At 36.7% G+C, this 72,089-nt stretch overlaps 1 pseudogene; it reads left to right on the top strand.

Annotated features, from left to right (window-relative positions):
• Window positions 1–41,120: 41,120 nt before the first annotated feature.
• LOC149239686 (putative E3 ubiquitin ligase SUD1 pseudogene) lies at window positions 41,121–45,421 on the top strand (annotated as a pseudogene).
• Window positions 45,422–72,089: the final 26,668 nt, after the last annotated feature.

Here is a 72,089-nt window from a genome sequence, read left to right as displayed (position 1 = left end):
CGACATGGAGATCAAACATCAAACAATTGTGCCTTATAATCCCCAACAAAACAAAGTAGTTGAAAGAATGAACAAGACAATATTAACTATGCTATGTTCAAAGATGTTTTTCAAGAATGGTAAGTTGATGTTTTGGGATGATTTAGTTCTATGTGTCGTGTATATAAAGAATAGGTGTCCATCTCATGCTTTAAAAAATAAGACTCCCTATGAAATGTGGTATGGTCACATTTCTTCGATGAGGCATCTCAATATTTTTGGTTCCACCTATTATGCCTTAATACCTAAGGAATAGAGAAAAAAAATAAGTGCAAGGAGTCAAAAATGTATCTTCTTGGGGTACTCATATACCTCCAAAGCATATTGTATCTATGATGAAGTAAATAAGAATTTTATAATATCTAGAGATGTGATATTTCTTTAATCTTCCAAGACTAACAATGTTATTGAGCGACAACTTGAATGCTTGGGGAAATTTAGGAACGAAAAGTATTTTCAAGAGTTTGATAATGAGATTCCAAATAATGAAGGGGGTATCCCTATAATGTATCAATTTGTGGAATCTCTTTCTGAAACACTCTCTCTGCCTCACTAAGCTCCAACCATTGATTAAGAAGACACTTTGAGTGATGTGATTGAGAGAATTGGGAGGCCAAATCTTGATTTATCCCCATTTGTGTCTGTTGGGTCCCTATAATACTAGTGATTACCCCATCACTATTGTAGTTATAGCTCTTATTTATATTGTTGTGCCCCTATTACCCCCATGTTGTTATTTTTTTGCCCCATAGAATCCCTCTATTGTTATTTTTGTGGCTTTATATTATTATTGTTAGGTCGGCTGGATTATATTGTGACTCCTTAGACTCCTATATATAGAAAGGAGGTTTTGTCATTTGAATCATCCAAGAATTATTCATTTATGTAATGTAAAGGAGGTTTCCCCCTCGAAGAGCCTGAATTCTAAGGCATTGATCTATCTTTTCTTAAGCCGGTTTCATAACATTTGGTATCAGAGCTTTGGATTCTAGGGTTTCGCTGCTCCAAACATGTCATCGTGGCATTTTCACTATAAATTTTTTTCTATGATGTTTCAGAAGTCGCAAAGAAAACCCATTTGAGAAGAAATCGCGTTGAACCTTGGGTCCAAATTTCAGAGATTTTCACGTGATATTTGCGGAGATATGATCTGAGGAAGTTGGTCTTTTTGCAGACTCCTGAATTACATTCAAAACAGGTGACCTGGGCAAAATTGTCATAACTTTCTCTCTGGGATCAGATTGAAATTTCATAAGAAGGTACAGAAAGAGGATGGACTGTAGTTTCTTGTATGCATGTTTTAGATCCAATGGTTGAAACAGTGACTCGTGGCACATCGTACAAGTTTGCCCTACTGAACTAGTCTAGAAGCAAGTCACTGTGGGAGATTTCACATAACTCTTGCTTGGAGAATCCAATTTGGGTCAGACTTGTGGAATTGGAAAGAGGATAGAAAAGGCTACTACAGGTCGCAATTTTAGAACTGGATGATCAGAAATTACAGAGATACATCAGATTCAATATCAGGCTTCTACAAAGTGAAAAAGGGTGTGTAGTTTTTTTTTAAATTTTTGCGTAAGCTTGGTTTAACGAAATTCAAAGGGCATAGTAAAGCATTATTATCGGTAACTGATGCCCCGAGGAAAGAAAATGCAAACACCTAGTAAGGAACCTGAAAGCTCTAGCATGACTCATGAAGAAGAGGAAGAAATGCTACATGATATATCAAAATTACAAGAACAAGTGCAACAAATGTCACGCTCACAAAAGCTAACAGAAGCTAAGATAAATGGCATGGAATCTAAGATAAATGGCGTGGAATCTAAGATAATTGGCATGGAATCTAAGATAAAGAGCATGGAAGCTAAGATGGATGATTCGAAGATAGATTTGAAGAGAGACATGGTAGATTTGAAGACAGACATGGCAGATTTGAAAACAGATTTGACAAATTTTCTACAAGAAATACTTACTAATGGTGAAAAGGTTGTAAAGGAAACTCATGATGTGAACAAAAGTAATGTTAATCGTGATTCCATAGACTCTAATGTTGGATCCAAGACCCACCATATTCCAAAAATCGATATGAGGAAGTTTGATGGCAAGGATCCTGCCACATGGATATTACAGATGGAGCAGTTCTTCGATCTCAATAATGTGCAAAACACACAAAAGGTACGTATGGCAACTGTATATTTGGAACCAAATCAGTTTGTATGGTATCAATGGCTTTGCTCTCGTAAAAAAATTATCACTTGGGCAATTTTTACGGAAGAATTGATAGCACATTATGAAGATACAAAAAGCAACACTTTTTTTAACCAATTGATAAGTCTCAAACAAAAGGGTTCAGTATGTCCTGATGAGGTTGGAAAGATAGGAAGAAAAGTTATGCTAGAAATAATGGAGGTAATGTAGACGATTTTGATTCACCTATTGATATGGATGTTTCTTATGATTGTTAACTAGATTTTTCTGCATATTTTGAACCAACTTCCTTCAAACAAGTTTCATCTCATGATGAATGGAAATAAGTGATGTAAAAATAATATGATGATTTGATAAACAATGGCACCTGGAAGCTAATTAATCCTCCATTAGGAACCAAACCGATTGGTTGCAAGTGGGTCTTCAAGAACAAGTATAAAGAAGATGGCTCACTTGACAAAAATAAATATAGGTTCATGGCAAAAGGTTTTGAATAGAAGGAAGGGGTCAATTATGAGGAGACCTTTCCCCCACAACACAATGGGCTACCATCTACACATTCTTTGTCTTAGCAGCCTAGAATGGTTGGAAAGTCCATCAAGTGGATGTAAAAATTGCTTTCTTGAAAGGATATTTGAAAGAAAATGTTTTTATGTTCCAACCAAAAGGATTTGTTGTGAAGGGCCAGAAACAAAAAGTATGTAATCTTGTCAAATCCTTGTATGGCCTCAAAGAGGCACGATGAGCCTCATATGAGAAATTGACTTAGCATGTTCTAAAACTCAATTTCCAAAACAAAGATCTTGAGGATGCAACTTTGTTTGTCAACAAAGTTGGAAAAATAGTTGTATGCCTTGTGGTGTATGTTTATGATCTTCCAATGACAGGGAATAATGAGAATTACATTGCATCGATAAATCACATATTTGGGCTATGTTCACTACTATCTTGGTATTGATGTAACACAACATACAAAGTTTATATTCCTCTCTCAAAAGAAGTACATTGGAGATCTGTTGAATAGGTTTGAAATGGTTGAGTGCAATCCTTTGACTACTCCAATGGAACACAATTTAAAGCTCACATCCACTGAAGGAAAATAATTTGAGGATGAAACAAAGTACAGACAACTCGTAGGAAGTCTCAACTACCTGACTACGACTAGACCAAACATTTCATTTGTTGTTGGAATCTTCTCCAAGCTTATGCAAAAGCCTTGTTAGGGACATTAGTCTGCTGCAAAAAGAGTTCTAAAGTACTTGAAGGGAAGACAAGACTTTGGAGTCAAGTATACATAGGTGGATGACTTCATCTTGATTGGATAGTTTGATTCAAATTTTGATGGAGATAAATAAACCAAAGTATCTATTTTAGGTTATGTTATGAGTCTCGGATTATATATAGCTAAGATTGATCCAAAATTCTATTAGAGGGTATTCCCTTGTTAAGGTATGTGATCTATGAGGTGTTAGAAAATAATATATTACAAAGCAATGGAACACATAAAATATTTCATAAATATAAACACAGAAAACACATAAAACAAGAGAGACACAGATATACGTGGTTCACCCAATTGGGCTATGTCCAAAGAGAAACAAGCAGTCCTTCCTCTTATATTATCTAGAAAAATGAAGAGATACAACCTACAAAAAATCTATTGTAATTCCCTCTTCGCTCTCACACAATCTCCTCTCTCTTTATTTCTCATAATATAGATCTACCTAGATGCAATACAATTCCCTCATATATAGCGAGGGGTTACCTTCTAGGGAAAAAAACCCTAAATTAAACATAACTTCTACCGTCAGATATCTGCCTAATGAATGACCTAGATTGACTACAAAAATACAACATTTTACAAGTCAATTTTACATCTATTTTTAGCTTTGGGGGCACTGCCCTCGATGCCCTACTAGGGGGGTTCCAAATAATCGCCTTCTAATGACAGTGAATAATGAGAATTACATTGCATCGATAAATCACATATTTGGGCTATGTTCACTACCATTTTGGTATTGATGTAAAAGTTTATATTCCTCTCTCAAAAGAAGTACATTGGAGATCTGTTGAATAGGTTTGAAATGGTTGAGTGCAATCCTTTGACTACTCAAATGGAACAAAATTTAAAGCTCACATCCATTGAAGGAAAATAATTTGAGGATGCAACAAAGTACATACAACTCGTAGGAAGTCTACTGCAAAAAGAGTTCTAAAGTACTTGAAGAGAAGACAAGACTTTGGAGTCAAGTATACATAGGTGGATGACTTCATCTTGATTGGATACTCTGATTCAAATTTTGATGGAGATAAATAAACCAGAGTATCTATTTTAGGTTATGTTATGAGTCTCGGATTATATATAGCTGAGATTGATCCAAAATTCTATTAGAGGGTATTCCCTTGTTAAGGTATGTGATCGATGAGGTGTTAGAAAATGATATATTACAAAGAAATGGAACACATAAAATATTTCATAAATATAAACACATAAAACACATAAAACAAGAGAGACACATATATATGTGGTTCACCCAATTGGGCTACGTCCAAAGAGAAACAACCAGTCCTTCCTTTTATATTATCTAGCAAAATGAAGAGATACAACCTACATCCATTGTAATTCCCTCTTCGCTCTCACACAATCTCCTCTCTCTTTCTTTCTTAGAATACCTAGATGCAATAAAATTCCCTCATATATAGCGAGGGGTTACCTTCTAGGGAAAAAAACCCTAAATTAAACATAACTTCTACTGTCAGATCTTTGCCTGATGAATGACCTAGATTGACTACGAAATTACAACATTTTACAAGGCAATTTTACATCTATCTTTAGCTTCAGGGGCGTTGCCCCCGATCCCCTACTGCGGGGGTGGGGGCTCTAAATAATCACCTTCGCCCCCCCCCCCCCACAAAAGACCCCCCTGGCGGTGTACATTTTACGGGTGGCGTTGCCGCCACATTTCGAGCTGGGGTCCAATGCAGCGATACCTATGAATAAAGAAGATAATCAGGCTCCACACCCAACAATCTCCCACTTGGAAACTGATTATAGCAACTCCACTGCTGCTTCATTTTCTGGATAATGGCTCCACTTTGGACCTAGTTATTTCTCATCTTCATTATCATACTTGAAGACCAATTGAAACTGAGCAGAATCTCAGTTTCTCCCTGGTTACAACTTTTGTTAACATATCTTTAGGAGTATGGCTAGTGTGTATCTTTTCCAGCTTCAACTGTCCATATTCCAACACTGACCATATGAAATGGTACTTGAGTTGTATATGTTTTGTCTTGGAATGAAATGCAGATTTCTTTGCAATATGTGTGACACTCTAGCTGTCATTGTATAACCTGCCTAACTCGTGCTTCTTACCCAATTCATCTATAAATGTTTGTAACCAAATAATTTCTTTACTAGCCTCTATAACAGCAACATACTCTACTTTCGTCATTGAGAGTGCAATAACAGTTTGCAGTTTTGAGACCCAACTGACAGTTGTTCCACCTACAGTAAACACATACCCTGATGTGCTCCTCATGTTATCTCTATCACCTTCCATATCCGCATCAACATATCCCTATAGAGAAATGTTTGAACCACCAAAGTATAATTCTTGATTTGTGGTACCTCTCAAATACCTGAGAATCCACTTCACTACCATCCAATGTTCTTTTCCTAGATTGTTCATGTACTTGCTTACAACTCCCACTGCATGTGCAATATCAGGCCTTGTGCAAACCATTGCATACATTAAGCTTCCAACTGTTGATGCATATGGAACTTTAGACATATAAGCCATTTCTTCTTAAGTCTTGGGACACACCTCCTTACTTAGTTTGAAATGGCTAGCCGAAGGTATACTAACTAGTTTTGCATTGGCTAGCCAAAGGTATACTAACTAGTTTTGCATTCTACCTATTAAATATTTTCAACACCTTTTCTATGTTCTCACTCTGAGACAATATTAATTTTCGGTTCTTATTATCTCTAGTTATTCTCATACCAAGGATTTGGTTTGCAGCACCCAAATCATTCATTTCAAATGAGTTCACCAATTTTCTTTTGAGCACATTTATTTTTTGCATGTTAGAACCTGCAATAAGCATGTCATCTACATACAATAACAATATAATATAGCTTCCATCATTTTTCCTTTTGAGATAAACACACTGATCAGAGTGACATCTAGTATAACCTTGTTCAAACATAAACTTGTCAAATTTTATATACCACTACCTTGGAGCTTGTTTTAAGCCATAAAAGCTCTTCTTCAACCTGCACACTAGTTTCTCCTTCCATTTTACCTCATATCCTTGTGGTTGCTTCATATATATCTCTTCCTCCAAATCCCCATGGAGAAAGGTTGTCTTTACATCTAACTACTCAAGATGCAAATCTTCAACTGCTACTAGACTTAAAATAGTTCTGATTGAAGTCATTTTAACAACAAGATAAAATATCTCATCAAAATCTATACCCTTTCTATGTGAAAACCCATTCACCACAAGTCTAACTTTATACCTTTATACCTCCATCTTCTTCCTTCAACCTGTAAACCCATTTATTATGCAATGTTGTTTTACCTGTAGGAAACCTGACTAAGTCCCAAGTCTGGTTATGTTGTAAGGAGTCCATCTCTTCTTTCATGGCTTGCTTCCACTTCTTCCTAGTTTCTACCTGCACTGCTTCTTCATAACATTCTGGTTCACTAGAATTAGTCAACAATACATAATATAATGAAGGAAATTATCGTTTAGGGGGTCTATTTATCTTAGTAGATCTTCTAACACCACTTTCAGGTGTTTGAGGTGTTTGTCGTTGTTGTGGTTGCTGTTGTTGTTCTGGTTGTTGATCATTATGATTTTCAAGCACCTTCAGTTTTTCTCTGATGTCATCAAAAATTATGTATTCTATGTTTTCATTTTCCTGTTTATTTTCCTACATTTGATCCTTATACAAAACCTTTTCATTGAATATGACATCTCTGCTCCTAATGATTTTGTGTTTTTCATAATCATAAAAGTGATAACCAAAATCATTAACATCATATCCAATAAAGGTACATTTCTTTGATTTTGCCTCAAGCTTTGTTCTATTTTCTTTATTAATGTGGACAAAGGCTTCACAACCAAAAGTCTTTAAAAATAAGTAGTTTACCTTTTGACCTATCCATGCCTCCTCTGGAATACCACCATCCAAGGAACTTGAAGGCCCTCTATTTATTAGATAAACAATAGTATCTACAACATCTGCCCAAAATTGTAAAGGCAATCCTGCATGCAATCTCATGCACCTTGCACACTCCATGATTGTCATGTTCATCCTTTCTAACACACCATTTTCTTGTGGTGTTCCTGAAACTGTCTTCTCTTTGGGAATTACATTCTCTGAACAATACCTATCAAACTCTTTGTTGCAATATTCACATCCATTGTCTGATCTGAGACACTTCAACCTTTTTCCTGTCTCATTTTCAACCAAAGTTTTCCATTTCTTGAAAGTATCAAATACATGAGATTTATTTCAAATACAATAAATCCATGATTTTCTGGTTGCATCATCAATAAAAGTAATGTAATAATGAGAGCCACCAAGAGATGATACCTGAGCAGGTCCCCATACATCTATATGCACAAGCTCTAATTTTTCGCTCTTCCCAAGTCTGAGGAATCTGACTCTCTTTTTTTTTTCCATAAACACAATTCTCACAGAATTTTAAATCAACATGCTTCAAACCTGGCAACAAATTTCTTGAGTGAAGAATCTGCATCCCCTTCTCACTAATGTGCCTAAGCCCATGATGCCACAATTTCGTATCTTCTCTTACAGAGGTTAAATCCTTAAGAGAATTAGAAATACCATTGCATAAATATAATGTACCAACCTTTTCTCCTTTTGCTATTACCAGGGCTCCTTTAGTGACCTTCCAGGTTTTGTCTATAAAAGTAGTCACACCGCCTTCACCTCCCAACTACCCTATTGAAATAATATTTTTCTTCAGATTTGGAGCATGCCTTACCTCCTTCAATAGCCATTGATTTCCATTTTTCTATTTGATGAAAATTGTACCCATTCCAATGATTTTACAAGGTTTATCGTCACCCAATCAAACCTGTCCAAAATCTCGTTGAACATAATCATGAAAATGTTTCCTATCAGGTGTGGCATGGAATGAGGTCTCTAAATCTACCACCCAGGCATCAATAATATTTTCTAATGAAAGAATGAAATCATCTTGCAACACATCACCTGTCACATTCGCTTCATGATTATTTTCTTGTTGCGCATCTCCTTCTTTTCCCTTTTGAGACTTGCATTCTTTCTTCAGGTACCATTTCTTCCTACATTTCTAGCACACTATCCCCAATCTGGACTTGGATCTTCCTTTCCTTGACTTATTGTGGTATGCTGGGATCTTTCCTCTTTCCATTTTTCTTCCCCTAGTCTCTGCAGTCAAAACATTACTTGATGTCTCACAGGAGCTTTTCCATCACATTTCCTTGCTAAGGATTGCACCAACAACATCATCAAACTTTAAAGTATTAGATCCAGAGATAGATTTACTAATGGCCATAACTAAACCATTCCAACATTCTGGCAATGAGCATAGAAATAACAAAGCCCTAACTTCATCATCAAAAGTTACCCCTACAGAACTTAACTGACTGGTAACTGTATTAAATTCATTTAAATGATCAGCAACAGATCCAACTTCTTACATCTTCATATTAAATAAATGCTTCATAAGGAATACCTTATTTGAGGCCAAAGGTTTTTTTATATAATTTGGCCAATGTCAACATTAAACCCTTTGTTTTCATTTCCTTTGAAATATTAAATGCTACCAACGCCGCTAGGCATAGCCATATTATTCCAAGTGCCTTTCTGTCGAGAACATCCCAGTATGTGTCTATCATACTTGTCATCTTCTTTGTATTTCCGCTCAATGGTAGGTACAGATCCTTCTGATATAGATAATCTTCCATCTGCATCTTCCATAGCTAGTAGTTTTGGCCGTTAAATTTTTCGACCATAAACCTACCATCTCTCGCCATTTCTCTCACTCAAACTAGGAACCCTTCTCTCCTACAAGTTTATCAGCCAAATAGACTTTCCACTCTGATACCAGTTGTTAGAAAATTATATATTACATAGCAATGGAACATGTAAAATATTTCATAAATATAAACAAAGAAAACACATAAAACAAGAGAGACACAAATATATGTGGTTCACCCAATTTGGGCTACGTCCATGAAGAAATAGCCAGTCCTTCCTTTTATATTATCCAGCAAAATGAAGAGATACATCCTACACAGATCCGTTGTAATTCCCTCTTCGCTCTCACACAATCTCCTCTCTATTTCTTTCTCAAAATATAGATCTACCTAGACGCAATACAATTCCCTCATACATAGTGAGGGGTTGCTTCTAGGGAAAAAAACCCTAAATTAAACATAACTTCTACCTTTAGATCTTTGCCTAAGGTGAATAACCGATCTGCGGCCTTGCCTACTGGTTCTGCAGGTAACTCCGCCGGATTTTGAATGGATTTTTAAATGATTAATTTTGGACGGCGTAGTGAATGGGACTCGGATCTGCGGCCCTCTGCGGTGAATAACCGATATTCACATATTCCCGCATTTTTCTGATCTTCGCATTCTTCCGATCTGCGGCACTTGTTTCACACCTTCCTGTTGAACGGGACTCGGATCTGTGGCCTTTGGTCGTTCCGATCTGCGGTCCTCTGCGGTTAATAACCGATCTGCGGCCTTGCCCACTGGTTCTGCAGGTAACTCCGCTGGATCTGTCAGTCTATGAATCTCCGATTGGATCCAGAACTGCACCCGTAAGCGCTGGATCTCGGCTCCGCCCTGCCTACTGGTTCTACAGATCTAGATCTAGGCGGCTAGGTTCTAGATCTAATCTTCTGCGGTTAGATCTAGATCTAATCTTATCTTTTGCCTTATTTTTCTGCCGCTGGGTTCTACGGGCAAGTAAAATATGGCTCTCAGCTTCGCGAAAATAGCTGCTGGCTCATCCGCTTTTGGAGGGCAAACTCCTGCCCATATCGTCAGTGAAGCCCAAGCTCCCACTATCCAGGTGGTCCAGGCCTCACTCGAGGAGGCTTTGAAGTTTTCTGAAAGTGCCCTAATCTGTCGGTTCAATGGTTTTTGGCCGCGGCTAACAGCCCTCCACAATTGGATATCGGAGGTATGGAAGCCTATCATTTCTGATGAAAATAATATCTATCCCTGTGCTAGGGGTTTCTTTATAGTAGATTTTGAAAATCCTGAAAGCAGACAATGTATTTTAGATTCCGGCCCTTGGTTTTGGGAAAAATCAAGCCTATTCATGAAGCCATCGAACCCATCATTCGATCCCTCTATAGTAGTCACAACCTCAGCACCAGTTTGGGTGAGATTGCCAAGCCTACCCTTGCATCTCTAGAATCTCTCCTTGCTAAAAGCCATTGGAAATGCAATTGGAAAATTTTACTGCAGGTGCCTAGAAATGGAGGAATATGCTAGAACCACCTATGCACGCATCTGTGTTGAAATGGACTTCAGCGTCGGATTCCCAGCTGAAATAAACCTAATAAGTAAAGACTATGTGTGGAACCAGAAACTAGATTATGAAAGTGTCCTCTTCAGATGTCAATCCTACTTTGAGACAGGCCATCTAGCCAAAAATTGCCCAAAAGCCTCCCAGAAAAATTCTACTAGAAAAAACCACCACAGATCTACATGGTGGGAAGGAGCACAAAAAGAACACTACACTGTCATCAAAGAAGAATACTCTAGAGAAAACTCTAAATCACAAGAAATCGGGCAAGAAAGAAACAACTCTCAAGACAAGCAGGGAGAAAGCCCCGCCCAACAAATCAACAGTGATGAGGATTCGAATACCGCACAAAATAAATCTTCATTTAACAGCAAAGCAGATCTCCTAGACCAAACTTCTTCTCCGACTATCTTCAAAAGGACGAACACAATAGACTGCGAAGCTAAGACACCAATGTCCCAAGGACCAGAAGAGATGAAGAGATGCAAGATAAAGGAAGTTGGAAGGCCGTAGAGAAAAAAAAGAAAGCTACAACACTAATCTCGTCAAGAAAGACGAGGAGCCAGATAATTAAAAACTAAGAAAATTATGGGTTCGATAGACCAATTTGGTCTTAGTGGACATTAACCACCACCACCATCATCATCATTTACTACGAAATTACAACATTTTACAAAGAAATTTTACACCTATTTTTAGCTTCAGGGGTGCTGCCCCCTATCCCCCACCAAGGGGGGCTCCAAATAATTGCCTTAGCGCCCGCCTTGACCCCCCTGGTGGCAAACATTTTATGGGCTGGGGTCCAATGCAGTGATACCTCTAAATAAAGAAGATAATTAGGCTCCACACCCAACATGAGGCTTAGGGTCAAAGATAGATATATTTTATGGTTTTAATTTTTGAAAACCAAAGTATATTTTGTTTTTATATCCCTTTAAAGATGGAAATGTGGCTCATTACCATCATATTATGATGAAGAACAAGAAATCCAATATTTTGGGCATGCTCTCTTGATGTTCAATAGGGTCAACAAGTTCCTCACACCTTCATGCAATAACATGTTCTTCCCAAAAAATGTGTTCTCTAAGAAACAACAAAGGATGGTGTAACATGTTATGAAAAAAATCACTGTTATGATAAATCCAATCCAAATAAAATAATAATTATTCTAAGGATGTGTATATGATAAAATAAGGTTATATGAAGTCCTTTGATAGGTGATCAAATGTCTCCATGAGCAATAGTAGATCGAACAACATATTATCCCTTTTACATCTCTTTTCTAAATATATGAAAAAATATTAGAGTTGATAGCGTACCAAAAATAATTTTGATACCAATTTGAATTTGCGAGATCATAATTATTAGAGTGTTTCCACGACCTGGATATAGATAGAGAAGTCTCACTGTTCAATGACCAACAAGGATTTTTTCCTACTAAGGAAAAGATATGAGATTAGATTTTAAAGCCTTTACTAGAAGAATACTAACTGCAACTTTAGAATATCGTCAATATATAAATTAATCTATGGTGCAAGAATAAATACTTAAAAATAATTTGTAGAAATCTGACTTGTAAACCTCTTGTTTTACACTATATTAATTTGATTACTCCTATCCATGTTTTGAAGTTCCTTCAAAACATTCGACATAAATATATTTCAAAGAGATCATAATACCTCTTTTTTTTTTGTCATTTTTCCCCTCAAAACAAAGAATTGCTCTTTTTTATTTATTTATCCTCCTCCTAAAGAGAATGCACTAAATCACTAATTTACATCTTGTAAAACCGATAGTATAATTCTACTAAACCTCTCAACATTATTCTTCCCACTAATTTACATCTTATAAAACCGATAGTATAATTCTACTAAACCTCTCAACATTATTCTTCCCCATAATATCATGATATTTCTTAGCAATGTTTATCCAAATTTTATTAAAAAATCACACTTATCACTACATACACTAACTTGTATCTCCTCAACCCAATACCATAATTCTACTAACCCTTCTCATGAAATTTCTTAGCATTGCTCCTCCAACATTTGTTCACAACGTCACACTTTCCTAATTCACACTTTCCTAATTCATTGTATAAATTAAATACACTTATCTATTGGTGTATAAATCAAAATGCCTCGAATAAAGGTTGAAAATAAATAAATTATTTATTTATACTTTGTATTACTCTTATTTTAATCAATAGTAATATCATTTAAAAAAAAATATTACATATCTATTATACTTAACCTATTTCTTATCATATTCTACTACCTATTATTTCGTAAATACTTGAATGAATTAAGATAAACTATTAATTAATATATGATTTATTTTGTTAAAAAAATGTAATATGATGTTATAAAGCTTTATAAATAATTAAACAATTACATGTTATAAGAATTAGCAATAATATATTTATAAAAAACATTGTATTTTTTTTGAATACATACTTGCCGTTTTAATATTTTTCAATTTAAAATATTTTTTTATATATTAAATTTATATTTTAATATAATAAGATATTTACGATAAAATGTATTTTTAATATAATAAGATAAAATGTATTTTTAAATTTGATTATTGATTTATTTTATTAAATATTTCAATGAACCAATAATCAAATTTGACCATGTCAATGCTCAATAAATTCATTTTTTATTATCACAAAGTGATAAAAGAAACTTACACCAAATATGTTATCATACTATAAATATGGGTGCAAATACATATTTTGTGTGTATAAATCACAGAATATTACAAATTGTAAATATTTGATTAAACAACCATTCAAAGATAATACATTCTAATAAATAGAAAAAAATATATACATAAATATGATGGGCCCATATTTCATTAAATTTGAAATTAAATAGTGGATTTATAATTTCAAAAGAACTAAAATACTTCAATTCTAATGTTGTCTTTGGAAAAAAAATATTCCAATTTAATGAAATATGCAACATATGTGGAAAAAATTATGTAAAAAACAATGCTATATATAAAGATGATGGTGATGAAGAAAAGATAAAAGATGATGGCTTTGATTATGGAAAGGAAAACTAAAAAACAATGCTATAAAAATATATATAAAAAGATGATGGTGATGAAAAAAGATAAAGATGATAGGCTTTGATTATGGAAAAGGAAAACTTAAGACTATGAATATGAAAAAAAAACATAGAGATGGTAACCTTGATTATGCAAGGTAAAAAAACATAGAGATGATGACCTTGATTATGCAAGGTATATGGAAAAAAATGATGTGAAAAGCAATGTTATAAAAATATATATATAAAAAGATGATGGTGATGAAAAAAGATAAAGATGATGGCTTTGATTATGGGAAAGGAAACTTAAAACTATGACTATGAAAAAAGACCGACATAGAGATGATGACCTTGATTATGAAAAAGAAAAGTAAAAAACTATGAAAAGAAACGGTAGAAATGATAACTATGATTTTTTTTTTAAAGATAAAGGTTATGAAAAAAAAGTTATAGAGATGATGACTACGATAATACTATAGCATTATAATGTAATACCCATAAGTTTAAAAATCAATTTAAAGATGCCATGTGAAAAATAACATAAATCTTAAGAGAGAACAATGTATTCTATATACACATTATCACAAATACATCAAGGTAAAGATGTATATATAGTTTGCATTTTCATTTCTTAAAATGAATGATCATTATTGTATGTTTAATGGCACTACATAGATTACTAGCATACCAGTGCTAACCAAAATGTGTATGTGCCAAACCAAAATGTGTATGTGCCATTTTTAATAGATGACATTTTTGGTGTATGTGCCATTTTTAATAAGTGATATCTTTGGCTGAAGTTGTTAAATCAAATGTATGAAATGTAATATTCAAATTTTGTATTTGCATCTATGAAAATAATTTTTTTTTAACATTTTTGGTTTTTTGGGTTTTAATTTGTAATAATTTAAAATATATTTAGTGGACATTAACATGGTCAAACTTGATAATTGATTCATAAAAAGATTGGCTAAATGCATTAGTAATATTATAACAATACATCTTTTATAATAAAAAAGGAAAATTTGTTTAAAAATAAAATAAAATATTTTAATGGTTCATAAGGAAACTCAATTGGTGATCGTTGTATTATGAATTATATTATAAAATGTGAGATTCAATTTTCAAGCCTCCTGGATCAAACGAAAGAAAAAGAATCAAATATATATATATATATATAGAGAGAGAGAGAGAGAGAGAGAGGGATTCAGTTAGTTTAAATTGAGTAGTTCAATAAGGTCTTTATAGAATAAAAATATATGTTGTACTCTAATGATATTCACTTCAATTTTCATTCACAGAATGTGAAGAAGCACTTGGAGGGCTTCTTTGAAAACTATATATGTGTGTGTGTGTGAGAAATACACATCTCCAAGAAACTTTCCAAGCATTTTCCCTCATTTTGAGAGTAGTGTTCAGTTGGTTGCAATTTTTGACAACATAACCCAATAAAACCATCAAATGAGATCCAATAATATTCATGGAGGCATCCAACCTAAGAACTTGACCTTATGTCTTCCTACTGCAATTTAGCTCTCTCTCTCTCTCTCTCTCTCTCTCTCTCTCTCTCTCTCTCTATATATATATATATATATATATATATATATATATATCTATAATTTTGTCCTTATGTCCTTCTACTGCAATTTATCTCTCTCTATATATACATATATAATTTTGTTCTTTTCACCCAATGTTTCTAATATACATTAATGAGCAACCACTAATATATTTGAGTTCTTTAATGTGGTGAAATCTTTTTACCATCCTACAAAATCCTCCTTCAATTGGATCCTCCTGTAATTGAACCATCATAGGTGTGGATAATTGGGAATAATTTGAACACTGGTTGGGATGTTCACAATAATTATTGTTCCCTACATGATTTTGTAATAAAGACTAAACTTATTTTGTGGCACTAAAATTGTATAATTTTATCAATGTTTAATTGATTAAGCATTACGATGAATCAACAATCAAATTTGACCACGTCAATGCTCATTAAATGCATTTTAAATTTCACAAAATAATGTAAAAGTTATGCAAAATCCAAAGAGACAATCAAAATAGCATCGCATTATGAAAGTAATCACATAATGAAACAGAAAATGTATCACTTGGATAGATATCATGAAATATTACACACCTTATGTAATTGATTGGGCAATAACATTAAAGATGGCACATCTCAATAGATGAAAGAGAAGACATAGATATGATGGCTATGATAATGTTATTAACATTAAAGTATATTTTCACATATCCTCAACAAATTTATGTGATCGAAAACATCTACAAAGGAAAACATTTTTCTCAAGAGAAAATATAACCTATATACACATCTTAAAACAAATATATGATAAATTGATGTATATTCTATTTGAGGAATGTAATGTTTTTTCTTGAGGTGAATGATCACTTTTGTATACAACATATATAATGATGTTTTGTAAACTATTGAGATAATCTAGATTATAACATTACAATAATAACATTATAACAATGATATAATAGCCACCACGCCTATATCTCCTCTTCCATCTATTGTGAAACGTCATCTCTTATTAATTGTCAAATCAAATAAATAGAGTATGAAATGATGAATAAGACATTTAAATTAGGAATTTCATATTTATATTAATATTTTCATTTTTCGTTCTATATATTGTGAAAAATAATTTATCTCTTCAGCGTTTTGAAAAACAAATCTTTTACTATTTTGAGATAATTTAAGATATGTTTGGACATTGATGTAGTCAAATTTGAATGTTGCTTCCTTAAAATCCATTCAATAAACCAATGATAAGATGTAAATACAGTTCATTTTATCATTAAAAATATAAAATTTACTATATAAATAAATAAAAACCTATATTTCGTTTTCATAACAATACCTTACAAAGAAATGTTTTAAAATAAATGAAAAAAATGCTTCCACATATTTATATATAAAATCCTGAGACATAATGCGTTAATAAGTTTAACGTATGAAGATTTAGACCATGTATCTACTAACATGAAACTAGCAAAATTCCTAAAAATGGTTGAAATAACCCCTTATGTAATTGGTTCTATGTAGTGAGTCTTTAACTACTCATATTATCAATACAATATTGTTAAATGATTCAAACAACTTCAAAATACAAAATACAAACTAATAGAAATGGAAATATTCAATATTTTAAATTAAGATTTTGTTTTGAAAAAAATAGTTGGGGAAAAAATAATCATACCGCCTTTCCTTATAGTGGCTAGTGATGTTGAAACACTAATTTCCTTCGTTGAATAGTTCAAACAACTTCAAAGCCAAAACGGCATCTATGAAAAGGTCGCCAACAATCAAATTGACACAATGAGAAATTGCAAACTTAGAAATTGAATTAGTTTTTTTAGTTGATTTAAATATCACTTTGGGTTGGAGAAATTAAAAAACATACAAATGAGTTTACAGATGTAATTACCTTATCATGCAATACAACGATATCATAGGAGTGTTAAGAAACTAATAAAGGATTCAAAATAAATTGGACTCCTTAAAAGGATGAATGATGAATTCACTTTGAAGAACAAGGTTAATTTTCCTATTGTCATGAGGGCATTCCCGCTTGCTTTTGAGTTTAAGACTTTATTTTTACGAGTGGGTTGATATATGTTTTGGTGTTGATCTGTGAAGATTATCATAACCCCATCTTATAGTCCTTATTCTTTTAAGGGGTAAATAGAGCTATATACACCACATTTAATCAATAAAACATGGAGAACAAGGTGCAGGAAGTCTCATGGAAAAGTGCATAAAAGTGCATAACGATTAATATGGAAACCCCCATGTCAATTTAGTGGTATAAAATGAAATCAATGATCAAGAAATGGTTTACAACCCCAAATGGGGAGATTAATTGAAAAGTTCCCAAGTCAATTCAGTGGTATGTAATGAAGTCAATGTTATGGAATGAATTTAATGAAGAAAAAAAGATTCACGATGAAGAAGAAATGGTTCACAATATCGACAGGACATTATTTATAACTTTATTTCTTAATCTACGCATTATTTTATTTTGTATAACTTAGTGCCTTAATCTACCCATTATTGTATAACTTATTGCCTTAATCTACCCATTATTTTTGCTTTGAGGTGTGCACTATCTATTCCTTTTTTGTTGGAAGACTGCACTAGAGGTTCTAACTGTTGGAAATCTGATACATACAAAATAATTAAGTATAACGTGGTCTAGTGTATAGTTAGGTAAAGTGTGTTTATTTAGTATGTACTTTTTGTAACTTACAATTCGACGGTCACAATATGTTCTAGACATCAAGTGATCTGACAGTTCATTCTCTCCTCAGTATTACCGACACTTGATTTGTGGCTTAACACCCGATTGGTCCATGATCTCTATTTAAAGAGCATGGAGAGTCATTTGTTATGTGACCATTCATGAGAGAAACTTATGTAAATTCTCTTTCTCTGACACTAATAAATTGCTTGAAGTGGTCGCATTGGCTCAGGTCGTGGGCTCTTTCCATATTTGAGGGTTTTAACCACGTCAAGAATACTAGTGTACTGATCTGTAATCAGTTTGTGAGTGATGTACTTTGGTGTTCTATATAAGGAACTTACTGTGTAAATTCCTACATAGTATCAAAGCTATTCGAGGGCCGCCTCCGTTGGTGATCCAAATCTGAAACTCTTACAACTGCATCTGACTGTCATTTCCTAGATCTATTGTTTCTGACTGATTTCAGGCCGAGAGGACTACTCTATTGTGTTAGGAGAATTTGTTCCAATGAGGAACCCCTTTCATTTCACACGAAAAGGTTTCTGATATCCTTAGATATCATTTTTAAGATCTGGAGGTATACAGTCTTTATTTGCATTTATACTTATTCATCTCTTTGTTTATTTCGGTTTATAGTCCTCTATAAAAAAAATATTACCAGATCTATACCTTTCATTTATGTGTATGCTCTTTGCCCCCTCTATGCAATATGGATAAACCAAAAACAGAAAGAAATGATTTTTCTCATGTGTATGCTCTTTTCCGTTGCGCCTTAGTGTGATCTTCAGAAAATGAGAAACATTGAGGAAAATATCTAGTTTCTATTCAAATCTAACTTTAAGGCATAAGGTTTGGATAGTTTTTCTTGTTCGTTTGGTTTGTGTGGTTGTTTTTTTCTTGTAGGCAAAAAAGGGTTTCTCAACTAAGCACACACCCTAAAGCTTTAGTGAGCTAAAAAAAAAAAAAAAACTCCTCATTTCCAACAATTACTAACCTTTTATACTAACTCACTTGGTCTAAAGTTACTTCATGATAATCATTTTATGAGAATAGAGGTCTTGGGTTCAAGCCTTTCTTTTTGTTGAGTTTTTTTTTGAAAAAACACATGTAGCTTATGTTTTAAAGTTACTTTATGTAAAAGTGTTCTCACCCATTATAAAAAGTGAATCACTTATAATTCTAAAGTCACTTGATCTTTTATTTAAGTTACAATTTAATGGATAGTTCATAAAGTACCATTGTAAAATTAACTTCACTTATTTATAAAAGTGGGTCACATAAAGTCATTTTTTTTTAAGGTGAGCTAATTAGATTAAGTTTTGAAAGGGAGTGGGGGGGGGGAATTTTTTTAAATATAACATTATCATCAACTTCCAAACATTTGCATGATTCATTGGGATCTTCAACAACTTTTCTTCAAAATGCCATAACTTCTTTATCCGAAAGCCATTTTTAGAGCAGTTTTTTTTAATTAACCTAATTTTTCAAGATCCTTCCATTGGAACACTTAGTTTCAGCATTTACAGTTTCAGTTTCTTTTAAAATGGAAATTCCATGCCTATTTATTCTTGACAGTACCAACTAATTCCAATGGTTATCCTACATGGCGGATTTACTTAGAAGTAAAGGTCTTTGTAGAATAGCCTCAGGCCAGGAGTCTAAACCTCAAGATGAAGATAAGAAATCCAAATGGGAAAATAAGCAATATCAAGCATGTGGGTTGATAGGGATGTCTATTTCTCTAGGCCTTAAATTCCATATCACAAAAATTGATACCCTGATGAAGCAATGAAAAATATCAATAAAGTTTTTGGAATTAAAAATCAAATTAGAGCCCATCAACTCGAAAGTGAGTTGCTTACATTGGACCCCAATAATTTTTCTTCCATTGAATATTTTTTGTCCAGGTTCAAGACCCTTAGATTTCTCTTAGAAGGTGTTAAGGTTAAGAAAGAAGATGATAACCCTTTCTATTCCATTTTTACTAAGTTAGGACCAACCTACACTATTTTTGTTTACACCTTCCATTCTACTAGAGAAGCCTTTATTTCTCAAGGACAAGACTACAAGTCCCCCTCTTTTGATGCCTTTTGTTATTCTTTAATAAGAGAACAAGAAAAACTCTTACATCTTGGTCTTCTTAATACTAGAAACTCTTCTAAGAAAGCCTTAACATTCCAACAACAACCAAGTTCAAAGAATCCTAAGAAGCAGCATCCTAAAAAGAATGGTCATAAACCAAACACAAGTCCTAAGCCATTTCAGTCTCAAAATGAAAAATCAACTCAACAAATGATAAGGCCACTAAAAAAAATGGAAGAAGACTTGTGAGTGTTACTACATCCCTACTTTCTCGTGTTGAGGTAGGTGGTATTATTGAGCGGTGGATAGACATTGCGAATTTTATAATCATGATGGCCACTTAGAATCCAAATGCTTTAAGAATATGGAAGCCTTGGAAGTAGCAATGAAGAAGCATAACATCCATTTGGAGCACTATTCAACTTCAACTTCATCTTCAAGAATAACACTTTTTGCATGCAGATTGGTCTGGTTATGCACGAAATGTATCTTCTTCTTCCCATTCTCATGAGTGGCTCATTAATTTTGGAGTTTCTTATCACATGGACAAAAATAAAGCAATGATTATTATTTAAATGATTGTAACACAAAAAATATATATTTTGGTGATGATAAATCTCTTAGTGTTGTAGGGACTGGAACTATTCATCTAGGAAATGGTCAATTTAATGATGTATTATGTGTTCCTACCTTATCCCACAACCTTCTATCTGTATATCAGATAACTCATTTAGGTGACTGTAAAACCATTGAATTTTCACCTAATTATGTTGTAATTAAGGACCTAAGAGATCCCAGACAAATTTTAGCTACTGGCATTACTGATGATTCTACAAGGTTGTACAAGTTTAACAAATTTGGGTCATCAACTCTTCCCTCAGTATTTTTTGCTCAAAATGATGAAGTGAGCAAACTTTGGCATGAGTGATTTTGTCACTTAAACTATCGCTCCCTTAAAAATCTATGTAAAGAAAATATGGTGACAGGTCTTCTTATAGTATCTTGTAGAGATGGTGTTTTTTCTGGATGTGTACTTATAAAACATCATCAAGATAGTTTTGAAAAGTGTGCCTCTTGGCATGCCTGAACCCCTTTACTGCTTGTGCATAGTTATTTATGTGGTCCACTTCAGTTGTTTCCTTCTCTACCTACAAGTTTTTCGTAACTTTCATTGATGATTTCTCCAGACGCACTTAGGTATACTTCTTAAAACTCAAGCATGATGTCTTTAACATGTTCTTGGCCTTTAAGGCCTTTCTTGAGAAACAATCTAGACATCAAATTCTTAAGCTAAGATCTAATAATGGCAGAGAATATTTTAACAACAAATTCATCAACTTTTGCATTAAGTATGGAATTCAATTGCAAAATATTGTTCCATATACTCCACAACAAAATGGTGTACCTGAAAGGAAGAATCACACCTTAAAGGAAATGGCTAATTGTATGCTTCAACCTTAAGGACTTAATCTTAATTTTTGGGCAGAAGTAGTTAACTGTGAAAATTACATAGTAAATCACACTCCTTCTAAGGTTTTAAAGAATATCACTCCAAAAGAATCATGGAGCTCAATGAAACCAGATGTAGGTCACTTTTGTGTTTTTGGAAGTGAAGCATGGGCCCATATTTCACATAAGAAACATAAAGCCTTAGAACCTAAGAGTGAAAAATGTTTTTTTTTGGATATTCTGAATATGTCAAAGGATATAGACTTCTTCAACCTAAATCCAAAATTGTTATCATTAGAAGAGATATAAAGTTTGTTGAAAATATATCGACCTACGAGCCTAGTTCAGTGCATGTGCCACCTTTCTCTATCCCTTCTACTTTTGAAAATATTCCTTCTTAAGATGATGACAACAAGGATGACAATCCTCCCCCACCTTCTCATGATTCTCCTTCATCTATTCAGCTTCCAAAATGGGTCCGCGCTAATCAGGATGAAACAGGTGGTCTTGTAGGTGATCTTACAGATCAACATCATACATGTTCTTAGTTCGATAGAGGCTCTTCTTTACTTGCTCAAGCTTCAGCGAATTATGACCTTGACACATTTGTAGAAGCTTCAGGCCATCCATATTGGGATGCAACTATGAATTAAGAATATCATTCATTATTGGAAAATGATACATGAGACATTGTTCCTCTTCCAAAGGAATGAAAACTTGTTAGATGCAAATGGGTTTATAGAACCAAGTTTGGACTAGATGGAAAAGTTGATAAACATAAAGCTCATCTTGTTGCGAAGGGTTTTATACTGAAACATTCTCCCATGTTGCCAAAATGAACTCTATCTTCCTTGTTCTTTCCCTTGTTTCCTTTTTCAAATGGGAAGTCCATTAGATGGATGTTAAATCTACCTTATTGCATGGGGACTTGCATGAAGAAATCTATATGGAACAACCTCCTAGATTTATGCAAACATACTCCAACCTTGTATGTTAGCTTAAGAAATCCCTTTATGGTCTCAAGAATTCCCCTTGGGCTTGGTATGCCAAACTGGATAGCTTTCTTTTAGATATTGGCTTTTCTAGGTGTCATTCTAACAATACTATTTAGAAAGTGGGTAAGTATCTTATCATTCTTGTTCTTTATGTTGATGATGTTATCCTTATTGGTAGTGATCCCAACCTTATAAACCATGTGAAGTCTAGCCTTAAAAATTAGTTTGAAATGATAGACTTAGGACACTTGCATTATTTCCTTGGTCTTCAAGTCTTGCAATCCAAAGAAGGTATTTCTCTTTCCCAGTCCAAGTATGCCTGTGATATTCTACGCCACTTTCCCATGGAAGACTGTAAGCCAAACCCTTCTCCCTTTTAGTCTAGAGCCAAATCTTCAGTCACTTGTACTTTTCCTAGAGTTGATGCTACCTTATACCATCAGCTTGTTGGAAAACATTTGTATCCGACCCATACTCATCCTGACCTTTCCTTTGTTGTTGGCCTTGTTGCTTAGTTTATGCAAAACCCACATGAAATTCATTCGAAAGTAGCTAAAAGAATACTTCGTTATGTTCGAGGTACAATTCAGTTTGGGATTCCTTACAGTGCAGAAGCATCTCCTCTATTGGTTGGTTTCACTGATTATGATTGCACTAGTGACCCTAATGATTGAAAGTCTACTACAATTTATGTATTCACTCTTGGTTATGGAACTCTTACATGGGCTTGCAAGAAACAAAGTACCATTTCTCTTTCTTCAACAGAAGCATAGTATCGTGGCATCATTGAAGCTAGTAAGGAAGCCCTTTGGCTTCATCGGATCCTATCAAAGTGTGGTTTTCAGTAGCAGCATCCAACTACACTTTGGTGTGATAATCAAAGTTCCATTCAACTATGCAAAGATCCAATTGAATATCAACGCAACAAACACATTGAACTACACATTCACTTCATCAGAAAGCTCATTCATGACCATGTTCTTGAAGTGCAATATTGTTCAGTCGATGATCTAGTTATAGACATCTTTACAAAGGCTCTCACAAAGGAGAAGTTTACTAAAATTTGATTTATGGATAGGCTCTAATGCATCCTTCCTTCTCCTATTGTGTCATCTTTGTACATCCTTCAATACTATCCCAAGTTGTTTTTAAGGGGGGATCTTAGGATATTCCAACGCATAGGAAATAATTAAGTATGTATTTTTTGTAACTTAGAGTCCAACAGTCATGATATGTTATAGACATGAAGTGATCTAATGATTTATTTTCTCCTCGGTATTACCGACACTTGATTTGTGGCTTAACACCCGATTGGTCCATGATCTCTATTTAAAGAGCATGGAGGGTCATTTGTTAGGTGACCGTTCATGAGAGAAGCTTATGTAAATTTTCTTTCTTTTGCATTAATAAATTTCCTAAAGTGGCCATGTTGGCTCAGGCCATAGACTATTTCCCACTTTGAGGGTTTTAACCACGTCAAGAAGATTGGTGTACTGATTTGTTATATGTTTGTGAGTGGTGTCCTTTGGTGTTCTATCTAAGGAACTTACCATGTAAATTCCTATATAACACATCATCAAGATTTCATGAAGATGGTATTGATACCCAAAAGCACTAAAAATTTGTAATACAACCTTTTGGTGATCCACATTGCTCACAAATTCCTCTGAGTTACAAAATCTTATTCAAAGAATATATCATGCTTAATCATGCTAATTTATATTATAATGAACTCTTTCAAAATACTCTCTTTTTACCAACACAATATTTTCCTCAAATTCCTCTGAGTTCCAAAATCTTATTCAAAGAATATATCACGCTTAATCATGCTAATTTATATTATAATGAACTCTTTCAAAATACTCTCTTTTACCAACACAATATTTTCCTTATAAAGTTGAGGATTGTCATGTATATGGAATGAGGGTATATGTCATGTATATGGAATGAGGGTATATATTTTTCTCAATTATTAGCACATTTAGGTTGACCCAATTAAACTAGTATTTAAAGACAGAAATACCTTCCAATCCCTAGATTTAATCAAAATAATATTAATCCAAAAAGCATTGAAGATTTTGTAATACCAACTTTTGGGAATCCACACTACTTACAAATTACTTTGAATGTCAAAATATCATTACATGAATATAGTTTTGATACCCAAAACATGGAATATTTTGAATTACCACCCTTCGAAATCCACATGAATTCCCAAATCCTATTCCCATTCCCATTCTAAGAAAATGCCTTTGCTAAATTGCTAATTGCTAATAAAATTGATGAACTCTTTCAAAATACTTTTCCTTTTATTTAAAATAATTTTTTTCCTTATAAAGTTGAAAATGCTCATGTATTTAAACAAGAAAGTTGACAATGGTAATACTTTTCCTTTTATTTAAAAGAAAACATTTCCTTATAAAGTTGAAAATGCTAATGTATTTAAACAAGAAAGTTGACACCGATAAAGTATTTTAAACAAGAAAGTTGACAATGGTAATGTATTTGAACCAGAAGGATATGAAGGTTGAATATTAAAGAAGAGGTTATTTTGAATGAGGGTATAAATTTTCCTAACGATTATCACCAAAATAAACTTTTCATTTAAACTTTTCATTTAAGGCTAGAAAAACCTTTTAATCCTTTGTCTAGGAATTATACAAGTGATTGATGGTTTGAATATCTATCTTGACCATTTTGACTAAAACCAAAATGTTTTGACTAAAACCAAAATGTTTTATCCGGTTTTATCCTAGGGTTTTAAAATATGGATTAGAGAAAATGAGAAAGGTCTAAACAATTATGTTTCTCCATTTTTTCCCACAAAATACCTCCCGAAGATAATGCAATATCGAAGAAGAATAATTTTCCATGTGTCAAGACCATTTTTATTTGAGATAACCCACTTAGCACACAATGTGTTTACTTACATGTGAAATAACCCATTTAGCACACAAATTGTTCACTTATATGTGAAATATCCCATTTAGCACACAATGGGCTCACTTGCATTTGTGTTCACTTGTATGTGGTAGTAGAATAATCTCCCATGGTTCAATCCCATCAAAAAATGAGATAATCCACCAAGCAATCAATGTATTCACTTGCATGAGGTCAAAATTTGAATTTGTTTTATAAATTTAAGATTTAAATGAATATATGCTTATGTCCATGAGTGTTCTAAATTAACTTTTTTTATGGATGAATTTTTTATACCATCACATTCACATTTACACATGGGTATGATATGAAAATACAACATCAATGCGAGTTTTCACTTGCATGTGGTAGTAGAAGAATCTTCTATTGTTCAATCCCATCAATGGATGAGATAATCCACCAAGCAATTAATTTATTCACTTTCATGTGGTAGTGATCACTTGCATGTGGTAGTAGAAGGTCAATGTATTCACTTGCATGAGGTAGTGATGCATTGATGGGATAATCCACCAAGCAATTAATTTATTCACTTTCATGTGGTAGTGATCACTTGCATGTGGTAGTAGAAGTTCAATGTATTCACTTGCATGAGGTAGTGATGTCTTGCATGTGGCAGTAGAAGGTCAATGTATTCACTTGCATGTGGTAGTGATGATACCTATTCCCCATTCAAATTTTGAATTTGTTTTTAAATTTAAGATTTAAATGAATATGTTTTTATGCCTATGGGTGTTTTAAATTAACCTTTTTTATGAATGAACTTTTTATACCATCACATTCACATTTAAACATGGGTATGATATGAAAAGACATCATCAATGCCACTTTACTCAGAGAGAGATAAATAACATGAAAATAGGAAAAGAGATTCTCACAATGTACAAAAATGCCATATACTCATTTGTATTAGAGAGTGATTAAACTTTTATTAGGTCTTTGATTAAATATCAATATCAATATAATATAATCAAAGTTGAGTGATCAAATTTCACTAAGAACCTATGAATCGATTACAATAAGATATGAAAAAAAATGTTAAAAGTGAATTATAATTAAAATGCATAGTCTATGTCCCTAGTGAAATGTGTGTTAGTTCATAAATTAAGTATTGTAATAAGAAGCATAGTTATGGTAAGACTTACATGCATAAAGGTGTAGGGAGGATAATATGTATGGGAAGGAGGTAGCTAGGTTGTGCAGGTGTGAGAATGTTACTCTTGTGTTAGGCAGACATCCAGTATAATTGTTGCCTCGTACGAGCCCAATAAGAGTAGAATGAGTCACGAGTGAAAGATAATGGTGCACCTAATCTCCAACATGGTCATCTAGATCCAAATATATAGATCCCTCCTATTTCCAAAAAAGAATCTACATAAAATTCCTCATCCTTGCTTAAATGAAATCACTTTTTATTTCCTTTTCAATACATCCCTTTCATGAAAGTGTCAAATAATCATTTCATTATGTACTTTGGATCTTGTTAAAAATGAAGAGTCGTCAATATCTCCATCCCAAAAAAATGCAATAATTGAACTAATGAGAAAAATGTTTTATAAGTTTCAAAAATTTCAAATGCATTTCTTTCCTAAGAATAAAGTGATTGTTATCATCCAAATTTTGTCAATGTATTTACACGAATTTTGTTATCCAATCTTGATCCATTGAATATTAATGTGCCTTTTGTTGAAAAGTGTAACTAGGTTCAGTCTTCATAATGACATGTGTAATTGTGATTTTATATATTTGATGAAAGAAGAAGGAAAAACTATTATTGTAGTGCTTGTATCATGGGTTTCATGAGCAAGGAATTTTATTTTAGTGATGGCTCCCATTGTGAGCCTTTAGGATTTTTCATCTAGCCATAAAATTCAATTTGAGTCTTTGTCATGTATGAAGGACCCTTCTTAGGTATATTACACTTATGTATGAGTCAATAAAAATGTCAAGTAGCCTTCCAAGATGAGCACAAGGCATTCCTCTTCAAGTTGGTTTCAAATGTAATTAATTAACTCCTCCAAACTGCCATATTGGCTCACCCTATTCAAGTTGGCTTGTTATAGAGGAAAAACACTATAAATAGGGTCATTCAAATTTCATTTAGACAAAAAAATTTCGGTGATAAAGTCTGAAGAAGATAGTCTGAAGTACAAAAGAAGAAGGAATAGAGAAATATCATCCGAGAAAGTGTGAAGCCTGAAGCTTAATTGCAGTAGAAGCAATCAAGAAAGAGAAGCCGAGAAATTACGAAGTCTGAGGCTTAGTTGCAGCAGAAGGAACAAAGAAAGAGTAGCACTCCTCCTAGCTGAGTTGGTGGAAATAAGGTCGAATCTAGAAGGGAGGCCGAGACAACGATTAGAAGAATGTAAAGTCTAGAATGAAGGCCTAGATAAGAAGAAGATCAAGTCTAAAAGAGAGGCTGAAGATTTGACGCTAAAGAAGTTCAAAGTAGAAGAGGAGACAAGAAAAGGAAAGAATCATAAGGCTGAATATCATTGTCAAAGCATCTCATCAAGAGAACTTGTGGCATGGGTTTGGAGTGGAAAATAGGTCAAGGGTCATGGTCTTGGTATTTTTCAATTGTAATCTCTATAAGAAGAATAATTTGTTCTAGTTTTCCTCTCAGAGAGTGAGAGGTTTTGGCCTTGGCTGATTGATCCAAGTTGACTCAACTCCCAGATTTAACCAAGATCCTTTACTTCCATGATGTTTTTAGAATTGCATTTAAAAGAGCATAAAGGAACATATATGCATGATGTAAAGAAGAGGGAACATGACAAGAATCATCAACATAAAACACAAGACATTGATAATAGAGTTCGTCCAGGAGGGACTATGTCTCCAGGCCCCAGTGTCAAGATGGTGTATGCTGCTGCATTAAATGATGGAAAGAGTGATTATGTACATGAATGTGTTTTCTTTGTCATGCAAGGAATACGCCCTCATGTAGGAGTGGCTCCATGAGATGTTCCACTGCAAGAACTCTCATTCACAAAAGGACTCCTATCAGCATGACGTAATTTCACGTATGATAACAATGAGCATCCCACCAACATGGCATCAAAGGGATCTCAATTCAAACATACATGGCGATACATGAGTATCCCATCAACATGGTGACAAAGGGATCTCAATCAAAGCATGACAATAAGTACATATCACATTAAGAAAAAAATAAGATCCCACATCAAACATCAAACATCAAACAAGGATCTATACATCACAATGCATCTCAAGCAAAGAGACAAAGAATTACATGATCACACTCCATATACCTCACATCAAGAAGTTATCTGAAGAAGAGGATGATAAACTGTTGGATCTGGTTGTACCATCAATATCTTGGCGTAGAATATCATGGAAATGATTGCTCACACATTGAATGCTAACACCTACACTCCCCTTTGAAAAGTGGCTGAAAAATGGAATGATCAAATGGAAAATATGATTACACCATTAGATTCATGACGTCAAATAGTGTAAAATCAACTGTCAAATTTCTGAATTCTAACAAAGTGAAAATCTAGGGGTACAAAAATCTTTTAGATTCCCCCTAGATTCCTCAAAGATTCCCTCCTCTGATTCATATGAAGATATGCTACTCAGATCAAAATTCGGTATGCACCATCAGGTTTGTGTCGCTAAGAGGCATAGGATCGACATAGAGTTTGTCCAATTTGGACACTGGAAAAATTTTGCCCTCTTGAAAGTTGGGATCAATCATGGTTCCCCCTGTCTCTGCTCCACACTCATGGTTCCACCTATAATTAATTAAAAAAACCTTGAAAAACATGCCCTCATAGTTCCGACACTTGGCTCCTATGTCAAGGTTCCGCTACTCTACAATAAAATATTAATATTTTCATTTCTGTGTCGGCTTCTCTGCTCTCAAAACCGCTCCTACTCCACGGCACTACACTAAGGGCACGTTTATATGGTGGTAGGGTGGCAGAATTTACAAAGTAGCCACCCATGGCACGGTGGTTAGGCAAAAGAATGGAGGCGGAGAGGTCGAGGGATCAAATCCCGCCTCTCCCAAACTCGGCGCACGATTATTTCGTTTGTAACCAAAATCCACATTTTGTAGCAGTTATATGTCACATATGGGCATGGTTTATTGTGTGTTGTGTGAGGTTTGGGTTGGCATATGCCACATGGGGCCGCTTAGTGCGGGCTAGCCCACATGGGTCGGGTGGGTTCAATCCCCGCTAGCTCCACAACTCCATTATTTTAAATGTGGTTGTTGTCATTAGGTGGGGGCATGGGTGGGGTCCACTGGAGGTGGCCCACCCACCACCACATAATTTTGTTAATGTAATACAATGGGTATGGTGATAAGAGGGTAGGGCTGATAGGGTTCACATCCTATCGGCCCATATTTAATTAAAATTTGTTTTGTTTAAGGTTTGGGTCTGATGAAGGTGGCGGGGGTCATGGCCCGCCCCTTGTTTTATAATATAGTTTTTTAACTTTTTTTCAAACATGGTCACATTTTTTATTTTGTCCTAATATAAGGGTTATTAGGAAAATTATGCATCCAACAAATTCACCCACTCCTCAGGAGCCAGATTCCAAGTCCGAGACTCGGTCAATTTGTAGGGCCATTAAATGTGGCCCGCTGCCCAACTTTGAACAAAACTTTGATTGGCTCTTTCTCCCTCACATGGGCTCAGATTTGAGTGTCGTTCACACCGTTGGAATCAAAGTGACGAGCACGTTGATCTGGTTCCATTTTTGGAGCATTCTAACCACTTTGAATATAAACCATTTTCTAAGTCCTCTAGGACTTCTACATGTGTCTGGAGCCACCTGGATCAATCCTCCCCACTGAGGAGCTTTTTGTCCTCCAAAAGCATGAAAATAATTTGCCACTTCTCTGTAACTTGTCTGCACTTACGAGTGTCTGATAAGTCACCCTTCCATCTCCTTCACCTTTGTCCTTCGGAGCCATAAGGGATGAGTCGACACCTGCAACCTCTGCAAACCTGTAGTACATTGTTTTGAAAATTACATGCTTATCAACATGACCAACTAATCACCCAAGCATCCCATACTTACCAAGATTTTATAACACATACTCAGTGGTCAAGTTTACATCAAAATGGAAACAATACCCTAGCTACGAAAACAAGGCCAAAATATCATTGTTGCTTCAACAAGTGATGGAAAACACATCATCACTGCAACAAATGACCCAAGCATCCCATACTTACCAAGATTTTATAACACATACTCGGTGGTCAAGTTTACATCAAAATGGAAACAATACCCTAGCTATGAAAACAAGGCCAAAATATCATTATTGCTTCAACAAGTGATGGAAAACACATCATCACTGCAACAAATGATTTACAAAAATAAGGACAAACACTAGTGATGGAAACACAACATCACTTTCATAGTTTAAACTGAATCATAAAATAAGACCAGACATCATTGTTGCTTAAAAAGTGATGGAAAACAAATCATCACTTTTACATTTTAAAATGCAACATATGATTGGAAAAACAATAAGACCATGACATTCTATCACATCTAGAAGAACCATTTCCCACTTATCAAGGTGAATGGGTTGCCTCCTTGTGGTGCATTCGCTGGTCAAACAACCATTTCATCTAGTTCATGCACCGACACTTTGTCTTTAAGGTGCTGCTCTAGATGGAGCCTCCAACACGTGGCTCTTTGATGGCCACTTCTATCACAATGACAGCAATAGGTCTTCTTCCTCCAGATCTGATTTACCTTATTTTCCTGCTATTGAGAGGGTATTTCACGCCTCATCCTTTTTTGTGCTGCCATTCTTGTCTAACACTCAGAAAATACATGGTTATGTAAACCACAAAAAATACATGTTTTTCCATTCCATGATTTACGTTCATCTTTAACAACTTGATTGTAATTGAAATGGACATTCAAATATCAAGATTGGTTATACCTTTCCTTGATGCCTTTGGTGTCATTATGGCGATGAGAGCTTGCCTCAGCTATTTCCCTGCAATGGACACTCCCATGGGATGATGGTGATGTGTTCCCATCATTCTCTTTCCTTGATGATTTCGACGATGTCTCAGAAGAATCCGACACCTTCGAGCATTCTCCTTCGGTGTATCCCAAGCCTGCAAATCGAAATCTCTGCACAACCTCCAATGTCTGAGTAATGCCTTGGCTATTAGCACCAATTTCTTCTTCTCCATGTACCTCATCCTAGTAAGGAGCCTCATGTTTGTCCCTATAATTGGTATCTCCACATTTCCAAAAGAAATCATATTATGTGTAGATGAACCTAAAGGGAAATCAACATCTTTTACCTCCACTGTCAATTTGGAAAGAACTGATGAGGGCTTCTCATCATCTGTTGTTGGTGGTTCGCTGGCTACCTTGGTGCATTCCCAAACTTCCTTTCCAACATACCCAAGTCTTTTTCGACAGGGTAATTCTTCTACTTTGATGGGGTTGAAAATGCCTTGGTGATTAATGCCCGAGCCTTTTCCTTCATACCCCATTTTCTTCAATAGTTTGGAGCCAATAACTGTGGTATGATTTCCAAAAACAGAAAAATCATTATCAGGAAACATACATGAATTAAGAGAATCACTTTTTACCTCACATGGGTCATGCTGCAACTTCTCCAAGCCCTCGTGCTTAGCTTGTAGCTGTCGTAGCAAACTATGTTTCTCCTCTTTCTCTTCTTGTAGAAGCATCTTCAATTCAACGTTATCTGCTTGAAGACTCTAGTTGTTGTGCTTCAGTTCTTCTAGGGCCTCTTCCATGGTTCACAACTAAAATTGAACTAATTGCTTTTTGTCTGTCTCTTTTTGTAGAGCTTCATACATTATTTCCATCTTTTGGGAAATTCTGAGCATGGTCTTATACATCGCTTTGTCATCCTCCATCGTTGCACATTCCATTGTTCACATTCGCAATTCACATCCATGCAAAGACTGCTTTGATACAAAACTTGATGCGAGTTGACTCAACTCCCGAAGTTAAACAAGATCTTTTACTTCTGTATGTTGTTATAATTGCATTTAAAAGAGCATAAAGGAACATATATGCATGCTGTAAAGAAGAGGGAACATGACAAGAATCAACGACATAAAACACAAGACATTGATAACAGAGTTCGTCAAGGAGGGACTACGTCTCCGGGCCTCGGTGTCAATGATCTGGATTTAAACAAGAAAACAAAAAATTATAGATATAACCATAAATACAAATATGCAACAGAAATAATACTTCATTTCATTGATGGAAAGCACTAAAATATGCTTACAAACAGATATTGAAATAAACTAGCTCGGGCAATGGTAGCTTATCTCTGAGAAGATATGTGGTGGCTACATGCCCCTCAACTGTCTTACAATGAGGCTTGAAGGCCTATTTATTTTTGAGAAACAATGGAAAATCCTAAACATCCAAAAACCTAACACTAGGAAATGAAGCACCAAACTATGGGCCCCGTTTTGGGTAAATTAGTACATCAACTTCCTGGGGTCGTAACTTTGCCATATGATCTCTGTTTGATGCACACAATACCTCGTTAGAAATATTTATTCGAGGAATAAAACTTTTGAGTGATAAACATGGTCCATGGAACCATGATGCTCCCAGTTTTCCCAAAAAACGTCGTTTAGGGCTTCATAACGGCGTTGGAAGTTCGGGACTCGAAAAACTGCCAAAAATAGTAAATTGTGCTACAAATAAGGAAACTGAAAAACTGAAAGAAACAATGGTAGAGGTCCAAGTGGAATACATGAGTGGCCACCAATATCCACCTAGATCATTCCTCCCCCCTTAGGAAGCAATGGTCCCCATTGCCTTGAGTTCCTCCATGAGATGAGGAAACTTTTGTTGAACTTGGTCCCTAGTGAGCCACTTGCCCTGGTGAAGGAGTTGGCATGTTTTGACAACTTGATATAGTTGTATCCTTTGCTGTAGGATGTTATTTCTCTACATGTCCATGATCTAATCAGTTGTGGTCTGTTCCATACAATCTGGATTTAACTTTGTAGGTGTGAGTTGTTCTGCAATGTTTGATGTGTCTAGCAATGGTGGGAAGTATCATCGAAGGAGATCCATATTGAACACTGGGTGTAGGCCAAGGAATGGGGGAATGCTAACCTCAAATTCATTGTCTCCCATAGCCTTGGTAATGGTTTAAGGACCATATTGAAGTGGTTTGAGTTTCTGATAGGCTCCGGTAAGGTGTTCCTTTTGAAAATGCAACCAGACTTTGTTGCCCACCTGAAACTTGTGTGGCACTCGATGTTGATCATGTTGTTGCTTGTACTTGGCATTTGATTTCTACAGAATGTCATGTACCTGCTAGAGGATATGTTGGATGTGCTCAATGAAGTTGTTTGCCTTATCATTTTCGGACTGGACGTGAGCTGAATCTGCCTGAGTAGCTGCAAATGGCATGGCCAAATCAATGGGATATAGTGGTTGGAATGCTAAGCCCACCTAAAATGGTTTGTGGCCAGTCGAGTTGTGGAGAGCCTAGTTATAGTTGTGTTGGACATAGGGGAGGCTCTCATCCCATGTGAGTGGATGCTTTGAGTTGTACATGTGCAGAATTTGTATGATCATCCTGTTTACGAACTCTGTCTGGCCATCAGTTTGGGGATGAAAAGTTGTGGACTTAGTGAGTTTGGTGTCCAGCATTGGCCAGAGACTGGACCAAAATGCACTGAGGAACCAACTATCCCAATTTGATATGATAGATTGGGGGATCCCAAAGTGTACTCGCACTCGTTAAAAGAAGGGTTTAGCAGTGGCTTCTGTTGTAATATTCTTCTTGCAGGCCGCAATAATGGCCATCTTCAAGAATCTTTCAATGACCACAAAAACATAGTCGTTTCCATGCTTAGTAGAAGGAAGGCCTGACAAGTAATCCATGGAGATGGATTCCCAAGGTCGACTATGCATAGGAAGCGGAGTATAGAGGCGTTGCTTCTTAATGGTTGGTTTGGCAATGGCATAGGCAGTGCAAGATCTAATGTACTTCCTAACATCCTGTCGAAGATTCGGCCAATAGAAATACTTCTGCAGTATTGCCACCGTTTTCTCGACCCCGAAATGCCCAACAACCCAACTATAGTGTGCTTCCAAAATCATCTTGGCACGCTCGCTTGAAGGAACACAAATGTGACCCAAGTGGCATAACAGGGCATCTTGGAAGTGAAAATCTGGAACATGCTAACCCTCCAAGAGCATCTAGTATGTGTGGCCGAATTTTGGGCCACTTTTGTAGAGAAGTGGCCAACCAGAAGTCTCGTACCCACAAGAGTTGAGCATGGTGGTTAACACCATGATCAGTGGTCGGCTCAGCAAATCTGAAACATTATTGGTGTTGCCTTTCTTATACTTGATATTCAAATGGAACTGTTGTAGGTATGTGGACCACTTCTGATGCGTGATCATTTTGCAAGTTTACTTGCATTTGTATCAACTGCAGGGGCAGGTGGTTTGTGTGGATGATTGTTTCCTTCCCCAAATGTAATGCTTCCATTGTCGGCAAGCCCGCACAATAGAATACATCTCTTTGTCATAAGTGGGATACTTCTGGACTACTTCTAAAAGTGTCTTTCCATGATATGCCACTAGATGCACGTGTTGAGTAAGGACTACCCCAATAGCATAGTCAGAGGCATTTGTCTCGACTTCAAATGGTTGTTGCAGGTCTGGTAATACGAGCACTGGTGTCGAGCAGAGGTGATGTTTCAACTTTGTGAATGCCTTTTGTTGAGATTCAGACCAAAATAATTTTTCTTTCGCTCCTCCCTTGGTGACTTGACTCAAGGGCCAAGTGATATGAGAGAATCCCAACACGAACTTGTGGTAGAAATTGGCAAAACCTAGAAAGTTGTAGAGCTCTATCAGAGTGGTTGGAGCTGGCCAATCCTAAATGACTTGGATCTTGGCTGGATCTACATGCACTCCCCATTCATCAATAATGTATCCCATATACTGAACTTGGGTCATGCCAAAAGTGCATTTCTCCAAATTGGCACATAGCTTGTGTTGTCACAATGTTTGGAGAACTTGTCGGATGTGATGGAGGTGCTCTTCCCAACTCTAGCTGAAGATCAGGATGTCATCCAAGTATACCACTACAAATGAGTTGGTGAATGGCCATAAGATGTCATCCATCAGCCTCATGAAGTTTGCAGGAGCATTCGTCAACCCGAAAGGTATAACCAACCATTCAAAAAGGCCCTCCTTGGCTTTGAATCCAGTCTTCCACACATCATAGGGTTCAATTGGTATCTGGTGATATCTTGACTTCAAGTCGATCTTGATGAAATATTTTTTCCCCCTTTAGTTGCTCCAAAAGGTCATCAATTCATGGGATCAGGTACCTATTCTAGATAATGATCTTGTTCAGTACCCAATAGTCAATACAAAGTCTCCAAGTCCCATCCTTCTTTAGTACCAATACAATCAGGCTCCCACAAGGTGATGAACTTGGTCGGATGTGACCTTTCTGCAACAGTTCTTGAATCTACCTCTTGATTTCATTGTTCTCCAGAACGGAGAACCGATAGATTGGTCCATTGGGCAATGGTGCACCTGGGGTCAGATTGATGGAGTGCTTGACCTGGCAGTGCAGAGGCACCCTTTCGGGGGCAGTGAACATGTCCTCATACTCCTCCACGACCTTGTTCATCTGTTGTTGTCATGCATAGGGGCATTGTCTGGAGGTTTTGGCCACCGTCTTCTTATTTCCTTGAGGGCGTATCATTAGGAAAACAAATTTCCCAGTTTTTAAAATGAGCTTACTGCATTGTTTTGCAATAACTAAAGAGAAGGCAGTAGGCAACGCTACCTCTGGTATCCTGTACAACTTATTTCCCAAAGTAACAATAACAGCATGAGGCCTTGACTCATACACAGCATGTCGCTTCCACAAGTATAATTGGCCTAATAATACATCACAAACATCAAAGGAGAAAAGTCACACAATACCTCATCTGTGAAGGGCTTGATGTTGTATGGAAGGCGATATTGATGGCTCATGTGAAGATCCCATCCTTGGTGTAGGCACCCGATGTTGCACGGTTTTGAATGTGTTATGGTCGGTAAGCCCAGCCACTTCATGACCTTTGCCGAAATAAGGTTCTTTTGGCTCCCACTTTTGATAATGAACTATAGCGGGGAACCCTTTACCCACATCTGGGAGTGAAAGAGGCACTCCTCCTCCTCTGGATATTTTGGTTCCTCCTTTTGGATCTTCATGGTGGCAATAGTGGCATTTAGCTCTGCATTAATAATCTGCTTCCCTTTCTCATTCCATTTATTGGGTTCTGACTCAGAGTCAAAACATGCATCTGATTCCGAAGACTTGAGCTCGGCCACCAGTGACTGCTTGGCCCGACACTCACTTGTTTTGTGAGTGGATCTCTTTTGGAACTCACACCACTTTCCCGTGTCCTTCTTCAGCTTCGCAGTGTTGTTCTTTGCTTGTGGCTTTGGTGGGTTGTCTTGGGCCACCCCGCCTCGGCTTTCTCCTTTATTCAACGGTTTGGGGGCACCTTTCCCTTGCTTTGGATTCACAGATCCAAAGTCTCGCTTCTTCTGTTTAAAATTCTAGTCGATCTTGAGAGCGTATCAGTATGCGGTGTCGAGTGAGGAGATGTCCAGGAACACCATCTCATCCTAGATGTACCTGTGTAGGTAGCGCGGTATTTGAGTACCAAATGCAGCTCAGAATCCTTGATACCCAACCTTGTGTGAAGGGTATGAAAAATATTGGTAAACTTTGGAACTTCTTGGTCCCTTCCCTGCCACAGCGTGGTAAACTTTATGTATTTATCCTCATAGCTTCTAACAGGGTAGCACTACTCCTTAATAACATTCCAGAATGAATTCTAAGTGGCTGTGGCTGAAAATAGTGAAGCCATATTTTCATCCTTCTGCTCGCAGTAGGTTTCCCACTAGTCCTTGACATGGGGGGCAGCTTTGAGAAGAGCGAAAGTAATCTTTTCTCGGTCGAAAAAATCATGAACAGAAAAATACCCTTCTAGCATATTTAACCATTTATCTACAATGTCTACATCTATCTGACCCTCAAATATGGGGATGTCAAAGTTAGCTTGTACCTTAAAGTGTGTGGCACTTCCAGAGTAGCTGTTGGAAGTAGATGTGTCGCCCCTAGGTAGCCACTGAAGGATCTGGGCAAAGTTGTCCATCATCACGTTCCTTTGTTGCTCGAGGGCCTCTTCAAGCAAGATTTTGATAGGATCTCTTGCCCCCTCGTATTTCTTTTCATCCACCATGGTAGGTCATTGGGATTTGCGAGGCTGGTATTACAAAGGTTTAACCAGTTCAAGCCCTAACTCCTTATATCCCGACCTCGTTGGGGACATGCAAAGAAAAATAGAGAAAGAGAATACCGCTATAATAAGACTGATCTGGATTTAAATAGGAATGCAACAAATTACAAATATGACCATAAATACAGAGATGCAACAGAAATAATACTTCATTTCATTGATGGAAAATACCAAAATATGCTTACAAACAGAGATTGAAATAAACTAGCTCAGGCAATGGTAGCTTATCTCTGAGAAGATATGTGGTAGCTACAGGCCTCTGACTTGTCTTACAATGAGGCTTGAAGGCCTATTTATTGTTGAGAAACAGTGGAAAACCCTAAACATCCAGAAATCTAACCCTAGGAGATGAAGCGCCAAACTATGGGCTCCGTTTTGGGTAAATTGGTACTTCAACTTCCTGGGCTTGTAACATTGGCATACGATTTCCATTTGACGCGCACAATACATTGTTAGAAAGATCTATCTGAGGACTACAACTTTTAAGTGAGCAACATCAATCCACGAACCAATGTTGCTCCCATTTTTCCCAAAAAACATTGTTTAGGGCCTCAAAATGGCTCCAGAAGTTCAGGACCCAAAAAACTGCCAAAAATAGTAAATCGTGCTACAATAAGGAAACTGAAAAACTAAAAGAAACAATGGTGAAGGTCCAAGTGGAATAGGTAGGTGGCCACTAATATCCACCTAGGTCAGTCGAGATGGTGTAGGTCATTGCATTGAATGTTGGAAAGAGTGATGATGTACATGAATGTGTTTTCTCTATCATGCAAGGAATATGCCCTCACGTAGGAGTGGCTCCACTAGACGTTCTGTTGTAGGAAATATCATTCAAAAAAGGACTCCTATCAGCATGACATAATTTCACGTATGATAATAATGAGCATCCCACCAACATGGCATTAAAGGTATCTCAATTCAAACATACATGGAGACACATGAGTATCCCTCAACATGGTGACAAAGGGATCTCAATAAAAACATGACAATAAGTAAATCTCACATCAAGAACAAAAAAAGATCCCACATAAAACATCAAACAGGGATCTATACAACTCAATGCATCTCAAGCAAAGAGACAAAGAATCACATGATCACACTGCATATACCTCACATCAAGGAGTTATCTAAAGAAGAGGATGATAAACTGTTGGATCTGGTTGTACCATCAATCTCATGGCATTTAATATCATGGAAATGACTGCTCGCACATTGAATGCTGACACCTACACTCCACTTTGAAAAGTGGCCGAAAAGTGGAATGATCAAATGGAAAATCTTATTACACCATTAGATTTGCGGCCTCGAATAGTGTAAAATCAACTGTCAAATTTTTGAATTCTAATAAAGTAAAAATCTGGGGGTACAGTTATCTTTTAGATTCCTCCTAGATTCCTCAAAGATTCCCTCCTTTGGGTCATCTGAAGATCTGCAGCTCAGATCAAAATTATGTTTCCACCATCAAGTTTGTGTCGCTGAGAGGTGTAGGATCGACATAAAGTTTGTCCAATTTGGACACTGGAAAAATTTTGCCCTCTCGAAAATTGGGCTCAATCATGGTTTTGCCGACCTCTACTCCATGCTCAGGGTTCCACCTGCAATTAATTAAAAAAAGTTCTCAAAAATCGTGCCCTCATATTTCCGACTCTTTGCTCCTATGTCAAGACAAGTAGTTACTAGTAGAAGATAAATCACTTAATTTGTATGCCCCAGATTTCTCAACATGGTATTAGAGCTAAGGTAACTAAGTCAAGGAAGGGCATCTTATCAAGGGACACTCAAGGATCGAATCTCAAGGAAGGCATCAAAATGAAGATCATCTTGAAGTCAAAGAAAGCATCATAACCCTAGATCAAAGTAGTCTACAAAGACGTATTGGGATTTTCATCAAGAGGAAGAAGGCCAAAACCCTACATCTACTCTAGTGAAAGTGTTTTGAATACTATTCATCCAAGGAAGCTAGATCAAATGGCAGTATCATCTCACCCTCTATCGGATCAAGGATCATTCTTGAAGAAAACTACCTTCATCAAGGAGAAGTTTTCTATCCTCTATATCATCATCAACATCAAGGAAGTAGCAAGAAGAAGGAGAATCCTATCAACTAAGTATATTTATGTCCACATATGAATATGTCAAAATGTATTTTTTCAAGGAAAGAAACTAATTGGTTAGGGCTTCAAATTATCTTGCATGGATGATCAGGATCTCTTCAGCTACTAGAATTTTTTACTTTTGTGATGTTAGCATTATTTCATATAAAAGAGTATACAACAACTACATGTGCATACTGAAATATGAGGAAACATAATGATGATCAACAAACAATAGGACACAAACACATTGATAACGGAGCTCACCAAGTGTGGGTTACGTCTCTGAGCCCTGGTGTCAAGGGTGGGGAGGCTGCTTCATTAAATGTTGCAAAGGATGATGATGTATGTTATCACTCAAGAAAATTTCTGAATTGTTCACATCAGTTCGATTGTTTGCCAAAAGGTTGGTGTCAATTTTGGGTCTAGTCTTTTCATCTGGTTTTAGAGTCTAAACAGTTTGAATAGGAGTCTTGTTAAGAGTATTGTTGGTATGTATAAAGGGGTCAATTCTCTGTTTTAGTCTATCATTGGTCTCACATCTCACATGGATATCATATGTCCAAACTCATTTCAAAGCCGAAATTGTCTAGGTGATTTCATAGCGCATAATTCATATTTTGCACTGGCTGCGCTACGAAATTGGGGATTTGTTCGAATCCATGGCCATTCTTTCACAGCTGTCATATCCATCAAAATCCATCAACAGTTGTCAGCCTATACACTTTGTCTATCATATCCGACCGCTTATCCTCATCATTAGGTCGTTAGGTGTCTTGGTACTGGCACATGTTTGCAGTTGTATTTTACTCAGCGGTTTTGGTCGTTCAATCAGGGTTTTCTAATGCGTATCATGCGCAAAGACAATTTCTTAATCAGGATGTAGAACAAGGGTGTGTTTGCCATGTCTATTCCTCGGTGGGTTCTTGGTGCAGGTCCTATGGTTCATAAAGAAAATGGCACCGAGAATTGCCTGATGTTGACAAAGACTCTGGAATGGACTAAAGCAGACCAGCAGAAAAAGAACAGCCTGAGCTGGTTGTCTTGAACATGCAAATGGATGGGGAGCTAGATTGGAGTGAAATGGAGTTCTTGATTAAGTGGAAAGGACAGTCATATACGCACTGTCAATGGCAATCTCTGTCTGAGCTTCAACATCTGAATGGTTTCAAAAAGGTGTTAAACTATATGAGGAAGGTGGAGGAGGAACGAAACCATAGGCGGTTACCTGGGCAAGGGAATAGAGCTAATATTGGTGGTGGAAATGGTGATGCTGGTCAAGGTATTGTTGGTGCAGGGCAATTGATAAGGAGAAATGCTGAGAATGTAGCTGCTCGTTTGGAAATCCAGGCTGCACGTCTTGAAGCACATGTCGAACAAATTTTTGATGGTGTTGATGATGCAGATGGTGCAGAAGATGTGCCGTTTGATGAACTTGTTGGGATGCAAGGGCCTGTATTTCATTTGGTTGAAGATGCCATTACGGTTTTGGCCAGCAATGCAATTTTTCTCGGTGTCGTGATTTTCCTTCCTTTCACCTTAGGGCGGATAGTCCTTTTCATACTCTCTCGACTTGTGGTAACAAATACTAGTACAATACTTACAGCAGGCATTTCTCCCTTGGACTCAGCATTGGCTTTAGCTAATATGACGGTGCAGAATACATTGAACTCTGTTGCAAATTTATCAACAGAAACTCGAACAGACTTCGTATTCAGTCAGGCCGAAGAGGCACGTGCAGAGCATCTAATACCAAATGTGACCCATTCAGATGCGGCTTCAAATATTCTTACAAATGAAAGTCCTATAGATCTGTTAACAGTAGCAGGGGTTGCTGCCTTGCAGCTTTCTGATATGGCTACTCTTGCTATAGGTTACATGGTTATATTTGGTCTGGTTTTTTGTTATTTTGGACTTATAGCTTTGATCCGCTATAATAGGGGAGAACCTTTGGCTGAGGGTCGGATCTATGGAGTTGCCTCTATAGCAGAGGCTATTCCTTCTCTTGCCAGACAATTTTTGTCTTGTGTAAACTATTTCATGACAATGGTGAAGGTTGCTTTCCTTTTAGTGATTGAGCTGGGGGTTTTCCCTTTATTGTGTGGATGGTGGCTGGATGTTTGTACTATCAGTATGCTTGGAACAACAATTGCTCAGCGGGTGGCTTTCTTCTGGTCTTCACCACTAACAAGCTCTTTGTTACATTGGCTTGTGGTTATTGGTGTCATTGCATCTCTTCCTCAGGAGCAATATCTGTTTCTTGAAAAGTTGCAAGCAAATCTTGTCAAAGTGATCAAGGGAGTAGGGTGCTTAAGCCATGAACAGTGGCGATCATTTAGCTATGAAAGGAAGACTGTGCTTTTGAAATTACACAGCAGTTTCGTAGCGCGCTACGAAACTGCTGTAGCTGCATGTTACAATTCAGTTGATCAATTATGATTGACAAAGCGGCAAATCTTTTTGAAAGATTTTGTCATCACACAGGTACATGAAAACGGTGGACAACTCATCAAGGACGTGGCAGTCTGCTCTATTTTGGGTGATTAAAGGATAAAGGACATGCTTCTTTGGATTCGAACATTTTGAGGTAAACCAAAGACCAGTAAAATAGGGATAATTTCCTATGTTTCAGGAAAATGGAAAACGTGTGACATTGAAGACCGACATGGAGCCTTGAAGATCTACCACAGCCAAACTAAAAGAGACCACTTGTCAGGGAATAAATCCTGATTGTAATAAATGCTACATTCAGCATGATGTAGAATTAGAATCCTAATTGTTTTAGGATTCTAGAGCTGTCAATTAGTAGTCAGTTGTATTTATTAGTTAGTTAAAGGGTTAATAGGTGTCATCAGAAGTAGTTTTCGAGTTCCCTTAATGTTTAAGGAGGAATCTCGATCAGTTAGAATAAGAGCTCTATATATAGCTGAAACAGCAATGTAATCAGGGTTGGGAAATTTTATGGAAAAGCTTGTATTTGGCCTATTGGTATGGATGTATAATCACTCAGAATTCACTGAATGTGCTCTGATGTGAGACTCATTTTCAGTAATACATGCTTGACTTTACTTCTCAGGATTCATGAAGGATTTTTTATGTTCAGAATATGTGATGTTGTCCTTTTCTTAATTCTCACAGTGGTATGGATGTATAATCACTCTGAAATCACTGAATGTGCTCTGACTTCCTGTATACATTTATAAACTGTGTGGTCCCATATGAGTTTATGTTCTGAATGTTTAAATGCTGAATGCCCTGACTTCCATGTAAGGTTGAGTTCATTGTTATATTGAGGTGTTGTTGACTCCATAAGCCCAATGGATAGTTGTTTAATGTATTCCCACCATTCATATTTTCCACAGTTGTTCTATAAGAGTTAGCCATCTTATCTTTAACCAAAATCATTAACCCATCAAGAGAGAGCCCTCTCAGGTTGAGGAGGCTAAGCCTCAGCCTAAAGTCGGTTTGAAATAGTTACTTGAAGTCTTCCTGGTCTGCAGCCTTCCAGGGCCTGATTTTGAGATAACACACATGGTATGTTCTTTGTCATTACAAAGATAATTCCCTCAACGAGACGTTCTTAGGAACTCTCACTCATATGGGCAAACTCCCTCAACAAGTGTGGCATGTCTCTCCATGAGACATTCTCCCTATAAGAACTCTCACTCAAATGGGCATTACTTCAGCATGGCAAGATAATAAAATATCACATGATATGGCGTACAAGTATCCCTCAACATATTGGTAATTAAGGATCTCAAAACCAAAAACATCATCTTAGAAATTTAGAAGAAAAGCATGACATAACTGCGTCATATACCTCCACTTTGAAGGATGGCCTAAAAAATGAAAAGCCCAACTACTGAAATGGACATCACCGCTAAATTTGTGGTGCAAAATTGTTTCAAACGACTATAAACTTTTCCCCTTTCTGACACTGTTAAATTTTGGACCCTTAGGAATCTTGAAGATTACCCCAAAGATTCCTTCCTAAAGATGGCTGAAAAATACACTGCTTAGATGAAGATTCTGAGAACACCATTGCACTCCTCGAAAAATTCTGTGAAAAATGACTATAAAGTCGACATCATTCTATATCAGCCAAAATCTACCTCTAAGGGAATCTTTTAGATTCCACAAAATTCTCTAAAGATTCCTTACTGCTAGAAACCTACATTTTTGTTGCTCAAATGGGGAAACAAATTGTACGGTTGGACTCCTAGTGAGAAAATGTGAAAAAATGACTATAAGCTTGTTGGATTTTGACACTAGAACCTCTGGCCCTTTAAGAGAATCTTCTTGGCAACTTGGCATATTCTCTGCTCATAGTTCCACTTCTCCTCCTAGGCAAGGTTTCGCCACTCCTCCAATCTACCTCCCTTAGTCGACTGAATCAAGTTCATTTATATAAATTTCATTGGTGGAGTATTCAATGTGAGGCTTGTTATCATTCTAGGAAACTCTCCCAGGTTATAGCTCAGAGATGCCTGGTAACATTTAAATCTTCAATATCGTTCTCTAAACTATTGGAATGGATTTGGGTTTGGATCAAGTCAAATGACTTTTTCAACTCTGTTTTCACTCAAGACATGCATGAACACCATCATCTTGACAAGGCTCTAGACCACTAATGTTCAATAGTTTATAGATTCAGTGAATAGGGGGAGAATCCTGACTGTACCAACAGATGCATACATAAACACATATGAATGGCTAGCTATAGAATGTAAATGAAGCTTGTAGATCTAATTTATCAACGCAGAGATAAGATGATAGTTATCTAACATTAGACATAGAAGAAAACATGAATAACCTATTCAAGTGCAAGCTTAGAATAGAGGAGAAGATGGCAATTGAACATGTAACAACAAAAGAAGCTTGTATTACTGGAATGAAGATGAGACGCTAGAAGGAATAGAGTATCCACAATCTCCAAAAGTTGAACCCCTATTCCTTCCAACTTTTAGCCATTTATAGGCTTTTTACAATACTCTCGAACTCTCTGAGGCTCAAGATTTCTTAATCTATCCCCTCTGTCTTCTAACTACTTGATGCCATAACTAGACAAACATGAGCTTAGAGGGCTTTGCTTCTAACAAAAATGGTAATTAGATTCTGGTAATTTTGCCGCGTTGTCAGGTGGCTTGCTCGTGCCAGTGATCCTAAATGATCATTTATGTTGGTTTGGTTTCATTGTGTTGTTGTTTTTTCCCCTTTCGGCCATATATTCCGTTATTTTAGTTCAATTGTTTGACTGTCAAAACACTGACAGAGCCTACAAATTTCCTCCCCGGGTGACTGATGGGAAGTGGAGTACAGGGGCACATGGACCATTGGACGGCGTGGATCAACGATCGGGATGTTGGTTGGGTAGCGGAGGATGAACTATGTTGATCGTGAACAAGGACTGTTGGATCGGGAGGAATGGACGGGGGAGATAGATCACTGAATGCTTGAGTTGTGGCAGGGGTAGAATAAGTCCAAGCTGTCAAATCTTGGATGGGTATATCAAACGGTTATCAAGTGGAGGAGGCGCTCGGAAGATAATGCCCGAGAGCAGTTTTAACTAAGCGTAAATGTTTTCTATTAGGCGGTCATCGAGCAGTAAGCGGCAAAGGTCGGAGCCCGCTCGATTCCATTCATCTTGCGCCATGTAGTAGCGAAGGAGAGAGAGGAAACCACTTTTATCAGGTGGGTATCCCTCTCGCTTGTTGCCCAAGTGATATGCACGATAGCAGTTAGATCCAGCAGGAATGATCTAATGATGATGATTGATCGAGCATATCACGTTGGTCGGGTGAAGTGCAGACTGTCATATCAGTGGGAAGATCAACGGCGGGGGGACACGGAGGTACGGGATGTCCTCGAAAAATGTGCAGAGGGTGCATATGGATGGAAAGATAAGGTTTTTAACAGCTTTTGTGCATTAGTGCATGGATGCAAAAATGGATTAATTCACATAGTGCCAAGGTGAAAGTGAGTTGTATTGTGGTTTGAGGGTTGGGTTAGGACATGAGTGAATGTTGATGGGAGTGGATAAGTGAGAAAAGTGAGGTGATGGACCATATGGGAACTTCTCCATGACAGTGAAACAAACCATTTCCTTCCTTTAGCCTTCAAAATAACAGCGCTGCACCTCAGGGCTAACACTGGCTCCTTCTAGGGATGAAAGCCTCCCTGCGAGGTTTCAAGAATTGTAGATTACTACCTTTCTAGTAACAACCAAAACAAACTTATCTCCTAGTGTTCCATTGGGCATGGAGTTTATTTGCATAAAAAAATAAGAACTAAAAAGACCTATTACAATACTAAGGCCTTAAAGCCTCATATGAAGTAAAGTTTCAAAACTGCCCATTGACTCGGCCATGAAAAGCATCTTCCCCCTCCAAATTGTGTAGAATAAAAGCATTGTTCATCTAAACTTGAACAATGACAAACTGTCTTGTCCATAAGGCATCAAATTTACCATGGTTGCCCTTCTTTTCCTTCAATGCATCCCATTTGAGAACCTAGTCACCAACTTGAAAACTGTCCATTTTTTCCTTTTTATCAAAGGCTTCTTTGATCTTCTTCTGATGAATTCTTGACTTCTCAAACAATTGTTCTCTGATTTGTTGTAATTCAACCAAGTTACTCATTCTCGTTGCCATGTCATTCTCTTCATCTTGTTCTTCTTGCAAGAACTTGGCCATAGGGAGAATCAGCTGGATAGGAAAAACAACATCAGTGCCATACACCAGCTTAAATGGAGAACTTCATATGGACTTCTTCCCAGTAACTCTGTCAGCCCACAGTGTAAACTTCAACTTGGAATCCCAGCTCTTTTTGTTGTCCTCCAATAGTTTTTTTATTATCCTTACAAGACTCTTGTTAGATGATTCCGCTAGGCCATTTCCTTGAGGATAATATGAGCTAGAATGCACCAATTGAATGCCCATGGATTCACACGTCCACCAATTATTTTGCCCTGAAAGCTGTTGCATTATCAGTGACTAGTTTGGTTGGGCAACCAAATCTAGTGAAAATATTCTCATTCAAGAACTTTATGACAACCTGATGATTATCATTTTTAGTGGGTATGGTCTCAATCCATTTTGTGAAATAATCAGTGGCTACCAAGATCCATTTGTGTTGGCCACTGGAATGTGGATTGATCTCACCTATAAAGTCCAAGCCCCACTGCTAGAAGGGACCATTGGTGTGTACTAGCTTCAAGGGCAAAGATTTTAGCTGTTGTCTTCCTACAAGCCTCTGACATTTGTCACAAGACCTCACAAAAGAAAACACATCAGCGAATAGAGTAGGCCAATAATACCCAACTCTCACGATATCGTGGGCTGTGGTTTTCCAATAATGATGCCCTCCACAGATGCTAGAATGGAACTGGTGGATGACATTCGTAGATTGTCCTTTGTCTAGACATCTCAAGAGGATCCCTGATGGGTATCTCCAATAAAGGAGGTTTTTATTAATGCAGAATTTGGCTGATCTGAGCTTAATGTCCCGAGCTTGACTTGAGCTAAGTCCTGGAGGGACTTCTATCTTCTACAAAAAATGAACTATACTGGAATACCATGCACAAGTGGCTAGATTTTAGCCAAAGATTGATTCTTCTCTTACACTTCTGCTGCTTCCTCTATCTTCTCACCACCTGAATTTGAACCGATGCAACTGATGTCTAACAAAATGCAATTCTCTTCAGCCATAAGCTTAGCCAAGCCCTAGACTTTGAAAAGCTTGGTGTGCTTCACCTCTATGTTGAACTCTATGAATTTTGCAATCCATTTAGCTCTCTTTCCATCAGTATCTAGCTAAGTTCGGACATCTTTTATTAAGGCTGAAGGTACATATGCAACCACTATGGAATGCAGAATATAAATTTTGAATGCCTTTAAAGATTTTATGAGAGCATAAGCTTGTTTTTCAATAAGGTCATACCTTAGTTTAGCATCCCTCAGAGTTTTGCTGAAAAAGGCCACAGGCTGCTCTACACCTTCATCATTTTTCCGCAACAAAACTATTGCAAGTCTATCATAAGAGGCAAAAGAGAAGATATAAAACTCCCTAGTGTAATCTGGGTTGATTAGAATGGGAGCTTCCATGATAGTTTGTTTGATGGCTTCAAAAGAGCTTCTTGAACCATCTATCCATTTTATTTATGATCCATTCTTCAGCATGGAAGTGATGTGCTCCACTAGCTCTGCAGAGTTTAGAATAAACCTCCTGACAAAATTAATCTTACCCAAGAAAGATTGAATGTCCCTTTTTTACCTTGGGATGGACAATGTCTGAATTTCTTGAACTCTTCCTGGATCGATCTTCACACCTTCAGAAGAAACAATATGTCCCAAAATTTTTCCTTCTTCTAGAGAAAACTGTGACTTCTTTGGGTTCATAGAAATTTCAAATTGTCTGGACTTTAGAAACACCTTCTTTAAATGTTGCAAATGGTCCTTGTGACTGCTGAAAAAGAATGTTATGTCATTAAGGTAAATAAGGAAAAATTTGTCCTTCTCTTCCACAAAGGCTATGTCCATGGCCCTCTGAAAAGTAGCACCAACATTCATTAGTCCAAAAGGTATCTTGGCCCCAAGGAGTAGTGAAGGCGGTCTTTTCCTGATCTTCTGGATGTACAACAATCTGATTATAACCTAAAAATCCATCTAAGAAAGACATGACTCTAGCCCCTGAAACTTTTTGCAACAAGTGTTCCATCTTAGGCAGGGGGTAATTGTCTTTTTTATAGCATTTGTTCAGATTCCTGAAGTCAACACAAAGCTTGATTTCTCCATTCTTCTTTCTTACTACCACAAGGTTAGCTATCCACTTTGAATACCTCAGTGGAACTATGATCTTGGCATCCAACAGCTTCTTGATTTCCTTTTCAAACAAAGGCAATAAGAGAGGGATAATAGGTCTTAATTTCTGCTTAAAAGGGATGGTGTTCTTTTCCAGTTGAATCGTATACTGAATGACGTTTGTGTCATAGGTCTTAAGATCACTGTACTCCCAAGCAAAAATATCAACAAATTGTTTCATCAGGGTGCAGTACTCGGAACTTTGGGCAGCAGACAAGTGAGTGGATAGATTTATGTTCTTTGGATGGGTTGGACTCCCTACATTATGTCTATGAACTACAGACTCATTTTCTTTTTTGGTAGGTGTTATGAAACCAGCTCAAGAAAAGATAGAAAAGATAGATCAACGCCTTAGAATTTAGCCTCTTCGAGGGGGCAACCTCCTTTACATTACATAAATGAACAATTCTTGGATGATACAAATGACAAAACCTCCTTTCTATATATAGGAGTCTAAGGAGTCACAATATAATCCAGCCGACCTAACAATAATAATATAAAGCCACAAAAATAACAATAGAGGGATTCTATGGGGCACAGAAATAACAATATGGGGGTAATAGGGGCACAACAATATAAATAGGGGGTATAACTACAATAGTAATGGGGTAATCACTAGTATTATAGGGACCCAACATGCCCCTCTCCTTCAAAAAAGTGTTGTCCTCAACGCTTGAGTAGTTCTGGATACTTCTGCATAAAATTCTCATCCTCCCATGTGGAATCTTCAGCGGATAAGTTCTTCCACTTGATAAGATACTCTGAAATTGATCGATTTCGTAGCTGTCGAGTTCTTGTTTCTGTGACTGCTTCCGGTTCCAATATAATTTTTCCTTCCTCGTCAAGTTCTGGCAATATTGTTTGAATTGGGAGCTTGTCACCTATAACCTTCTTTAAACATGAAACATGGAAAACTGGGTGCAATCGAGAAGCTGCAGGAAGCTCCAATTTGTATGCCATAGTACCAATCTTTTCCAACACCTTGTACGGACCATAATACTTTGGTGATAATTTATTATCCTTCTTAGCTTGCTTTAGGGACATTTGCTTATATGGTTGTAGCCGTAGGAATACCCAATCACCTACATCAAAACTTCTTTCACTGCGATGTTGATCTGCCTGTTGTTTCATTCTATTTTGTGCCAACACGAGGTTATCCTTTAAGAGTTGGAGGACTTGTTGTTGATGTTCGATGTGATGTTCCACTGCCTGAACCTTAGAATTTTCTCTTAAATATGATGTGATGGATGGTGGTTGATACCCATAAAGTGCCATAAATGGGGTCATTTTTGTTGCTGTATGGAAGGAAGTGTTATACCACCATTCAGCCAGAGGCAACCATTTGACCCATTGTGTCTGTTTATCAGATACAAAGCAACGAAGATATCCTTCCAAACATTTGTTTACTATCTCAGTTTGCCCATCAGATTGAGGATGATAAGATGAGCTATGAGCTAACTGAGTACCAAGACAAGAAAATAATTCTGTCCAAAAATTTCCAGTGAAAATGGGATCTCTGTCACTTACAATAATCTTTGGGTTTCCATGTAGCTTTTGAACTGTTTCCATAAATGCAGTAGAAACTGTACTGGCTTTAAATGGATGTGATAATGCACAAAAGTGTGCATACTTGGTAAGTCTGTCAACTACCACCATGATGACACTCTTTCCCTCAGACTTGGGTAAACCTGTGATAAAATCCATTGAAACCTCCTCCCAACGTTGGCTTGGAATGGATAAAGGTTGTAATAGACCTGGTGTCTTAATTGTTTCAACTTTATTTTGCTGGCAAACCAAACATTCCGCCACAAACTTTTGAATATCTGATTTAAGGCCATCCCAAAAAAATTCCTTCTTAACCCTGTGGTAAGTTTTTAAAAATCCTGAGTGCCCTCCTAAGGGAGAAGTGTGCAATTCCATAAGAATCTTTTGTTTTAGCTGGGAATTCTTACAGAGGTATAAGCGATCTTTGTACCATAACGAATCATTTTGCCAGCTAAATGTATCAGAAGTACTGGAATCTTGTTGTAGCTTTCGAATAAGTGCCCACACTTCTTCGTCATTCTTCCATTCCTCCCTTGCTTCGTTTATCCAATCTGGTTGGATAATAGAAATGGCACACAACAATGCTTCCACATCCTCATCCTTTCTTGAGAGTGCATCTGCCACCACATTTTGCTTCCCTTTTTTGTAGATGATTTCAAAGTCATAACCCAACATCTTTGTGACCCACTTTTGTTGCTCTTCAGAGGATAATCTTTGTTCTAAAAAGTATTTAAGGCTATCATGATCCGTTTTTACCTTGAAGTGTCTTCCCATTAGGTAGGGTCGCCATTTCTTAAGTGCATGGAGTATTGCCAACATTTCCTTCTCATAAATAGCTTTGTTTAAAAACTTTCCCTTGATTGGACGACTTTCAAAAGCAATGGGTCTTTCATCTTGCATTAGAACAGCACCAATTCCATTTCCTGAAGCATCACATTCCACAATAAAGGTTTTTGTGAAGTCCGGTGTAGCTAAGACCGGTGCTTGGCACATTGCCTCTTTAAGATGTTCAAAGGCCTTTGTTGCTTCCGAAGTCCATGAAAATGAATCTTTCTTCAATAATGTTGTTAGAGGTGCTGCTATTCTCCCATAATTCTTAACAAACTTGCGATAATACCCTGTCAACCCAAGAAATCCTCGCAGATGCTTTATGGATGTGGGGATTTTCCATTCCTTAATGGCTTTAATTTTGCTAGGGTCTACCTTAACTCCTTCATGAGATACAATATGACCCAAATATTCCACCTCCTGGACTCCAAAGAAACATTTGGATCTTTTTGCATATAATTGTTTCTCCTCCAATAGTTGTAGCACCCTGTCAACATGTTCAACATGATCCTTCCAAGACTTGCTGTAGATTAGTATATCATCAAAAAATACTAACACAAATTTTCTAAGGAATGGTTTGAAAATTGAATTCATCAAACCTTGAAATGTTGAAGGTGCATTGGTAAGGCCAAAAGGCATGACCAAAAATTCATAATGACCCTCATGAGTTCTAAATGCTGTTTTCGGAATGTCTTCAATCTTCATTCTGATTTGATGATATCCCGAACGAAGATCCAACTTGGTGAAGTAAATTGATCCATGCAATTCATCCAGTAATTCATCAATAACAGGAATGGGGAACTTATCTTTAATAGTGAGCTTGTTGAGCTCCCTATAATCTGGACACATGCGCCATGATCCATCCTTCTTGTGCACCAATACTACTGGAGCTGAGAAAGAACTTTGACTCGGTTGAATTATACCAGCCTCTAGCATTTCTGCAACCATACGTTCAATTTCACTTTTTTGGACATAGGGATATCTGTACGGCCTGATGTTTGGAGGAACACTTCCTGGAATCAGATGAATAGCATGATCATGATCACGCATAGGTGGGAGACCTTTGGGAGTCTCAAATACCTTGGAATGATTGTCCAGGACTTTTTGGAGATCTGGAGAAATAGATGATTCCAATGTGGAAACATCTAGCGAACATAATTGTGCAATTACACCTCTTTGCTCCTTTTTTAGAAGCTTTGTCATGCCATTAGAGCTGATTATCTTTCCTGGTTTCCCTGCAATACCCCTTAATTCAACTTCCTTTCCTTCCACAGAAAATTTCATGAAAAGTTCTTGAAAATTAAAAGCTATTGTACCCAAGGATTGTAGCCATTGGACTCCTAGTACAACATCAGCACCTCCCATTGGAATGGAAAGCATTGGGCTAGTCAATACATATTCTCCCATGGATAGCTTGATATTATGGCACTTTCCAGAACAATTTATTGTTCCTCCATTTGCAATCATCACTTGACACTCTGGTGCTGGATATAGGAAGCAATTCAATTCTTTTGCTACCCTACAATGAATAAAATTGTGGGTGCTTCCTGAATCAATCAACACTATTACCTTTTTCTTCTTGATTTGTCCTTCTATCTTGATGGTTTGAGGAGTGGTAATTCCCGCCAATGCATTACAAGATATGGTCGGATTTATTTGTTCTTCATCTAGGCTTTGTTCCTGGAATATATCCTCTTCTTTTGACCTTTCTTGCTCCTTTTCTTCTTCCTCTTCACAATCTATGTAGAATAATTTCTTCTCAGCACACTTATGACCTTTTGTGTATTTGCTATCACAATTGTAACAAAGCCCTTTTGCTCTTTTTTCTTCCAATTGTTGTGGTGTCAACCTTGTAGGTTGTGGAAGACTATGGGCAACAACACTTCCGTCTTTATAGTTGTGAGTGGTATGCTTCCTAGTTGCCATAATTTTGCTTTCCATTTTTCTTGCTAACCTGAATGCCTTCTCTAATGAATCAGGTTCCCAAAGGCGCACATCATGTTGGATATTATCCTTTAAAGACCCTATGAACACATCAATCCTATGCTCCTCTGGAATATCTTTTACCCTTATGTTCAATTTTTGGAACTCCTCAATGTGCTCCATTATTGAACCCTTTTGTTTGAGACTTATCAATTGGCTAAAAAAAGTGTTGCTTTTTGTATCCTCATAATGTGCTATCAATTCTTCCGTAAAAATTGCCCAAGTGATAAATTGTTTACGAGAACAAAGCCATTGATACCATACAAACTGATTTGGTTCCAAATATAAAGTTGCCATACGTACCTTTTGTGTGTTTTGCACATTATTGAGATCGAAGAATTGCTCCATCTGTAATATCCATGTGGCGGGATCCTTGCCATCAAACTTCCTCATATCGATTTTTGGAACATGGTGAGTCTTCGATCCAACATTAGAGTCTATGGAATCATGATTAACATTTCTTTTGTTCTCATCATGAGTTTCCTTTACTACCTTTTCACCATTAGTGACCCTTTCTTGTAGCAACTTCTTCAATTCATCCATCTTATCATCCATGCCATCAATTTTAGCGTCCATGCCATTCACCTTAGCTTCCATGCCCTTTATCTTAGATTCCACGCCATTTACCTTAGATTCCACGCCATTTATCTTAGATTCCACGCCACTTATCTTAGCTTCTGTTAGCTTTTGTGAGCGTGACATTTGTTGCACTTGTTCTTGTAATTTTGATATATCATGTAGCATTTCTTCCTCTTCTTCATGAGTCATGCTAGAGCTTTCAGGTTCCTTACTAGGTGTTTGCATTTTCTTTCCTCGGGGCATCAGTTACCGATAATAATGTTTTACTATGCCCTTTGAATTCCGTTAAACCAAGCTTACACAAAAATTAAAAAAAACTACACACCTTTTTTCACTTTATAGAAGCCTGATATTGAATCTGATGTATCTCTGTAATTTCGGATCATCCAATTCTGAAATTTCTACCTGTAGTAGCCTTCTGCGTCCTCTTTCCAATGCCACAAGTCTGAGCCAAATTGGATTCTCCAAGGAAGAGTTATGTGAAATCTCCCACAGTGACTTGCTTTTAGACTGGTTCAGTAGAGCGAACTTGTACGACGTGCCACGAGTCACTGTTTCAACCTTTGAATCTAAAACACACATACAAGAAACTACAGTCCGTCCTCTTTTGTACCTTTTTACGAAATTTCAATCCGATCCTCAGAGAGAGAGTTATGACGATTTTCCCCAGGTCACCTGTTTTGAATGTAATTCAGGAGTCTGCAAAAAGGCCAACTTCCTCAGATCATATCTCCGAAAATATCGTGCGAAAAGCTCTGAAATTTGGACCCAAGGTTCAACGTCAATTCTTCTCAAATGGGTTTTTTTTGCAACTTCTGAAACGTCACAGAAAAAAGTTATAGCGAAAATGCCACGATGACCTGTTTGGAGCAGCGAAACCCTAGAATCCAAAGCTCTGATACCAAATGTTATGAAACCAGCTCAAGAAAAGATAGAAAAGATAGATCAACGCCTTAGAATTCAGCCTCTTCGAGGGGGAAACCTCCTTTACATTACATAAATGAACAATTCTTGGATGATACAAATGACAAAACCTCCTTTCTATATATAGGAGTCTAAGGAGTCACAATATAATCCAGCCGACCTAACAATAATAATATAAAGCCACAAAAATAACAATAGAGGGATTCTATGGGGCACAGAAATAACAATATGGGGTTAATAGGGGCACAACAATATAAATAGGGGGTATAACTACAATAGTAATGGGGTAATCACTAGTATTATAGGGACCCAACAGTAGGCCTATAAGGTACATCGTTATGATCAAACAACTTCTCTAGGGGCACCAATCCTTTGGGTATATGGTTACTAGGCATCTGGATAATGCTATCCTGACCAATCTCATCCTTTAGCTTGGACTGGTTACATTCTTCAATGGTTTCGTTTTCTTGGTCAATGTGCATTTTAGAAAATTCATAAATGACTTGCAAAAACCTATTAATTTCATCATCATCTTCAAACACTTTCCAATATTTAACATTGTCAGGAAGTGATGGTCTATATTTCACTTGAACTTCATAAGTCAATTTAGGAGGAAGAGGAGGAATAAACGTGCTAGTAGACACAACAAGGGAATCAGCAAGTTGGTTCTTCATTCTAGGGATGTAAGAAATGTTGAAACTATTAAAATAACCCTTGAGCTTCCATACCTCATCTCTGTATGCTTTCAGCCTTGGATGCTTTTCTTGGAAAGTTTTGTTCACCTGCTGAATGATAAGGTCTGCATCTCCAAACACCTTCAGACCTTTGATGCCCATTTCTTTAGCAGTGTTTAAGACCAATATCAAGGCTTCGTACTCTGCTATGTTATTTGTGACCTAAAAATTTAACTTGAAAGATAAATGAATGCATTTTTGTGTGGGAGACACAAGGACTACACATGCCCCTACAGTTTCCTTAGAGAAATCTCCATCAAAGAACATGTCCCAAATTTGTGGGCCTTCTTCCTCTGTGATTTGGAAAACCAGTTTCCTAAGCTACATGGAGGCCAACTGGGATTCTTCAATCTAAAGAATACAGGCTCCAAAATCAGTGACAACAGCATAGATGGGATGATTAGTGGGATTCCTTTCATCATTGATGATATAAGCCAACTGAGCTTCTTTGTATTATCTCCTACTCTCACCTGCAAAAATTGGGATAGTAGCATAGGACAGATCATTTTGCAATGTTCCACCTAATCTCTTGATCCAACCTCTGGAAAGCAACATGCCAAACTTGGGGGGTACATTTGCTACCACAATATCCATCATCATGCTCTTCATCGACAGCTAAGGCAAGATGATGGCTAGGCCTTTGATTAATCCCAAACATTTCATTTTTCTAGAGTCAAAAGAAAATAGGTTATGATAAGGCTTGGTAATTTCAAGACCCAACACATCCATGATAGTCTTGGGCATTAGATTATGGCCGGTCCTTGTTTCCAGAAGGTAGTTGTGAAGGATTTTGTCATGAATAGTCAAAGATACATAGAATGATGGGGAACTGTCATCATAATTTTCAATCCTTGGGATGAGAACAATAGCTAGTTTGTCGTCTTGCAAATTTACATAGTCAGTGGAGGCTTGGATGGCTTTAGGCTCAAGGGCCTCGAGGATAGGTCTCTTGAAGGACTCATTATTCACTAGTTCAATTAGAGGTATAGGTATTCTTAGCTTCTGGATTTATGATTCAAAACTAAAAGGAGAAGGGGACTTGTCAGGGCCTCTTACCTCGTAAGCTGGAGCTTTGAGGATGATGGGATCAACTAGCAGTAGTTTCTGCTTATTAGCTTGCTGTATTTTAGGTAAAACAACGTTTTAAACAGGAGTTTCCTTGGCATTATTCATATTCGACCTCAGATCATATCTGCGTTGATTATCAGTTTGCAGAACGCTCCACCATCCCACTCTTGGCTGATCTGGTCATTGAATAATGACTTTTCATAGGCAGCTAAGGTCAAAAAGGAGGCACTTCCTTTGTCTTCCAGATAATGGATCTCATCATCTTCTTCAAACTATTCTTCTTCCATGACTACATTCTAGAAAGGGGTCTTCACCCTTTGGTATTCATTGGCATCTTTTCTTCTTTGCAGAATCTACAACTACTCATTAGCTCTTCTATATGGATTTGGAATTCTAGGAGCAAAGGTATTTGGAACTCTTCCTTTCCTAGGGTGTTTCTCAACCTTTAATTTGGATATTTCTGAGGTTAATGACTCTATCATCTTGGTCATTTTATCTGTCTTGGGAACTGAAGATGATGAAGGTTCGCCCCTCTGTCTCCTTCTATCAACATTCCCCTTTAGCTTCTCTATAGCCATGATGTTTGATTCTACTTCCAAGGCTACATCCTGCATATTAGCCAAGGTATCACGTCATATCTCCCTCAACAATAGGCAGAAGTCAAAATCAAAGGCATTGGCATAGGTGAGTTTAGTAGAGGTAGTGGTGGGTTTTACTTCAGCTGGTATCTCGTTGTACATGCGGTTAAACCTCTTATTAAAATCAGACAACAACTCACCATTCTCCCTCTTTGAGTTCCCAAACTCGGTGTGGTAGTAGATTAGATCCTTCCTATCCCCCCAATGCTTTAGGAATACAGCATCTAAAGCCTCAATATCTGCTATAGACCTTGGGGTCAGTTCTCTGAACCATTTTCTAGCCTCTCCATCTAGACTTTGGACAAAGACTCTCATCCATACATCAGGGTCACTAATGTCTAGGTTATCAGCATAGCTATAGAATGATTGAAGATGTTCCTTAGCTATAACACCTTCAGTCCCAATGAACTTAGGCATATACTTCTGATATTCTCTAGTAGGAATGGCATTCAAAGGAGTGAGCAATACTAGAGGTCCATACCTAGCAGTTATGATTCTTTCCATTTTGGTAGGTGCTACCATAACTATGGTGGCTATAAGGGTACTGGAAGTTTGAATGGCAGAGGGTTGAGGAGTGACTGATAGGACTAAAGGAGTATGATGGATAGGAGGAGAGGTTTCCTTTGGGCTTATAATGAAAGGAGAACCTAAATAATAAGGAGCTATATGAATCTATGAGATTTTTTCTCCACTGCTAGTATTATATGCTATACTCTCAACATGTATTTGTTCTATTACAGGATTTTCTTGAAGATATATAGAATATTGTTTAGAACTACTTGAACCTGATGCTCCTTTATACAACGTCTTTCTTTCTTTGATGATTTTTTCAGGGTCAGGTATTGGTTCAGCTCGTGGCTTTTGAGGATTTCTCCGAGTATGCCTCCCAAACTGAGCCAAAATTATGGAGTGGAGTCACCAAGAGTTTCATCCTCCAATAGAGTTGCTAAATAGATGATTACAACCCAAACAGTGTCCAAGCTTTGTCTACCATCAAAGTTGGATTTGTGTCGTCCCCCAGGGAAGCTGAGCTTCATTCTCCTCTCCCCGGCAGCGGTGCCAATTATGTTATCATTCCAGTAAACTCTCCTAGGTTGTAGCTCAGAGATGCCTGGTAACATATAAATATTCAATATCATTCTCTAAACTATTGGAATGGATTGGGGTTTGGATCAATTCAACTGATTGTTTCAACTTTGTTTTCACTCAAGACATGCATGAACACCCTCAGCTTGACAAGGCTTTAGACCACTAATGCTCAATAGTTTATAGATTTAGTGAATAGGTGGAGAATCCTGACTATACAGTAGATGCATACCTAAACACATATGAATGGCTAGCTACAGAAAGTAAATGAAGCTTGCAGATCTAATTTATCAATGTGGAGATAAGATGATAGTTATCTGGCATTAGACACAGAATAAAACATCAATAACCTATTCAAGTGCAAGCTTAGAACAGAGGACAAGATGGAAATTGAACATGTAACAACAAAAGAAGCTTGTATTACTCAAATGAAGATGAGACACTAGAAGGAACAGAGTATCCACAGTCTCCAAAAGTTGAAGCCCTATTCCTTCCAACTTTCAACCATTTATAGGCATTTTAAAATACTCTCGAACTCTCTGAGGCTCGAGATGTCTTAGTCTGTCCCCTCTGTCTTCTAACTACTTGATGCCACAACTAGACAAACATTAGCTCAGAGGGCACTGCTTCTAACAAACATGGTAATTAGATTCTGGAAATTTAACTGTGTTGTCAGGTGGCTTGCTCATGCCAGCGATGCTCCATGATCATTTCTGTTGGTTCCGCTGCATCGTGTTTTTGTTTTTCCCCTTTTGGCCATGTATTCTGTTATTTCAGTTCAATTCTCTGACTGTCAAAAACACTGACAGAGCCTACAAATTTCCTCCTCGGGTGACTGATGGAAAGTGGAGTACAGGGGCACATGGGCTTTTGGATGGCGTGGATCGACTTTCGAGATGTTGTTCGGAGGATGAATTTTGGTGATCATGAACGAGGGTCATTGCATAGGGATGAATGGATGGAGGAGATCGATCGCTAAAGGCTTGAGTCATGGTGGGAGCGGATTAAGTCTGAGCCATCAGATCTTGGATGGGTAGATCGGACGGCTATCGGGCAGAGGAGGTGCTCGAAAGATAACGCCTGAGAGTAGTTTTACCCAAGTGGAAATGGTTTCTATCGGGCAGTCATCGGGTAGTAAGTGATAATGGTCGGAGCCTGCCTGATTCCATTCATCGAGCGCCACGTAGCAGTGGAGGACAGAGAGGAAACCACTTTTATCAGGTAGGTATCCCTCTCACATGTTGCCCAAGTGATATGAATGATAACTGTTAGATCTGGTAGGAATGATCTAACAGTGATGATTGATTGAGCATATCACGTCAGTCGGGTGAACTGCGGACCGTCAAGTCGGTCGGAAGATTGACGGTGGGGGGACACAGAGGTACGAGATGTACTCGAGAAATGTGCAAAGGGCGCATATGGACGGAAAGGTAAGGTTTTCGGGGGCTTTTGCGCATTAGTTCATGGAGGCAAAAATGGATTAATTCACACGGGGCTAAGGTGAAAGTGAGTTGTGTTGTGGTGTGAGGGTTGGGTTAGGACATGAGTGAACGTGGATGGGAGTGGATGAGTGAGAAAAGTGAGGTGATGGACCGTATGGGAACCTCTCCACAATAGCGAAACATATCATTTCCTTCCTTTAGCCTTCAAAATAGCAGCGCTGCACCTTAGGAATAACAAGGTCACTTGGTGTAATGGTGTAGCACTATGTCAGCTGAAAAGAGGTCCCAAGGTCGAACACCCGCCTTGTCGTTGCATTTTTTTGGTAACCATTGGAATGGTCATAGATTTCTAGAAGTGGTGGTTACCATTTGAACCGTGGCAGATAACATCATTGGGCGAACAGTTAAATATATGCCACCAAACTGTTGTCAGAATACACGGCAATGCACTGGGTTGGTGGCTTCATTTTTAGAATTGGTAGTTATGGAATGTGGTTAACCATGTAATATAACCAATGGTTAACATAAATGTTTGCGAGTTATAATTGGATTTTGGTTGGCATGTATTATAAGTTGTTACAATTTAATCTAATGTGTGGGACTAGTCGTGGATGGGCCAGTCGGACCGGTCGAGCGGGTTTGATCTCCACCAGCCCGGATTACCAGTGGTCAACGGTCCTTAGCTGTGTATTTTTATAATATATGTTGAATGTTGGTCGGGGGTTGGGAAGGTTTTTTGGGATTGTCCGTTCGATTTTTTTTTTTTTTGGATTTTTAAAAATAACTTGGTCTTTTTTTAATTTGCTGAAAATAAGGGTCATTGGCCATTTTAATTATTTGACAAATTCTCCCTTCTTGGTGGTTGGATTTCATGTATTAGGTCTCTGCCAATTTGTTTCCTCCTTAAGCCTGCCACTTGGCCAAGTTTGACCCAAACTTTGACCACAAATATCTGGAGCATACGAACTTGGATTTGAGTGATGTTCTCACAGTTGGAATCAAAGGGAGGAGCACTATGTCTTGGTCCTAGTTTCACTTCAATCTGAGGACTTTGACTTTTGAGCTTTTCCATAGCCACTGCAGAATTTTGAGTGTGTTTGGAGCCACCTAGATCAACGGAAGAAAAGGACAAATCTGAATCTCATTGAAAATGAGGTTATGGAACATGTCAAAGGTTCTATCACTAAACCAAGAGAGGTAGATGCTCAAGCTCTTGCCAAGTATATGAAAGTGGAAGTTATGGCTCAAAGGATTCTCATAGAATCCATCAAGGATCCCCTCATCCCATATGTATCTAAACTATAAACTTCGAAAGAAATCTATGAAAAAAATGGTAGAGTTGTATTCTGTAAGAACTATTGAATAAGTCATCTAATTAAGGCAAGAACTCTACAAGATGAAGATGTCTAGGGAAGATGGAATAGCCTCATACTTTATGAAGATATTTGAGATCCGAGATCCACTACAAGATCTGGGAGAAGTCATGTCTGATAGTGAAATGACTACAGTGGTATTGAATGCACTACTAGAGGAGTGGGGTAACTCCACTACAAGTATTTATGGGAAGAAAGAAGGTACTCCATTCTAGGATCTATGGGCACTATGCAAGATTGAATAGTCTAGACAAAATGACAAATCAGATGTGGGAGCAGGTGAGAAAAATCAAGCTAATGATGCAATGACAAGAAGAAAGGGAAAATTTGGAAAGTCTGGTTCTTGGAAAACGAAAAGGGACATGTCTAAAATTTAATTCTATGGGTGTCAAGAATATGGACACTACAAAATATATTTTCCTAAGGTCAAGAAGGACAAAAAAAGAGGAAGATAAGAAGCCCATATCATCAAAGAGGTAGAGGAAGCTTAAAAGAATAAGTCCAAGAAAGATGAAGCAAGAGATCTCTATTACTGAGATAGTCTTCCTCACCTAAGTTCTTCTCAAGTTCCTAAGTATTCTATTGTAAGATATGGCAATAATTATTCAATTATGGGATGCATCAAAGCATCATAAGAGCATTGGAAGCAAGAGCTCGGGAAATGATCAAAGAGAAGCATGAAACATTGTTAGAATCTATGGAAGTCAAGGATATATCTCTTAGGATTCTCATTGGAACATAAGTGGCAAGGTCATCTAGTACAAGGTTTATCATACATCTATCAAAAGGAAACATCTACTAATGGGGATACTCTAGATCCTCAAGATTCTCTGATGGAATCTTCATCGAAAGTTTCACCAATCAAGAGAGGAAGTGAGTGTTTCATCAATAATTCTAAACTTTTGGAATTCATGTGATGGTGGTCTGATGACATAAAGTAAAGAAGATCAAGGGATTGGAACTCTTTTAATCAAGGAAGTTGTTTCAGGAAGTCTGGATGACCTAAAGGAAAAATAAGGTATGTATGCTTACATTTGATATTGTGGAAGTCATGTCTTGTGGTTGCAGGTAACATGTATCAATTCTCTATCTTGAGAGCATAATCAAAAGGAAGAATCTCCTCCATCGAAGAAATTCAAGAATGCATGTCATACATTCACTAGATGAAATCGACATGATATGTCCTCATATGAAGGATGAGGTGGTTGACAACAATTAAGGAACTCTGATTGGAAGCTCCTAGGAATGAGATGTGTGACGAAAGGAGAAGAGATCATAGAATATGCAACCATGATAAAGGCTATCAACATCCAAAAGACCAAGAATATTTGACTAGTATATCTCCATCAAAGATATGAAGACTCTGACGAAGTGTGAAAAAGAAAGAGACCCTTGACAATATATATCCTTTGGAGATGTGTCGATATGTATGCAAGATGCTAATGAAAACTAAAATATGTCATGATAAGAGACCATTACAAAGGTAATGTTTATTTTAATGTTCACTCCTTTATTTTTTATCAAAATATTTGGATGGGTTTATGTAGGGCTGCCAAGGGAATATCTATGGATGTCTTCTACCACCAATGCACATGTAGTAAGATGAAAGATTATTAAGTAAACATGTCATGAAGAAACCAACATGGCATGAAGAAAGGCCATATATGGACTGATGGATCACTTTTTGATGATGATGTGACTAACTCATGGATGAAAGTGATGGATGGTATGTGCCCTAAGAAGAAGTCCCAAAATATGAAGACTCATCAAAGAAGAAAAGAAGTTTAGGACATCATGAGGAGGAGTTCTTCAAGAAGTTGGTTGTCCCATTATCTCCACCAAGGAGCTATTGTAGGTCATTAATTAAGAGGGAACCTGGAAACAAGTTTCTTACTTGGAAGAAACTTAGAAATTCCTAAGCTAAGAGGGAGCTTAGGTACATTCCTTCTATAGGAATGAGTACATTGCTTTATTTGAATAGTTATGTCCTCCCTAATTAAGAGGGAAAGATAGACATATCATTCTTGTCTTCACTTGGGAAGACATAATGGAGGATTGAGTAAGCATCTGGCATCTGATGCTCTTTGAGAATGTATCAGGGCATCCAAGATAAGAATAGTCGTTGAGGACTGATATTCTTTGAGGACTGAGAATCCAAGATAAGAATAGTCCAGGTGGAACAGACCTTCAGAACTCAGGTGGGGTATGTTATGAGAGAGACAATGATGAGGGTGTTTACACATCATTGGTCTCACCAACATTGTGCTCAGATATCGTGGAGAGATAGATTTTTTAGTCAAGGCCTTGCTATGTAACAATTATGGTTGATATGATATTATACAGGTGGGTTACCAATCTAACTCTTCTTATGAGAAATTTTTCATATTTAGAATGACCAAGTACCGTTATGAATACCTCCCTAGTTAAGAGGGAGTGTTGAAAAGTGTAACTAGGTTTGGTCTTCATAATGAAATGTGTAATTATGATTTTATGTATTTGATGAAAAGAATAAAAATAAAATTATTATTGTAGTGCTCGTCTCATAAGTTTCATGAGCAAGGAATTTTATTTTAGTGATGGCTCCCATTGTGAGCCTTTAGGATTTTTCATCTAGTCATAAAAGTCAACCTGACTCTATGTCATGTAAGAAGGAATCTTTTTAGGTATATTACAGTTATGCATGAGTCAATAGAAATTTCAAGTATCCCTCAAAAACAAGCACAAGGCATTCCTCTTAAAGTCGGCTTCAATTGGAATTAATTAACTCGTCCAGACAATCATTTCGGCTCACCCTATTCAAGGTGGCTTATTATAGAGGCAAGCCACAATAAATAGGGTTGTCCGAAATTCATTTAGACACAAAATGTTTGGTGATATAGTCTGAAGAAAAAAGTGTGAAGTACAACAAAAGAAGGAGCCAAGAAAGAGCTTCCGAGAAAGTGTGAAGTTTAGTCGCAGCAAAAGGCGCTGAGAAAGAGAAGTCGAGAAAGTGCGAAGTATGAGGATTAGTTGCAGTAGAAGGAACTGAGAAACAGTAGCACCCCTCCTCACTGAGTTAGAGGAAATAAGGTTGAATCTAGAATGGAGTTTGAGACAAGAATTAAAAGAAGGTAAAGTCTAGAAGGAAGGCCTAGATAAGAAGAAGATCAAGCCTAGAAGGGAGGCTAAAGGTTTGAAGATGAAGAAGGTCAAAGTGGAAGAGGAGTCAGGAAAAGGAAAGACGTAGAACATTAATTGTCTTTGTCAAAGGATATCATCAAGAGAACTTGTGTCTTGGTCTTGGAGTGGAAAATAGGTCAAGGGTCGTGGTCTTGGTATTCGTCAATTGGAATCTCTATAAGAAGAAGAATTTGGCCAAGTTTTCCTCTCAGAGAGTGAGAGGTTTTGGCCCTAGTTGATAACCTATATTGTGTGTCTCTTTTCTCTTTATGGTTTATGAATTGGTAGTTGTTTGATGAAGAAGAACACTAATAACCTAAATAAAAAAAGATCCTAATCTAAAGAAGTAAAAATCACTCACGAGCAGTTACAAATAGAAGAGAAATCACTTAATTTCTATGCCCTATATTTCTCAACACCTTCGAAATAATTCGTGTCTTATCTCCAATATTTCTTATTTTCCTCTCATTTGCATGTCTCCTTTATTGTACCTATGATCAATTAGATGGCACGTTATGGTTGAAGGTCACAATCATCTCTAATTTTGTGATATGTGTAATTCCACGATGTTTAAGATTAAGGTGATGTGAATATGATAAATGCAATTATATACCACCCATTCAAGCCTTACGGGAAAATCCCTTTTCTCCCTAAGCCACTTTATTCCCACTCGAAAAAATATTTGATTTTCCTCTCAATTTCATATTTCATTCATTGTACCTTTCATCAAGTAAATGGAAACTTAAGGTTGGATATCACCATCATCTTTAATTTTGTGGTGTGTGTAATGCATTCAACCCCTATCAATAACTTTTTTTATCCCTAAACCCCCTTATTCCCCCTCAAAAAAATATTTATTTTCCCTCTCAAGTGCATGTTTCCATAATTACGTCATAAATCTCAATTGTGTGTTTCCTTAATCATATCAAAAATATTTTTCTTCTCAAGTGAATGTTTCCTTCATTGCATCATAAATCTCAATTGTTTTTTTCCTTAATCATATTTATGATTAAGTAGATTGCAACTTACAATCATATTTATTTTTTGTTGTGTGTGTAATGTGATGATGTTCAAGCTTATGGTGATGTGAATATGATGACAATCCAGTTGTATAACTCCCATCCAACCCTTATCAAGAAAATATTTTTCTCCTTGAACCACCTTAGTCATCCTCTTTTCTCCCATATAAATATAAATAGGAGTTATTGTATACCTCCTATTCAACCATGATCAATAAAATATTTTCCTCCGTAGACTGCCTTAGTCCCCCTCTTTCCTCCCATATTAATAGGAGAATTTTTCTCATATAGATAGGAGAATGTGAGGTGTAGAAAGTGAAGGGAAGAAAGAAAATACCTTGATCCTAAGTAATATTATGTTGATTAAGCCTTTTCCTTGATAATTTTGATGGGTTTGAGTGTGAGTAGCCATATTTCTCAAGCCTCGAATAACATTATTTTTATCAATACTGAGGATGAAGGGAAGACAATAGAGAAGGACTCTTTCAATAGAAGACGAGGTCGTTATCAAGGTATAAAGATGGTAGTAATTATCCAAGTATAAAGATATGTGACTTATTTCTTTATGATAGAAGCATTTAAGGATAGTATCAATTTTATGAATATTAAGGATGATGAATATTGATGTTGTATAGAAGAGATAATAGATAGTAGAGAGGAACACTTTCATTAAAGGAGGGGGTAATTGTCAAGATCATTATCAATGTGAAAGAAATGTAACATATTTCTTTAAGATTCAAGGACTCTAAATATCTTGTGCCCCCATTACATAGTATGTGTTCAATATATGACATTATTACATTGGATTCACATTCATACTATTTATTATATTATAAGTTAATTAGTGTATATTCAATTCACATGTATAACTTAGATTTAATTATTGCAAGTAGTTAGTTATTGATGGTTATGAAACAACTTTGTTTTTCATTTTTATCCAATTAAGTTTTTCATTATTTTAACTAATTATGTATATATAGATATTTTGAAGTTAATGTGATTGAAATATTTCTCTTCAAATAATATGTAGAACTCTTCTTCAATTGCATTTGATAATTGAAATTGAATTTTAAGAGGGGAATTGACAAAGATAGATATTACACATTCATGTGTGGAAAAAATGCCACAACACTAGTAGAAGCAGGTTAGAAGTTGAGGATGAGAAGCATGGATATGGGACAATGAATGAGATAACTATATATGGCATGTTTTAAATCAAACACAATTTAGGTACATGGGACTAAGAAAGAAGTTGAGTGAATAATTGTTTGATGCAACATCAGGAAATGGATAATTTTGTGGTAGAAGAAGGGAGATATCTCTTCTCGAGTGGGAAAACACCATGTATGGATTTAATTTTGTGGTAGAAGAAGGGATATATCTCCTCTTGAGTGGGAAACCACCATGTATGGATTTAGAAACTACTTGGAAGTAAGATATTATGACATTGAATTTAAATGGATGGAAAGAGAGAGACTCATTAAAAGTGAAACTTCTAGAGATAATTATATGGAGATGAGTTCATCTCTAAATGCATAAAAAATATAGATTTGTCGAATGTCGAACTTGAGATGATGATGTGAAGACAAATTCAAGATGATTCTCCAATATTAATGTCTTCTTATGAAAATGAATTGAAATAGTACAAAGTCATGCATACCAATGATGTTGAAAATTGGAAATATTGTAGTTATGTTTTTTGTAATAACATAGCGAGCAAAATAACAAACTACACTTGGTTTTTCCTTATTGGAAATATTGTAGTCATGTTTTTTATAATAACATAGTGAGCAAAATAACAAACTACACTTGGTTTTTCCATGTCTTGTGAGATTTTTCATGTTCATTGGCATATAGAAGATGAGTTAGATAGGATGGAAGATGTTGGAAAATGATGATGGTGATGATGTGTGGATATTTACAAAAGGTTTGTTCATTATGCTAATAAATGAAGATGTAAAAAGAGTGAAAACATATTAGATTTATGGTTTTCATTATTGCTGGAGAATTTTTTCACCTTTCACTATTGGAGAATTATTGTAAGTTTGAAACATGGTCATAACATGTTTGAAATTGTTGTTGTTCTCTATAATATTGTTAAATTCAAAGTGTTATGTAACCAACTCACAAATAGATAGATTAACGACTTCAAAAGTAGCCTCTTTGAGGGGGTAACCTCCTTTACATTGTACAAATGAGAAATTCTTGGATGATACAAATGAAAAGACCTCATTTGTATATATAAGACTCTAAGGGGTCACAATATAATCAGAGCTAACATAACAATAATAATGTAATGGCACAAAAATAACAATAGTGGGCTTCTATGGGGCACAACAATAACAATATGGGGGCTACATGGGCACAAAAATAATAATAAGGGGGATACACTAGTATTATAGGGACCTAACATGCCCCTCTCCTTGAAAAAAGTGTTGTTTGCAATGCTTGAGTAGTTATAGATGCTTCTATATAAAATTATCGTCCTCCCATGTGGAATCTTCAGAAGGTAAGTTATTCCACTTAATGAGATACTATGAAATAGATCGATTCTGTAGTTGTCGGGTCCTTGTTTCCGTGACTACTTTAGACTCAAATATGATTTTTCCTTCTTTGTCAAGTTCTGGAAACACTGTTTGAATTGGAAGCTTGTCACCTATAACCTTGTTTAAGAATGAAACATGGAAAATTGGGTTTACTCGTGAAGATGTAGGTAGCTCTAGATTATATGCCATAGTACCAATATTTTACAATAGCTTGTAAGGATCGTAGTACTTGGGTGATAATTTATTATCCTTCTTAGCTTGCTTGAGAGATATTTGTTTGTATGGTTGTAGCCCTAAAAATACCCAGTCACCTACATCAAAACTTCTTTCACTACGATGCTGATATGTCTGTTGTTTCATTTGATTCTGTGCCATAGTGAGGTTATCCTTTAAGAGTTGGAGAACTTGTTGTTAATGCTCGATGTGATTTTCAACTACTTTAACCTTAGAATTTTCTCTTAAAGATGATCTGATGGATGGCGGATGATATCGATAAAGTGCCATAAATGGGGTCATTTTTGCTATAGTATGGAAGGAAGTGTTATACCACCATTCAGCTAGAGGTAACCACTTGACCCATTGTGTTTGTTTGTCAGATACAAGCAACAAAGATATCCTTCCAAAACTTTGTTCACTATCTCAATTGTCCCATCAGATTGAGGATAATAAAATGATCTATGAGCTAATTAAGTACCAAGAAGAGAAAATAATTTCGTCCAAAAACTTCCAGTGAAAATGGGATCTCTATCACTTACTATAATCTTTGCATTTCCATGAAGATTTTGAATTGTTTCCATAAATGCAGTAGAAACTATGTTGGCTTTAAAAGGATGAGATAATGCACAAAAGTGTGCATACTTGGTAAGTCTATCAACTACCACCATTATGACACTCTTTCCTTTACACTTGGGTAAACCTATGATAAAATCCATTGATACCTCCTCCCTGCGCTGACTTGGAATGGCTAAAAGTTGTAGCAAACTTGGGGTCTTAACTGTCTCATCTTTATTTTGTTGGAAAACCAAACATTTTGCCACAAATTTTTGAATATCAGATTTAAGGCTATCCCAAAAAAATTCCTTCTTGACCCTATGGTAAGTTTTTTAAAATACTGAGTGCCCTCCTAAGGGAGAGGTGTGCAATTCCAAAGGAATGTTTTGTTTGAGTTGGGAATTATTATAAAGATATAAGTAATCTTTGTACCATAATGAATCATCTTTCTAGCTAAATGTATCAGATGTACTCAGATCTTGTAGTAACTTTTGAATGGGTGACCACTCCTCTTCATCATTCTTCCATTCATCCCTTCCTTTGGTTATCCACTCAAATCAGATAATAGAAATGGAACAAAGCAATGCTTCCAAATCATCATCCTTTCTTGAGAGTGAATATGTAACAACATTTTTCTTCCTTTTTTGTAGATGATTTCAAAGTCATAACCCAACATCTTTGTTACCCATTTTTGCTGCTCTTCTGAAGATAATATCTGTTCCAAAAAGTATTTAAGAATATCATGATCTGTGTTTACCTTGAAGTGTCTTCCCATTAGGTAAGGTCACCATTGCTTTAGTGCATGTAGTATTGCCAATATTTCCTTCTCATAAGTACGTTTGTGTAAATACTTCCATTTGATTGGATGGGTTTCAAAGGAAATGGGTCTTCCTTCTTGCATTAAAATAACACCTATTCCCTTTCCTGAAGCATCACATTCCAAAATAAAAGTTGTTGTGATGTCTGGCATAGCTAAGACTTGTTCTTGGCACATTTCCTCTTCAAGATATTCAAAGGCCTTCGTTACTTCTTGAGTCCAAGAAAATGCACCTTTCTTCAATAATGATGTAAGAGGTTTCATTATTCTCCCATAATTCTTAACAAACTTGCGATAATACCCTGTCAACTAGAGAAATCCTCGAAGATGATTTATGGTTGTGGGGATTTTCCATTCCTTAATGGCTGGAATTTTTTCAGGGTCCACCTTAACACCCTCATGAGATAGAATATGACCCAAATATTTCACCTTGTATACTCCAAAGAAACATTTCGAGGTTTCTGCATATAAATGTTTCTTTGCCAATAGTTTGAGAACCCTATCAACATGTTGAACATGATCCTTCCAAGACTTGCTATAGATTAGTATATCATCAAAAAATACTAAGACAAATTTTCTAAGGAAGGGTTTGAAAATATAATTCATAAAACCTTGAAATGTGGAAGGTGCATTAGTAAGGTTAACAGGCATGACCAAAAATTCATAATGAGCCTCATGAGTTCTGAATGTTGTTTTTAGAATTTCTTTAGTCTTCATTCTAATTTCATGATATCCAGAATGAAGATCCAGCTTGGTAAAGTAAATTGCTCCATGTAATTCATCCAAGAATTCATCAATGACAAGAATGGAAATTTATCTTTAATAGTGAGCTTGTTTATCTCCCTATAATTTGGACACATATGCCATGATCCATCCTTCTTGTGCACGAATACTACTCGAGCAGAGAAAGAACTTTGACTAGGTTGAATTATATAAGCCTCTAGCATTTATGCAACCTTACGTTCAATTTCACTCTTTTGGGCATAAGGATATCTGTAAGGTAAGGTATGATGTTTGGAGGAACACTTCCTGGAATCAAGTGAATTGCATGATCCTAATCATGAATAAGTGGGAGGCCTTGGAGAGTATCAAACACCTTGGAATGATTGTCCAAGACTTTTTGGAGATTTGGAGAAATAGATTATTTCGATGTTTCAACCCCTAGTGAGAATAATTCTGCAATTGTACCCCATTGTTCTTTCTTCATAATATTTGTCATGCCATTAAAGCCGACTATATTTCTTGTTTTCCCTAAGATACCCCTTAATTAAACTTCCTTTCCTTCCCAAAAAAATCAAGAAAAGTTCTTTCAAATTTAAAGCTATCATCCCCAACGATTGTAACCATTGGACTCCTAGTACAACATCAACACCACCCATTGGAATGGAAAGAATTGGACTATTCAATATACATTCCCCATGGTTATCTTGATATTATGGCACTTTCCATAGAAATTTATAGTTCATCCATTTGCAACTATCACTTGACACTTTGGTGCTAGATATAAGAAGAAATTCAATTCCTTGACTATCTTACAATGAATAAAATTATGGGTACTACCCGAATCAATCAGCACTATTACCTTTTTCTTCTTGATATATCCTTCTATCTTGGGAGTTTGAGGAGTGGTAATTCCTACCAATTTATTACAAGATATGGTCGGATTCATTTCTTCTTTCTATGAGGTTGGTTCCAGGTGTATATCCCCTTCTTTTAATGTTTCTTGTTCATTTTCTTCCTCCTCTTTACAAACTATGTAAAATAATTTCTTCTCAGCACACTTATGACCTTTAGTATATTTTCTATCACAATTGTAACAAAGCCCTTTTCTCTTTTTTCCTCCAATTGTTGTGGTGTCAACCTTATAGGTTGTGGAAGACTATGAGAAACAACACCTCCATTGACTTCCTTGTTGCCATAATTTTTCTTTCAACTATTCTTTCCACCATGAATTCCTTCTATAATGAATTAGGTTCCCAAAGGCGAACCTCATGTTGGATGTTATCTTTTAAAGTTTTGAAGACAACAATCCTATGCTCCTCTGGAATATTGGTTACCCTAAAATTAATTTTTTGGAAGTCTTCATTGTGCTCCAACATTAAACCATTTTGTTTGATATTTTATCAATTGGCTAAAGAAGGTGTTGCTCTCTGTATCTTCATAATGTGTTATCATTTCCTCTGTAAAAAATGACTAGGTGACAAGTGGTTTACGAGAACGAAGCCAATTATACCATACAAACTAATTGGGCTATAAATATAAAGATGCAATACGTACCTTTTGTGATGGTTATACATCCTCTAGATCAAAATATTGCTCCATTTGTAGTATCCAAGTTACCGGATCCTTTCCATCAAAATTTCTCATATCTATATTTAGAATGTGGTAGTTCTTAAACCCCACATTGGAGTCTTTAAAATTTTAATTCATATTCCTTTTGTCTTCATCATGATTTTCATGGATTTCCTTGTTACCACTGGGAAACCTTTCTTCTAGCAACTTTACCAAACCTTCCTTCAATCCCTCTATCTTGAAATTCATCATTGCTTCCATGTTTTCTTTTAAACCATAATTCAAAACTTCCACTTCCATTTTTATACCATATTTCTTAACTCCCATGTCCCTTTTTATACCATATATATTAACATTCATGATGGCTTCTAGTTCATTTTTTGTTACTTT

This window comes from Pinus tabuliformis, chromosome 8 (genome assembly GCF_031772625.1).
Source record: "Pinus tabuliformis cultivar Carrire ecotype Pingquan chromosome 8, CPIR1, whole genome shotgun sequence".
NCBI classification, from domain to species: Eukaryota; Viridiplantae; Streptophyta; class Pinopsida; order Pinales; family Pinaceae; genus Pinus; species Pinus tabuliformis.
Note: the sequence above shows the minus strand (reverse complement) of the source record. Positions and strands in the feature narration are given on the sequence as shown.